The sequence below is a fragment of the Danio rerio genome, chromosome 5, assembly GCF_049306965.1.
Source record: "Danio rerio strain Tuebingen ecotype United States chromosome 5, GRCz12tu, whole genome shotgun sequence".
Taxonomy (NCBI): Eukaryota; Metazoa; Chordata; class Actinopteri; order Cypriniformes; family Danionidae; genus Danio; species Danio rerio.
Window position 1 is genome coordinate 70,099,872 of NC_133180.1, and position 72,089 is coordinate 70,171,960.

General features: G+C 37.3%; 3 protein-coding genes and 3 long non-coding RNA genes across 8 annotated transcripts in view; 1 reads left to right on the forward strand and 5 right to left on the reverse strand.

Moving 5' to 3' along the window:
- Positions 1 to 3,077: 3,077 nt before the first annotated feature.
- cmlc1 (cardiac myosin light chain-1) lies at positions 3,078 to 3,877 on the reverse strand. Its single transcript, NM_131692.2, has one exon. The coding sequence runs from the start codon at positions 3,794 to 3,796 to the stop codon at positions 3,206 to 3,208; it is 591 nt and encodes a 196-aa protein (NP_571767.2). The 5' UTR covers positions 3,797 to 3,877; the 3' UTR covers positions 3,078 to 3,205.
- Positions 3,878 to 13,094: 9,217 nt separating this feature from the next.
- Positions 13,095 to 38,695, reverse strand: ak5l (adenylate kinase 5, like). The gene is made up of 8 exons (NM_001017540.2): positions 38,369 to 38,695; positions 24,795 to 24,981; positions 22,783 to 22,956; positions 20,105 to 20,277; positions 17,915 to 18,028; positions 16,527 to 16,718; positions 13,540 to 13,626; positions 13,095 to 13,460 (listed from the first exon to the last, which is right to left on the reverse strand). The coding sequence occupies exons 1-8, from the start codon at positions 38,426 to 38,428 to the stop codon at positions 13,440 to 13,442; spliced, it is 1,008 nt and encodes a 335-aa protein (NP_001017540.1). The 5' UTR covers positions 38,429 to 38,695; the 3' UTR covers positions 13,095 to 13,439.
- Positions 38,696 to 39,845: 1,150 nt separating this feature from the next.
- Positions 39,846 to 48,534, reverse strand: gpsm1a (G protein signaling modulator 1a). Of its 2 annotated transcripts, none has more exons than XM_009301960.4 (3): positions 48,238 to 48,534; positions 45,674 to 46,004; positions 39,846 to 43,700 (listed from the first exon to the last, which is right to left on the reverse strand). In XM_009301960.4, the coding sequence occupies exons 1-3, from the start codon at positions 48,270 to 48,272 to the stop codon at positions 43,515 to 43,517; spliced, it is 552 nt and encodes a 183-aa protein (XP_009300235.1). In that variant the 5' UTR covers positions 48,273 to 48,534; the 3' UTR covers positions 39,846 to 43,514. The 2 variants fall into 2 exon arrangements, with proteins under 2 accessions (XP_009300235.1, XP_001343614.5); XM_001343578.9 differs by having other exon boundaries at positions 45,674 to 46,053.
- Positions 48,535 to 55,537: 7,003 nt separating this feature from the next.
- On the reverse strand, positions 55,538 to 55,985 carry LOC141385663 (uncharacterized). Its single transcript, XR_012406480.1, has 2 exons — positions 55,825 to 55,985; positions 55,538 to 55,631 (listed from the first exon to the last, which is right to left on the reverse strand). It is a non-coding gene; the product is annotated as an uncharacterized lncRNA (long non-coding RNA).
- A 7,007-nt stretch (positions 55,986 to 62,992) lies between these two features.
- LOC110439121 (uncharacterized) lies at positions 62,993 to 63,440 on the reverse strand. Its single transcript, XR_012406479.1, has 2 exons — positions 63,280 to 63,440; positions 62,993 to 63,086 (listed from the first exon to the last, which is right to left on the reverse strand). It is a non-coding gene; the product is annotated as an uncharacterized lncRNA (long non-coding RNA).
- Positions 63,441 to 64,019: 579 nt separating this feature from the next.
- Positions 64,020 to 72,089, forward strand: part of LOC137495529 (uncharacterized) — a 12,144-nt gene continuing 4,074 nt past the window's right edge. Inside the window, exons 1-2 of one of the 2 annotated variants that reach the window (XR_012406478.1) lie at positions 64,020 to 64,089; positions 71,102 to 71,243. This is a non-coding gene — a long non-coding RNA (uncharacterized lncRNA). Of the gene's footprint in view, positions 64,090 to 69,225; positions 69,319 to 71,101; positions 71,244 to 72,089 lie in introns of those variants that run through there. The other variant, XR_011015376.2, reaches the window with a different exon arrangement.

Below are 72,089 nucleotides of genomic sequence, written 5' to 3' on the forward strand. Positions count from 1 at the left end.
TGTTTTATTAGTTTTTTAAACTTCAATATGGTAATTGTAATGTGTTAGCTAACACCCTTGTCTTTTATTAACTTAGGAAAATCAACTTAAATTGTAAGCAAAAAAATGTATTACATGGCTCTTACATAAACTGCACCATAGTTTTATATGCAATGCTGCATACTTTTTTCATTTACTCACTCTTCAACTTGTTCTAAACGTGTATTACTTTCTTTTTTCAACTTTCTACAAAAATAAGATATTCTGAAGAAGACTGGAAATCTGTAACTAGTTTATTCCATATTCGTTTTTTCCTGCTATGGCAGTCAATTGTTACAGCTTTTCAGCTTTATTCAAAGCATATTTAGTTTTCTAGAGAATAAAGAAACACTCATAAAGATTTGAAACCACTTGATGGAGAGAAAATAGTGACTAAATTGTAATTTTTGGGAGAACTATCCATTTTAAGCCTGTTAACCACAAATTGACAATTGATACACTAACCATGTTATTTGAAGTAAAACTGTGGTTATACAAATAATAATCTGCCAAAGAACAAAAAGGCACAGTATTACAGTGAAAACTCAGCCTTGAGATTATTGCACTTGGAACACTCATCAGCCAATCACATTAGAGTGAACAGTTACATAAGGTTGTTTATGGCACTAAGAAAAATATAAGAAAAAAAAAACACTTCCGATAGGGCATCACTTCCAAAACTGCTCTTTGGTCTCTGCTGGCACTTTTATTTTCTAAAGTACAGCTTGTTGTAGATCATGTTTTCTGACAGTTAAAGCATTACCTTCCTACACACATCTGAGTTTGACGTCTCAACAGCAAGATTACGGGAACAAAAAATCTGAGAGAATGTGTTGAGGCTACAATATCATATCGCAGATCCATGGAATTCATTTACAGTCCCGAAGTATTGGGCAACAATACAAATTCTAATCTTCAGCATAATCATCTCACATTGCAACATTTTTCTGGCCCAGATCTGGCCCACACAATCAGCTTTTGCTTGGCCCACATGCCATAGTGAATTATGGTATATGATTGGACCAAGCCTGGCTTCCATACAAGAATCAAACATGGACCATATCTGGGTCAAGTCTCAACCATTTACTTACCAATAACTGGGTTTGAACGACTGCAATGAGATTGGTAAACCTGTGAAGAATTTCGCTATATGGTTGTGCTTTTTTCTCAAAGTGACTTGATTGGTAGAATTATTTTTACTTAAAAATAATTTAATTGTATTTTAAAAAGAGGGTCAAGATAGGCCAATCTTACATGGCAAACTTTTTCTGGCTCAAATCTGGCCCATACTATCAGCTTTTGCTTGGCTATCATGCTGTAGTGAATTATGGTACATGATTGGACCAAGTCTGGCTTCCATACAAGAACCAAACATGGACCATATCTGGGTCAAATCTCAACCAAGGAAATAACCCATAACTGGGTCTGAACTGGGCCAGATATGTTGGTGTGTCAAGACTGCAAGGAAATTGATAAACCCATACAGCATTTTGCTTTATGGCTGCTTTTTCTCGAAGTGACCTGATTAGTAGAATTATTTTTTTAATCAAAAATATTTTAATTGTATTTTAAAAGTGGGTCACGATATGCCAATCATACATGGCCCACATATACATTTTTAATGTCTGGGCCAAATACTACTTTTAATATCTAGCCCAAGTCTTATTTGCCACCTTAAAGTCTGTGCCACCTCTGCCAGGTCTGGGCCATGTTTGTCCCACATGCTGTATGCCAGTGCCAGACAAATGCTTGCTGTCCCAGCTTTATGCCAAATCAGGGCCAGAATTCTTTGCCACCTGGGATGATATTAACTTTATTGAAATGTTATCGATAATAGCGAAAGACATGTATGCTTTGAAATGGATAGAGGCACTGGTGTTTTCTAAAAGTTAAAGCAGTATCTTCATACTCTACACCCACCTAAGTTTGACATCTCAACAACAAGATAACAAGAACAAACAATCTCAGCGAAAGTGGTGTAAGTATGCAATATCATATCGCAGATCCATGCAATTGATTTTCTATTGGATCCAGAGGTATTGGGCAACTACAAATTCTAATCTGCATAATCGTGATATTGAATTTACTGTAATGTCATCAATAATAGTTAAACCGGTGTACAGTTGAAGTCAGAATTATTAGCCCCCCTGAGTTATTAGCCCCGTTTATTTTATTCCCCAATTTCTGTTTGACAGAGAGAATATTTTTTTCAAAATTTTTTTTTTACTTTATAGTTTTAATAACTTATTTCTAATAACTGATTTATTTTATCTTAGCCACAATGACAGTAAATAATGTTTTACTAGATTTTTCAAGACACTTCTATACAGCTTAAAGTGACATTTAAAGGCTTAACTTGGCTAATTAGGTTAACTAGGCAGGTTTGGGTAATTAGGCAAGTTATTGTTTAACAATGGTTTGTTCTGTAGACTATCAAAAAATATAAATCTTTAAGGGGCTAATAATTTTGTCCTTAAAATGGTGTTTAAAAAAAATAAAAACTGCTTTTATTCTAGCCAAAATAAAACAAATAAGACTTTCTCCAGAGGAAAAAATATTACCAGACATACTGTGAAAATTTCCTTGCTCTGCTAAACATCATTTGGGAAATATTTAGAAAAAGAAATATAAATTCAAAGGGAAGCTAATAATTCTGACTTCAACTGTATGTATGCTTTAAAATGGAAAGAGTCACTGGTGTTTTCCGACAGTTAAAGCAGTATCTTCATACTCTACACACATCTGAGTCTGACATCACAACAAGATTACGAGAACAAAAAATCTCAGCGAAAGTGGTATAAGTATGCAAAATCATATCGCAGATCCATGCAATTGATTTTCCATTGGATCCGGAGGTCTTGGGCAACTATACAAACTTTAATCTCAAGCATAATCATGATATAAACTTTACTTAAATGTCATTGATATTAGCTAAACACATGTATGCTTTAAAATGTAGAACAGACATTGGTGATTTCCGACAGTACCTTCCAACTCCACACACATCTAAGTTTGACGTCTCAACAACAAGATTAAGAGAACAAAAAAAATCTCAGACGAAACAACATTTGGATGGATTTTATTTGATGCTTTCCAAGACATACAGACAAGACGTATTTGCTTTCCAGTGTTTTGACAGTTGCCATTTAGAGTTCCAATTTCATTCGGCAATCTTTGCAGCGTCGGCTCACCCGGAGAGGATGTGCTTGATGAAGGACGTGTAGTTAATGCAGCCGTTGGCGTCTTCTTGTCCGGCCATCAGACGGTCCACCTCATCCTCTGTCATTTTCTCCCCAAGCGTTGCCAAGACGTGACGGAGCTCAGCACCCATCACTGTTCCGTTTCCCTCTTTGTCAAAGACTCTCAGACCCTCAACAAAGTCCTCAAACGTCCCCTGGTCCTTGGCTCTTGAGATATGCTGCAGCATTGGCAGGAACGTCTCAAAGTCCAGGTATTTGGTGTTCATTTCTTCAGCTTTGGGCTTCCCTAATACCGTCAATACATCAGCATTGGTAGGGTTGTGACCCAGAGCCCTCATCACATCTCCACACTGGGCATACCTTATCTTCATCTCTCCTGTTGGCGTTTCATCAAAGAGAGTAAAGGCATCCCTGAACTCTTCAATCTGGTCTGGGCTAAAATCCAGCGGGACGCTTTTCAGGTCCACTTCGGGCTCTTTGGGTGTCTCTGGAACTGGTGCAGGAGCAGGGGCTTCTTCTTTTTTGGCCTCAGGTTTTTTCGGCTCTGGTTTCTTGGGTTCCACTTTTTTTGGTGCCATGATGCTGATGGGAAAAGGCTGGGATGTGTGTTGGAAGAGCCCCCCATGTTGGGCTTATATACTGACATGTCAGAATGCGTGATAAGAGTTATCAGAACGGAGGCAGACTTTATAAGGAAATGAACTGGAACAGACTCGAGTGCTGCTCATGCCATGATGAACTGCTAATTCTGTCCAGTAGATAAAACCACCAACCACCAATTTGTGAACAATGATGAACAAACGTCATAAACATTCTCAAATAAAAATGGGTTCACCCACCCGTGATCACATTTTCAGGTTTCTTAGCAGTGGATGTTGTTGTATTTGGGGAAACTTAGAGTGCAGTAAACGGAAGAGTACAACAAATCAGTTTTGCATTCCAATTTGCTCTCATTTTCCCTCGGCTCTCTATTTCAGAAGTCGCCACAGCAGAATGAACCACCGTCAATTTGCTTAAAAATATATAAAATAAATAAAAAATAAACTACTTTAAGATTGTTTTCATGTTTTCAAAAAAATGTGTGAGACTTATAACGGCAGACAGAAGAGAGAACGACATCACATTTGCTTTCCCACCAATAGACAAAGCAACTTATATTTATTCATTCATTTTCTTGTCAGCTTAGTCCCTTTGAATGATCCCTTTGGATGAACCGCCAATTTATCCAGCAAGTTTTTACGCAGTGGATGCCCTTCCAGCTGCAACCCATCTCTGGGAAACATCCACACACACATTCACACACACACTCATACACTACGGACAATTTAGCCTATCCTATTCACCTGTACCGCATGTCTTTAGACTGTGGGGGAAACCGGAGCACCCGGAAGAAACCCAAGCGAAGGCAGGGAGAAAATGCAAACTCCACACAGAAACGCCAACTGAGCCGAGGTTCGAACCAGCGACCTGTGAGGCGACAGCACTACCTACTGCACCACTGCCTCTAATTTAATTTATTTTTATGTAATTTGATGATATATTACCGTGATTCCCAAAGGGGTTGCAAGGGGGTTTTGCAGGACAATGTCAGGTGTTTGCTTGGTGATTTAAAAAAAATCTAATAAATTTTATTAAACTATGGCTGCGTCCAAAACAGCATATTTCCATACTATACAGTACGCTAAAATTAGTATGCGAGCCGATTAGTATGTCTGAAAGCAATTCGAAAGTCAGTATGCAAGACGTACCCTATGACTTCCGGCGAGATTCTGAAGTGTGCATCCCACGCACACTGCACTATCCCATGATGCCCCAAGAGAGAATTCATTAATGGGAGTGAAGCGACGCAACTGACACAGGTAGGTCATGTGACCATGACAAAATGGCGGATGTAGTAAGTCCGAATTCCATTCATACTGCTCACATTCATACTATATAGAACGTCCTTTTCTAACAGCCAAGAAGTACTTTTAAATTCAAATGTAGTATCTACTGAGTAGTGGGCGGTTTCAGACACAGCCTATTAGAATTACAATATGTTAACCCTAGAACATAAAAAATTGTTTTTAATAGTAAGAAACAACAACATGCAAGGGGCAAAGCAGTGGTGCAGTAGGTAGTGCTGTTACCTCACAGCAAGAAGGTTGCTGGGTCGATGTTGGTGTTTCTGTGTGGAGTTTGCATGTTCTCCCTGCGTTCACATGGGTTTCCTCTGGGTGCTCCGGTTTCCCCCACAGTCCAAAGACATGTAGTACAGGTGAACTGGGTAGGCTAAATTGTCCGTAGTGTATGAGTGTGTGTGAATGAGTGTTTGTGGATGTTTTCCAGTGATAGGTTGTGGCTGGAAGGGCATCCGCTGCGCAAAAACGTCCTGGATAAGTTGGTGGTTCATTCCGCTGTGGCCAGATTATTAAACGTACAAGAAAATGAATGAATGAACAACATGCAAATGAAAAGCAGTCAGCCCTTAAATGATTTTTGCCTTTCATAGGATTGGTGTGTTTACATTAGATTAACAACACAGCAATAGTGTCAGCTGCAGCAGATTGATTTTATAGCACCAGGCTAAACTTTCTGATAGCTTTATGGCAATAAAAATAAATACAGGCCACAACTAAACATTGACATTGATCTCTGATCGGTGGTCTCCAAAATTAAACCACGAATAGACATGTGCTGAAAACATTGTGTCCACCAGTCTCTTTAGCTGAGGTTAATATTAAATAAACAAATTAATAAATGACTATATAAATGATATGGCTTTTAGACTGTTTTTTTTTTCTTTATTACTGTTTTCACCTTTATTTGGAAAGGAAAGTAGAAGCTGCAGACAGGAAAATATTGGGAGTAGAGAGAGGGGAAGGGTTGGGAAAGGACCTTGAGCTGGGAATCAAACTCAGGTCGCCATGATGAGCACCATGGTGCTATATGTCAGAACACTTAAACACTAGGCTTTTGGCACTGACATCATTGCATTCTTTTATGTTGTCAATATGCTCGTGTTTATATAGGCCTATTGTTGTGTGCGCAACATTTGTATATAACAACCTCAGGAGAGTTTGGGGGTGTCGAATCACTAGCATTGCTATTTTAGGGGTCGCAGGCTGAAAATTCGGAGATCCCCTGATATAATACTAAGTTTGTACAGCTTTATTAATGTAAAAAATAAATAAATATCGAGAAACATCTTTATATTAATTATCATTGTGACATATTTTACATTAATTCTCCCTCAAGTGCTTCCAAACCTTCATGGCTTTCTTTTCTTTGTTGAACATGAAAGAAGATTTTTTTAAAGAATATTGTAAACTCTGGAAGTCAATGGTTATCGTTTTTTTTAACATTTCAATGTCTACATTTGAGTTCAGCAAAAGTAAGAAACTCAAACAGGTGTGTGACAAGTAAAGGATGAGTAAATGATGGCAGAATGTTGTTTTTTTAAGGGAACTATCCCTTTAAATAGCCCTGTGTTGAAAAACTTGTTCATTAGGTTTTCAATAAAGCATTATAAATGGAATTGTTAGCGCTAAATTTGCTGTTAGGTTACCCACCTTTACCCACTGGCCATCCAAGATCCATATATATATATATATATATATATATATATATATATATATATATATATATATATATATATATATATATATATATATATATATATATATATATACATTTACATTTAGTCATTTAGCAGACGCTTTTATCCAAAGCGACTTACAAATGAGGACAAGGAAGCAATTTACACAACTAAGAACAACAATGAATAAGTGCTATAGGCAAGTTTCAGGTCTGTAAAGTCTAAGAAGAGAAGTATTAGAAGTATTAGAATTTTTTTTTTTTTTTTTGGGTACAGTTAGTGTGATATTCAGAGAGGCAATTGCAGATTAGGAAGTGAAGTGGAGACTAAATAGTTACGTTTTTAGTCGTTTATTGAAAATAGCGAGTGACTCTGCTGTTCTGATGCAGTTAGGGAGTTCATTCCACCAACTGGGCAGATTGAGCGTGAGCGTGAGCGAAAGTGATTTCTTCCCTCTTTGGGATGGAACCACGAGGCGACGTTCATTCACAGAACGCAAGTTTCTGGAGGGCACATAGATCTGCAGAAGTGAGAGCAGATAAGAAGGAGCAAAGCCAGAAGTCACTTTGTAGGCAAACATCAGAGCTTTGAATTTGATGCGAGCAGCAACTGGCAGCCAGTGCAAACGGACTAGCAGCGTAGTGACATGTGCTCGTTTAGGTTCATTGAAGACCACTCGTGCTGCTGTGTTCTGGAGCAGTTGAAGAGGCTTGATAGAGTTAGCTGGAAGCCCAGCTAGTAGAGAGTTGCAGTAATCCAGTTTGGAGATATATATGTAATCCAGTTTTGCATATATATATATATATATATATATATATATATATATATATATATATATATATATATATATAAACACAAAGCAGACACTACAGATCTAAAGTTTAAAAGATGATTGCTCAACTGTTTAACTGTCAGCTTATGATTTGAATCCAATAAAGAAATTAGTTCCACATACAAAAGGGTTTTTGAAACTCTGTGTTTGATTTTGTTTTTATATACACAATTATGCCTTCAAACTGTTGTATAAACGCAATATCACACTCGTAGCAGTGTGATATCGAAGCACTGTGATACTCCATACAACCATATCCCACTGCTACACGTGTGATATTGCTCATATATATATATATATATATATATATATATATATATATATATATATATATATATATATATATATATATATATATATATATATATATATATATATATATTCAGTAAAATATCAATGACTGGCGGTTTAGAAAGTGCAAGTAAATACCTGAAATTTGAAAGTCATTATAACATTTAAACACAAAACATACATATCTGTGGAACATGATGATACACTGAGGCAAACTATCAATCTGTACAAGAAATGTAACATTATTTTCAAACAAAAATACCTTTAATTCATACATCAACAACTGTTTTAGTCTGTTCAGGAACATATTCAGTGGGTGAGCTTCCTGTTATGTAATGAAGAACATTAAATAATGAGAATATGTAAAAGGTCAGACTTCTCAACTGATATTACACACGCAAGTCACAAACCTCAGTACTTGTTGCATTGGTACTTAAGCTCATGCTTTAACCCTTCATAGGACAGTCTTTGAAATATTCATTGGAATAATCCTGGAGTGTTACTGGAGTTATTGAGGCTTTTGAACACTGACATTTCGTGAACCACTAAGATACAACAGAAAAAAAGAGAAAAAACCCATTTATGGTGTTACTGAAAAATAAAAAGAGAAAAGACATGAAGGCATGGAAAAGTGCGGTTGTTTTAAATAAAACCCTGTTGGAGTAGATTATTTGTGTTTTTTTAATGAACACAAAGATTGTGGTAGCCTCTACTAGACCTTACTAATTGTTCACCTAAAAATAAAGATGTCACAAATGAAATAATTACATGAGCAGAACAAACTATTTTAAAAAATCATTCATGAGTTAAAGAAATAGTTCACCCATAAAATGAAGTCACATCTTTTACTCTTTTATTTATAATATGGGTTAAAGGGATAGTTCACCCATAAAATGAAAAGTCTCATATTTTACTCTCCCTCCACTTGTTGAGCCAAAAAGAAGATATTTTGAAAAATGTAAGAAACGTGTTGCAATTCTTCTATAATATGTCCATGGATGTCGATGGCTATCATGTACCAATTACGTTACAAATATATTATTTTGTATTCAACAGAAAAAAAGAAGCTCATACATTTTAAGTATATTTCATTTTTGGGTGAACTATCCCTTTAAGAGCTGCTAGTAATTTGCCAGACAGGTGATAAGAGTGAATCTATTCTAAGGGCAGCACATACCAGCACTCCGTCACCATCGCGCTGATTATAACACAGTATTTTAAGCACACTTAGCACAAAATAGAGATACCACAATCTTATCAACTAGTAAAGTTTAAAATGTACTCAAAGCTCACATTTTATATTGTTTATTTAAAATAATTTATATGTTATTATTAAAGAGATAGCTCACCAAAAAAAAAAAAAAGAAATTTGTCATCATGTGCTCGTTTCAAAGCTTTATGACTTTCTTTTAGTTGTTGTTGAAGACAAAAGAAGATATTTTGAAGTATGTTGAAACCCTGTAACTTGACTTTCATACTTGTTTTTCCTACAGTGGAAGTCCATGGGTACAGGTTTTCAGCTTTCTTCAAAACATATTATTTTGTGTTTAACATAAGAAAGCATATCATAATGGTTTGAAAGAGGGCGAGTAAATAGGGAGTACGCTTTCATTTTTAAGTGAACTATCCCTTTAATCAGTCAGGAATCAATCACGTCAAGAATCATAATGTTTATTGGTAAAAACGGCAGAACTGGGTGCATTTGTGGATGGCTATGACATAACTATTTCAAAGCACTGACTTTATGATTCTAAAGGTGTAAAAGTCCGCCATCTTGTGGCTCAAATTTGTATTTTGAATGTGAAAAAAAAACAGCAACGTAAAAGTAGATTTTCATTCATTCAATAATTCATTTTCCTTCGGCTTAGTCCCTTTATTTATGAGGGATCCGCCAACTTATCCAACATGTTTTACGTAGCGGATGCCCTTACAGCCACAACCCATCCCTGAAAAACACACGCTCGCATTCACAAACATGCACTATATATGGCCAATTTAGGTTATTAAATTCACCTATAGCGCATGTCTTTGGACTGTGGTGGAACCCGCAGAAAACCCATGCAAACAAGGGGACAACATGCAAACTCCACACAGAAATATACCGACTGACCCAGCCTTATAGAAATTAAATAAAATAGAAACCATTAATACATTTTCCAAAGTACACTGTAAAGAATTATAAATTTGCAGTTTTCTGTATTTAGTTTTTCCGTATTTATGTTGTTAACATATTTTCTCCCGTTTATTTATGCTTTTGAATTGCATCATGGGACTTTGATTTGTCTTCCAACAACTTTTAACCTTGAAAAGTTCAAAAAAGTCACTTTTATTAACATTTTTAATAGTTAAAAGTGATATTGTCTGCGTTGGTGTTGTAAATTACAGTACAAAAGCCTTGTAATAAACTGCCAGTACATTTTCTGTTACTTTACACTAGTTTTTCTATATTTTATTTCTTATACATGATATTATTTATTACTTTTTTAATCTGTAGAGTTCCAAATCAAAAGAGATCAAATTCCCATAATGCAATTCACAACTGTAAATAAATGAAAAACACTTGTGAATCTAAAAACTGGTAATTAACAGATTTGTTTAAAGGTGTGCTTGCCATTTGTCAAGTTCTGGGTCTCAAGATGTTTCAGCTTGACTGAGGACAGAAATAAAGCCATTAGAATCAAGTGAAATCACCAGAGGATATGCAATATTCGTTGAAAAAAAAAAGATTTTCTTACTTACAGTGGTTTTGTTTCTAGTCAGAATATACATATAATCAAATTAGGAAGCATTTCTAGACAAGTAAAACTTGTTCTGCTTTCAGAAATAATTAAACAGTCCAAAACAAAAGCAATTTTCCCTTAAAACAAGGTAAAGATAAAGTAAAGTCAGAATTATTTACCCCTTTTGCATTTATTTATTTATTTATTTATTTTTTGAAATACTTCCTTAATAATGTTTAACAGAGCAAGTATGTCTGATAATATTTTTTCTTTTGGATAAAGTCTTATTTGTTTTCTTTCTGCTAGAATAAAAGCAGTTTTACATTTTTTAATAGCCATTTTAAGCTCAAAATTATTAGCCTCTTTAAGCAATTTTTTTCATAGTCTACAGAACAAACTATCATTATACAATAACTTGCCTGATTACCCTAACCTGCCTAGTTACCCTAATTAACCTATTTAAGCCTTTAAATGTCACCTTGAGCAGTAAAGAAGTGTCTTTAAAAATATCTTGTCAAATATTATTTACTGTCATCATGACAAAGATAAAATAAATCAGTTATTATAAATGACTTATTAAAACTATTATGATTAGAAATGTGTTTGAAAAATTTGACTTTAACTGGATCTGCCAATGTGGTGTTCAATAATCTCGTTTCTGCTTTGTGATATATTTATGTTGCTACCTAATGGCAGATTAGCTTGAATTAATGAAAAATCCTTTTAATTTTTACTTATTTTTTTTTTCTGAAAACAAAACAATATTTTTCGCTGGTGTAGAAAATCCTTCTTAATTAATGCCATTTTAGATATTTAGACTAAAGGACTAAAAAATTATATATATATATATATATATATATATATATATATATATATATATATATATATATATATATATATATATATATATTTATTTATTTATTTATTTTGCAGCGTGATGATGCCTTGGTTAGTCAAGCATTGTGTATGATTTCTTAACAACCCCGCAGGCACAGGACGTCAAAATGAAGTCAGACTGACGTTGTACCCCAAGGACGAAGAGGCAATGCATTTTGTTTGTGCTGTGCATGTACAGTGTCCAACCTAAAATAAACCAAATGTCAACGTCTAATAATGTTACAGCTTGAGGTTGTGTGGATGTTACCACCAAGATGTCTATCAGACGTTGAATTTTGGTTGCCATACCTGATGAATAAATGTCAGTATTTGACGTCAATATGTCATTGGTTTAAGATGTTGACTCAACGTTGGATTTTGGTCACTTTCTAACACAACCTAAAATCAACCAAATATCAATGTCATTAGATGTAATTATTGCACGTCAAAATAACGTTGTCCTTACACTAGCTAGACATTGAATTTTGGTCAGCTGACGTCACAACCTAAATCTAACCTAATATTAACGTCTTATGTACAATAAATGATTCATTGGATTTACTAAATATTTTACTAAATAGGTTAGTGGCAAACAATTTACAGTATATGGGCTGAAATTAAACAATCAAAGTTAAAACATTTCATTTGTTTGTTTAACTTCAGCCCATATAAATAGTGTGCAACCACTTACCTTAAAAAAATGTAGTGTACTTTTTTTCAGTGTACTGGCACTTGAGTAATTGGTCATCAATGGCCGCCAGTTCACTGACGTGTGAGAAAGTGCCACAGCTGGAATGAACACGTATTAATGAGACACAGCCTGAGGGCACTGATGTCCCTTTTTATCTCATTCCACTATGCTTAAAGGGATAGTTCACCCCCAAAATGAAAATCTCAAATGGTAATAACCTTTATGAGTTTCTTTCTTCTGCCAAATACAAAAGAATATACCCAGCAGGCATTTTTTGTTTTAAAAGATGTCTAATAGATGTCTAAATATAGCCACTTTGGCTAAAACAAGGCTAAATTTGGGCTGTCAGTGAACATCTAATAGATGAAGAAAATGTCAAACCTAGACTAGTCATCAAGTAGACAGAAATGAATGACTGCACATATAAAGTCTGTCTTATCTGTCTATTTGATGACTAGTTTTGGGCTAATCTTAGATGTCTATTAGATTTTCACTGACCGCCAGCCTTGTTTTAGCCAAGCTGTCTACATTTAGATGTCTGACATCTATTAAACACAAAATTGTTTGCTGGGTATTTTGAAGAATATTGGAAGCCTTGTAACAACTGGAAGTCAATGGTTAAAGGTTTCCAACATTATTCGAAGTATCTTCTTTTGTGTTCAATTGAAGAAAGAAAGGAAAACAGGAATTTAAATGACAGAATTTTCATTTTTTTTTGGATGAACTATCCCTTTAAGATGAAAAAAAAATGTCTTTGTAAGATAATCATTTAATCCATTTAATGTTTTTTTTTTTTTTTTTTTTTTTTTTTTTTTAGGAATAGTGAGGTTATTTATTTTAAAACATCCATTTATTGTATTCGATACTGATATTGTATTATACTTTTTTATTTTTTTGCACTATTTCTGGCTTGAGCTCCAAATATACATGAATAAAGTGAAACAACAATAAAGTGGAATGACATTCAAATTCAGAAACAGCTCATTTTGGGGAAAAAAAAGTTATTAAAATTATATTAAATTACTTGAAAAGTTTTACAGAGAAAATTCACAGTGCAATACAAATATAGGCAACAACGTAAGTTTAAATGATGTACATTTCCTTCACCCTGTGTCCTTGGTCCTCGACTTTGACCCTGAAGTTTATGTATGAAGAAAACACATTTGGCAGGCTGATTTGAAATCATGTTGATTTTAACGGCAGCAGCCATTGGTTTGGATGTTAACACGTCCATCTAAAGATCCTCAGTGCCGCTCTGTAGGAGGAAAATAAGCTTTATGAAGTGAAAACCGATTTCTGAAACTCAATGTGTACAACTTTCATTCAAAACCTACTGCATTTGTGCTGCTAGGGAACAATCTCTCCTTCACGATGGCACTAATGTCCGTGAAAATGTCATCCTCTTCTCGATCGGCATCGACCTGACCAGGCAGAGTGAGGCAAGAATTGGGTTTCATAACATAAAAGTAGACGTAATATAAACTTGCTTAATTCAACGATTGAACTAGTCAGCACATAACATCTTTCACAATACCTTATTCACTTAATGAATTATACATACATTTTCCTCACTCTTTTTTTATATATAACCAAGGACAATTGGTAACACTTTATAATGAGGTTGTATTAGTTAGTTAGTTAGTTAGTTAGTTAGTTAGTTAGTTAGTTAATGCATGAACAATACATTTGTTACAGTATTTGTTCACGTTAGTTCATGTTAACTCACAGTGCATTAACTAATGTTAACGTGCATGGCTTTGGATTTTAATAAATGTTTAACTATGATTAATAAATTATGTACATATATTGTTCTTATTTATTTTATGTTAGTAAATACATTAACTCATGAAACCTTATTGTAAAGTGTGAATGGAAAGTTATAATAAAAAATGTATGTTTTCTAAGCATTTAAGATCGCTAGTGAACTGAGGTATGTAATAACGTAAAGGTGCAGTGTGTAAGTTTGACACCCAGTGGTTGAACTAGGTATTGCACTTCATGATCATGCAAGCGCATGTTGCCAGATTGAGGACACCAACGGGAGTGTGCCCTGCTCTCACTATCAAGCCTAAAGGCTGATTTAAGACATGTTCTAAATAAAAGCAAGGGTGCGCGATAGAAGAAATATTTTCCATATTAAAAGGAGTTTTTGTCCTAACCAACACCTGAAATTTATATTTTAGAAACGGCTTCTAATTCTTGCAGCTGAACAACAGAAAACTGACAATGATTGCCTCAGGTACAGCTCATGTGCTTTTTTTGGGTGTTAAATGCTACTAATATGGGTTTGGATGCCATTTAACATGAAATTTATTGCCATGCTACTGAAAGCAGCAGCAGATAGTTCACCTCTGATCTTGTAAATAAATTCAACCGTTTGAAACTGAACTTCAAAACTGTGACTTAGTGGAAGCCAAACACATATTAGTGATTCAGCATCTACATTTAATAATGTTAAAGAGGTTTAATATGTATTAATTGGATTATAAACCTTACAATTTCGTTGGAGTGCAGTGGGTGCACTACTCTGTGCTTTTGAAAGACTGTATTTGGATTTCTGTCATGTTTCGTCTGGTGCAAACAGCTAAAATTCTTATCACTGCAAATCACGACATGTAGCGTGTTGTTAGGACACGGAGTTACAATGTAACCTGCTCACCTAATGTTTACGCTCATAATATTTATATTATTTGTTAATTTTAAAAACAAATGTGGAACTCTGAATCTGCGTCTCATTTTGGAGTCTGCTACTGTCCACCGGAGGTCGCATTTCAGCCACAGGCACATACTTTAAGAACCTGTCTGACTGATTGAATGAAAAATGTGGTTTTCCAACAAGGCAACCCGAGAGCTGAAATATAATTGGCTAAACTGGCAGTAAGCTGGGTAAAAAAAAAAACAAAGACAGTTGTTCCGGCACATAACACACATTTTTAAAGCAGAAAATCTGACTTCAGCATTGTTTTTCAGATAAAAAAAGAATGCTTACTTAGCATGTTGTTGTAAATATCTGCAAACACATTATGGTATTTTTATACTTTAGAAGCGCCAAAAACTTACAACACCTTTAAATATATTTTTCTGCACAACAACAATAATGCACCTAATGACTCATGTGCAATGCATCTTTATTGATGCTTTTTACTGCACTTTTTAAATATTAATTACTACATGCATAAAAACAAAACACTATCATCAGCAAAACCGGCTTAAACCACTTTACTGCAAAGCAATTACTGTACACTATCAAATTATAAGTGTCACTTGGTGAATCTAGTTAATAAACTCCCAGCAATACAATTATTGATTTTTTTCAACACATTCTAACTTCTGACTTGTCACATAATGACACTCGGTCAGGACCCCTACATGTCTCCTTGTGACATTTTTAGGTATCCCTTTTAGAACAGTTTTATATTCTTTGATGCTTTTGGCCATTCTCATTATGCGTTCTATCAAATAGTTTGTGTGCATTTGTAAAATATGAATGATTTTATAAAATGCGTGCTTTCAAAAATATGTTGGTCCGCTATATCCTGTGCTTTATATTGACAAATTAATGGGTTGAGTGCAAGGAGCTGGGTTATGTGCTCGTAAATGTGTTTGTAGTGTAATGAAAGTAAAATAGTTTTGACCGTTCACTTTAGAAAAACTCAAAACCTCAATAAGTAATGATAGATATCCTTAAGGTTTTAACGGTATTACTATTTTTATCGATACGACTTATCGTTTCAGTACTTTAACGGTTCTCTTATCGGTACTTTTTGTAGTGTTTTTTTAAAAAATAAATAAATAAAATTGAACAGAATTAACAACAATTTATTTTATTATTACATTTTTAACCCTTTGATACACAAGCTATAAAATAGATATAAAAAATAAACTTAGACGGGTCACTTTAAACCCATGTAGTACATCAAAGGGTTAATGTAAAATAAAGCAAAACCAATAATTGTAAAAAAAAAAAAAAAAAAACTTCATGAGTTGCAAAATGCAGTTAAATAATTAGATAATATTTATGATTTTTTATGAGCACATTCACATAAATATGACTCAGATGCCAAATGTACTAATGAAGGTTGCTAATTATGATATTGATGGTAAACTCGGACCCAAACGATCCTTTCAAAGTGCAAAAGGGTAATGCAATATGCTTTATTTATTTCTTTAATCAATCTTATTACAATTTAAAAACATTTTCATGCTACTACACCAGTTATTGACTCATCCTTGTTAGAAATAAAGATCCAGTAATGTAATAATGATTGGTGAAGCAAGCATACTAAGATAAAAAAATAATTAAAATTTAAAAAACTCTTACCCGTACAATAAGTCCTCTCTCCTGATAGTACTTGGCTATGAGATTGATATTGTGTTTGAAAGTGTCCAGTCTCTTCTCAATAGCATGAGAATTGTCGTCAGGACGGCCCTGCTGAGATGCTCTTTTCTCTAAACGCTGCCGAAGCTGCTGATTGGAGCAGGCCAGCAAAATCACCAAGTCTGGAGACCCAATCTGAGGAAATATCAAAACAACACTAATGGCTATCCAAACTTGTGCTTATATTTGAGGGAGCACACATTTAAAGTGGTGTCCAAAACCATAGCGGGCATTCAGAACAACATTCAATCAATCTCATAATGCTCTCCGACAATGACTGTACAGCCAATGTACACTCATCAGCTAGAAAATACACAAAATGCGATGCGAGAGTTTGCGCGCCAAATTAATTTTTACATCTGACCACAAGATGGCGTCCAAAAAGCTTCTACAATCCTGTCACTAATACCAGCAGCACTTTGGGCTTGGCCATGGTGAAGAGTTTGGAATCTGATTGATTTATTATCAGCTGCCTTAATTAATTGTTAGTAAAGGTGTGACAAGACACCTACTCCACAAGACGAGACACAAGATTGGGTTCATGAGAACGAGACGAGATTTTTTACCAATTTTAGGGAGTCTTTTATTCAACCAGAAAAAAAAAATTACAAATACAAATACTATTTATGTGCCTTTTAAAATCAACTTGTTATGCATGATATTTTACTTTTATTTTAATGAATTCTATGCAGTAAAGAACAAGAACACACACACACACACACACACACACACACACCGAACACAGATATAAATATATCTATACATACATACAAAAATACAGTTGAAGTCAGAATTATTAGCCCCCCTGAATTATTAGACCCCCTGTTTATTTTTCCTCCAATTTCTGTTTAACAGAGAGAAGATTTCAACACATTTCTGATCATAATAGTTTTAATAACCCATAATTCTAATAACTGATTTCTTTTATCTTTGCCATGATGACAGTAAATAATATTTTACTAGATATTTTTCAAGACACTTCTATACAGTTTAAAGTGACATTTAAAGACTTAAATAAGTTAATTAGGTTAACTAGGCAGGTTAGGGTAATTAGGCAAGTTATTGTATAATGATGGTTTGTTCTGTAGACAGTCGAAAAAAATTAGCTTAAAGGGGCTAATAATTTTGTCCTTAAAATGGTTTTTAAAAAATTAAAAACTTTTATTCTAGCCGAAATAAAACAAATAAGACTTTCTCCAGAAGAATAAATATTATCAGAGATACTGTGAAAATTTCCTTGCTCTGTTAAACATAATTTGTGAAATATTTAAAAAATAAAATAAAAATTAAAGGGGGTGAATAATTCTGACTTTAACATGATGAAATCTGACCTGCTCCTCAAAAGTGAACGCCTGTGAGATCTCTCTAGGAAAACCATCCACAATGAATCCTTTAGCATCCTGTTTCTTGATGAACTGTTGTTTTAGCTCTTCAATAGTCGTCTCCTACAGGAAACCATGCCAGAACAAGACAATGAAAACGAACAAGAGGTGAACTGCATAAAAGATTTATCAAAAATACACTAATAAAGTGAAATATTTTATTAATAATATAGAAATATAGTTTAATTCTGTAATGTCTTAAAGGTTTAGTTCATCCAAAAATGTTGTTATACTCATCCTCATGCTATTTTAATCCCCTGAGACTTTCGTTCTTCGTCCGAACATGAATAAATATATTTTAGTTGAAGTCTGGTGGTCACAAGTCCAGAAAAGGAATCAAAATATTGTCGAAACATTCCATCTAACAACTTATAAACTTAAAAAAAATAATAATAATAATTGGTGTGCCAAAAAAGCTGTAAATACTCTGTTTACCTAGTGCAGTACTACAAGGAGTATGATGTATTGCCATTGGAGTAAGCAGCTAAGGTTAATTTAGTGAATAAAAATGAAAACTAAGACTATTACTTAGACCAAAAGTAAAAGTATTGATCAAAAGACATTTTCATTAACTAAAATGAAACAATAAAAATCCCTAAAATGAAAAACTAAAACTTGCTGAAACTGAACAATCACTTAAACATGAACTGAAATTAAATAGTAATTCGCAAAAATGATTATAGTTTTGTTTTTTATTAATAAGCACTCATTGTGTTGCTAAAATAAAAACTAAACTATTGATGAAATTATCTAAAATTACAATGAAATGTACGGCAAATTTAAAAATAGTATTAAAACTAAATTGAGCTGAGTCGAAAGGCAAAGCTCTCGATTTACCGGTCAATCTATGTTCCTACTCTCACCTATGGTCGTGAGCTTTGGGTCTTAACCGAAAGGACAAGATCTCAGATGTCAGATGAAGTCAGCTGAGGTGACTCGGGCATCTGTTTCGGATGCCTTCTGGACACCTACCAGGACACGCTGGAGGGACTATGTCTCTCGGCTGGCCTGGGAAAGCCTCGGGATCCTTCCAGAGAAGCTGGAGGAAGTGTCTGGGAAGAGGGAAGTCTGGGGTTCTCTCCTAACACTGCTGCCCCGGTCCCGGAAAGGTGGCAGAAAATTAATGAATGAATTAATATATTAACCTAATCAACAGTGCTATGCGTACCATGATCTAATATGGAAGACATTAGTAAACAAAGTAGTTTTTAACTTTTTTTTTGTTCTTGGAGCTTCATTTGATTACAGTAGAACTACTCACGTCACATGGAATGTTTAGACAATGTTATTTTTGTTCCTTTCTAGGACATTATTGTCTATAGAGGGTCAGAGAGCTCTCGGATTTCATCTAAAATAAATTTTTTTGTGTTCTGAAAGTGAACCAAACCTCAGGGGTTTGGAAGGACATCAGGGTGAGTGATTAATAACAGAATTTTCTTTTTTTTATAAACTAAACCTTTAAAGGTGAACTATTATGCCTTTTTTTACAAGATGTTAAATAAGTCTTCGGTGTCCCTATAGAATGTGTAAGCTGCATCCCAAAAAAAACACAAATAAAGTTTGATGAAGCTGCTCCTTTTAGACTTTGATCCTAATTGTGCCATTTTGGTGACTGGCACTTTAAATTCAAATGAGATCGTGTTCTTTTCAAAAGAGGGTGGAGCTACAAATGCCTATGTGTCAGCATTATGGCAGATTTAAAAACAAGACTAACGTCCTATTAAAATGAGGTAGAGATCATCACTAATGGTCGAAACGTTCTCTAATGCACAAAGGGGGGATGTCAATCAGTGTTTCTTCTGACTGTTTTTATCAAGTGTGATAAAAAATTTTTATCAATGCATTTTTACCACTAGAAGCTGATTATATTCACAGATTATTGCCACACAACAGTGTTTTAACACCTTAAAAAAGTGATTTTCTTGCATAATAGGCCCCCTTTAAAACTTTAATGCAGTCTTGTGATGGCAAAGCTGAATTGTGCTGAATATTTGTATAGAAGCCATAGCATTCTTTGATGAATAGCAAGATCAAAAGAACAGCGTTTTATTTGATGTCTGATGTCAGTCTTGATAACTCAGCAGCTGTAAATACACCATATCTGTGAAATGTACACAGTTGTTGGTCAAAGTGCCAAACCTGAGGTGCCAGTTCTCCATTGGCAATGATTTGGGCAATCAGCTCCCATTTCCGGTCACTGGGCGCATGATGAAGCAACTGATTCCTTAAAATCTCCCCAACAGACACATGCTCGAAATCATAGCGCAGTGCGATTTTAGCTGTCTGAGTGCCCTTCCCACTGCCTGGTCCACCTGGAAAATATCATGGCAAATCCCACTTTACATCACAGAAACGGCACAATCGAAATGCTAATTTCTAATTAATTAAGGTCAGGCTCTAGTGAATTTCCTTTCATTTAGCTCAAAGAGTTTTAGAATATGATGAATTTAGAGTAGTATCAGATGCCTGAGACTGACCAGCACCAGTTTTTTTGGGAAAAATGAAAAATAAAAACAAATTAGTCTCTGAAAATTTGGTCTTTATCAGTTCAATCAATTAAATTTTATCTTGTTTTCAGCTGCATTGTACTACACTCAAAAATAATGTTTGCTAGTTGTTCAAACTACTTATTAAAAACAAGCTGAATCATCACAATTGTAAGATATTGGGAGACAACCTAGCTGTTTTATGTTTAATCCACTTAAATTAAAATATTAATAATAATTAGGTTAACTTAATTTGAGTTCAAGAAATTGCACTGCAAAAATGCTTTTCTTACTTAGATTTTTTGTCTTGTTTCTAGTCCAAATACCTAAAAATTCTTATATCAAGAAGCATTTGCGAGGCAAGCAAAAGATATTGTCTTGTTTTCAGAAATAATATGGCAATATTAAGTGGGTTTTTCCTTAAAACAAGCAAAATAATCTGCCAATGGGGTAAGCAAAATAATCTTGTTTTTCTTTTTGACAAAAGATTAGTTTTTTTACCCCATTGGCAGATTATTTAGCTTGTTTTAAGGAAACACTGCACTTAATATTGCCATATTATTTCTGAAAACGAGACAAAATCTTTTGCTTGCCTTGAAAATTCTTCTTGATTTTAGAATTTTTAGATTTTGGACTAGAAACAAGACAAAAAACTAAGAAAAATCAGTTTTTGCAGTGTGTGTGGAACCCTGCAATTTTTTACAATGTAGAAACAAGTGATGGCTGCAACCCACACTTAAAATACATAACCTTAGGTACGTCTGCTTGCAGTTTTTGTTTTTGCAAATCCACCAGAAGCCTCTGTATACTCTTTTTGATTATCACAAATTTCTCTTGCGCATCCTCTTTTCGCATAAATCCACCAGAGGGAGCAATATACTCTTCATTTAAGCTGCTTTTTTCTTTATTAATGTACACAGAGCACCCCATATTAACAAGAAAAAACTGAATTGTTGACATTTTTGGTGATTTATTAAAAAAGAAAATATTACATGGCCATCCTAGGTATTTAGAGTGAAAAATTTAAGGGGGTCTGAATACTTTCTGTACTATTTCAGCACATTGCTCATCTTGGACATTTTGTTATGTTTAAATATTGCAGTCTTTCCTTAATATCATGTACTTTTTATGCTTATAAAAAGACAAAACTGCATACCATTTCACTAATTAGATCTTGGATCAAATGCTCTTGTTTTGATCCGATTTTTAATAAAATTGCTAAAATTGCAATACTGATAAAATATTATGATTAGAAGCATTATTGCTTAGTTTTAATGTACAACTTTAATTCTGCTCCAGTTTCCCCCACAGTTCAAAGAGATGCCCCAAAGCATAAATGTGAATTGAATGAAACTAAAATTGGCTGTAGTGAGTTAAAGGGTGTGTATGGGTGTTTGCCAGTGTTGGGTTGTAGCTGGAAGGGTGTCCACTGCGTGAAACATACTGTATATTGGATAAGTTGGTGGTTCATTCTGCTGTGGCAACCCCTAATTAATAAAGGGACTAAGTTGAAAGGAAACAAATGAATGAATTTTATTTCTTACCCTGCTTAAAAATCCAGCTTAAACCAGCCTACGATGGTTGGCTGGTTTTAGCTGGTCGACCAGCCTGGTTTTTGAGGGGTTTTGACCATTTCCAGGCTTGTTTTCTAGCCATTTGCAGCCTGGTCTTAGCTGATCAGGCTGGAAGATGACCAGCTATAACTAGCTTGACCAGCCAAAACCAGCTATGTCCAGCTTAAACCAGGCTGGTTGGTTTTAGCTGGTCATTTTCCAGCCTGACCAGCTAAGACTAGGCTGGAAATGGCTGGAAACCAGCTTGGAAATGGCCAAAAGCCCTCTAAAACCAGGCTGGTCGACCAGCTAAAACCAGCCAACCAGCTTAGGCAGGTTTAAGCTGGATTTTTCAGCAGGGTTATCAGGTTTTTCTTAATAGGGCATATTACCCCAATAATGGAGCACAGGGACTTTTAATTTTCAGTAAGCCAGCTCAGGCACTTCTAGTGAACCATCATACCATTATAAAACCGACACTTTTAAGATCTGCTTTTTTAAATATCAATGATTTAAACAGACTTTCATCTCGTTTTACATTTGAACAACTAAATGAATGCTTAATTCTATTTAACAGACAATATTTAAATGAATTTACTTTACTGATGCTGTAAAATTAACCTCATGAAATTGAAAATAGTCACATCAACCTATCCCTGGAAGTTTAATGGTGGCTGAAAGACACCTGCCGTGCTTATAGCCCATTCTAATCAGATTATTGTTGATGCTTTATATACACTTTAACTAAACATTTCAAGAAAAGCATTGTTAAGTGCACCTATAATGAAGATGATGTGCGGTCGTGGTTTCGAAGGGTCAAAGACGTCGTACTCCTGTATGAGCCCGGAGGACTCAGTCATGTCTGAGTCACTTTCGATGGAGAACTGAGCCTGGATTGGAGGCAGTCGGTCATATCGGCGGTAAGGCCCGGGTCCAGGACCAGGACCACCATCTGAGGAGGAAGACAGATTACATTCATCAGTTCTTGGTTAATAGTAAGCCACACAATACTATATGGTTACAGTTAAACCTCCGTTATTGAAATTTATGGGACATTTTCAAATACTCAAACCCTCTTTAACCATCATAATTAGCTCTTAATTTCACACCCCAAATAATTGTTTCTGAAGAGTATTTTTTCTACAAAAAGAATCAGTAAATTATATTATTTATCACATATTGGAAATGTACAAATTAATATAAAGTATAATGCATACTGAATGGCTACTTTTCATGAATTTTAATAGTTTGTAATATGTACACACACACACACACACAAATATAAACACATATACAAAAATATTAGGTTTTTCTTAAGGGTCTAGCCAGAGTCCTGACTTAAATCCAGTTGAGATCTGTGGAGGGAGTTAAGGATCAGGGTGATGTCAAGGAGGCTCATCGCTAAAGATAAATTGGCAAAAATACCAGTGAAGATACAGTATGCAAAAAACGGGTCAGCATTTTTAAGAAGTGTTCTGTAACAGCCAATAAATGTTTTTCTATTGATTAGTGAAAAGGGTATGAATGATATTGGACATGGCGCCTTTTGTCCAAAGGTAAATAAAAGCTGACAGTTTTTTTTTCCACAATGATGCCTCTTGTACATCATCATACACATCATTATCTAGCTTATAAAGTATAAAGATTAAAAATGACTGTTAGTTTTTTTAGAGCTGGACTGTGGTCCTTAACATCACCTCTTAATTTGTCATCAAAAACTAGTTTTCTAAATATTCATGACATTATTGTTTTTTGTATATAAACTTTTGTTACACTGTGATATTTTAGTTGGTTTCTCGTGATATAAATACAGTTGAAGTCAGAATTATTAGCCCTGCTTTGATTTTATTTTATTTTTTTTTTATATTTCCCAAATGATGTTTAACAGAGGAAGGACATTTTCACAGTATATCTGATAATATTTTTTCTTCTGGAGATTGTCTTGTTTGTTTTATTTCGGCAAGAATAAAAGCAGTTTTTTTTTAAAACCCTTTTAAAGACAAAATCATTAGCCCCTTTAAGCCATTTTTTTTTAAGTCTACAGAACAAACCATCGCTATACAATAACTTGCCTAATTACCCCAACCTTAACCTAATTAACCTAGTTAAGTCTTTAAATGTCAGTTTAAGTTGTATAGAAGTGTCTTGAAAAATATCTAGTAAAATATTATTTACTGTCATCATGGCAAAGATAAAATAAATAAAAAAATAAATAAAAAAAAGAGATGAGTTATTAAATCTATTATGTTTAGAAATGTGTTGAAACAATCTTCTCTCCATTAAACAGAAATTGGAGGAAGAAACAAACTGAGGGCTAATATTTCATGGGACTAATAAATCTGACTTCAACTGTATATGATAGTTAGATGATTCAATATAAAACTAAATAAATAAAAATAACTAAATAAGACTTAAAGAGATTTTGTGTTGAACACAAAAAGAAGAAATGTTGAAGAAAGCTGGAAACCTGTAACCATTGACTTCCAGAGTATTTGATTTTGCTACTATGGAAGTCAATGGTTACAGGTTTCCAACATTTTCCAGAATATCTTCTTTTCTCTTCGACAGAAAAAGAAACTCATTGATGTTTGCAACCACTTGAGGGAGAATAAATAATGAGTAAATTCCCTTTTTTCCCTTTAATTGAAGCTGTATTAGACTTTTATTGTTTAAATATATTTAAACCTTTTTATCTTTGACCCTTATAAATCACACACAACTAACAATTTATTTATAATTTTTTTTTTTTTAGCAAGCTAAGATGAAGTACTTTCGCACAGGCTTAGTTACCGAGTTTGCAGGGAGCTTTCTTCCCCTGTGCCGGAGTGATTGGCGGAAGAGGTTTTCGATCAGGTGTAATGAAAGTATCCCAGACCACACATTCAGGACCCCCGAGGTCTCGTGTTTTCTGCAGGCAAATCTCCAAGAATGCTAAAGGGTCCTCGGGTTTGTGGTACATCAGTCCTGTTAACATGCTCTGTAACATGAGACAATTTTTGTTATGAAATGCATATAATGCTGATAAGATACACAGATTACTTGTATTACGAGTGTTATAATTACAGTACAGCTATGTAAATTAGTTCCTGCATCACATGTCAATGTTTTATAGAATATTACACAATTATAAGTTGAAGATTAGAAGCCCTATCATACACCCGGCGCAATGCGGCACAAGGCATAACGCAAATGTTGTTTGCTAGTTTTTAAGCTTGAAGCAAGCGTTTTTTGACGTGTTGCACTGCGCTGTTTAAATAGCAAATGCATTTGCGCTCATATGTGCGCCCATAGGTCTAAAAAAAAGGTGTGTTAATGCGCATTGCTATTTTGGGGATCTAAAATACACTGTTCAATAGACTAGCTTAGAGGAGGTCTAAAGCGCATTAGTTGTGCGCAGGGCCGGCGCGTCCATAGAGGCGACTTAGGCGGCCACCTAGGGTGGCAGTATAGAGAGGGCGGCATTCGCAACACCCCCCTTACCACCCGCGTCCTCAGTTATGTCTGCGACACCTCTCTCACCACCCACGTCCTCAGATATATTCGCGCATAGGCGACAGAATAGAGAGGGCAGCGTCAGTGAGCGACACCTCCATCAGCGCCTGCTTGTCCTCAGTTATATCTGCGCATAGGGCGGCAGAATAGAGGTCCGCGACACCCGCGCGTCCTCAGTTATATCCGGGCATAGTGCGGCAGAATAGAGGTCCGCAACACCCGCGCGTCCTCAGTTATTTCCCCGCATAGGGCGGCAGAATAGAGGTCCGCGACACCCGCGCGTCCTCAGTTATTTCCGCGCATAGGGCGGCAGAATAGAGAGAGCAGCGTCGGCGACACCTCCCTCCCTCCCTTAGCACCCGCGCGTCCTCAGTTATATCTGCGCATAGGGCGGCAGAATAGAGGTCCGCAACACCCGCGCGTCCTCAGTTATATCTGCGCATAGGGCGGCAGAATAGAGGTCCGCGACACCCGCGCGTCCTCAGTTATTTCCGCGCATAGGGCGGCAGAATAGAGAGAGCAGCGTCGGCGACACCTCCCTCCCTCCCTTAGCACCCGCGCGTCCTCAGTTATATCTGCGCATAGGGCGGCAGAATAGAGGTCCGCAACACCCGCACGTCCTCAGTTATATCTGCGCATAGGGCGGCAGAATAGAGGTCCGCAACACCCGCGCGTCCTCAGTTATATCTGCGCATAGGGCGGCAGAATAGAGGTCCGCAACACCCGCGCGTCCTCAGTTATATCTGCGCATAGGGCGGCAGAATAGAGGTCCGCAACACCCGCGCGTCCTCAGTTATATCTGCGCATAGGGCGGCAGAATAGAGGTCCGCAACACCCGCGCGTCCTCAGTTATATCTGCGCATAGGGCGGCAGAATAGAGGTCCGCGACACCTCATTTTATTTTCATAACTGGTCACTTTCGTTTTCACATTGGGGTTGAGGGCGGCGTGATCGTCCTCAGCCTAGAGCGGCAGTTCAGCTTGCTCCGGCCCTGGTTGTGTGCCTCACTTAAACATTGCTTAATACACACAGGATTTACAGCAATATGGAAATATCATTACAAATGAAAAAACAATTAAAGAAATAAAATAATACAAAAATTATTATTTTCTACATAAATATAAAAATCACTGCCTCCATGCCTTCTTCATCTCGGGGGCTTTTTTCAGTTTATTCAGGACTTGCTTTTGTATAATATTATTATTAATAGTAGTATTATTTATTGTATGCTTATTTATATTTGTTTAATTAAAAACAAGCTTAGATTTGTCCACCTGTCAGGTTTTGGACCATATTAGGCACAGCATGTGTGTTTGGATATAAATCAGTTTTTGACCACACTTCATTATTATTGTTCATTTATTTGTTTGCTGAAAATTAGAACTGAATTTAAAATTAGTTTTGAAACAAATCTTTGTGATTAACATACAAAATTGATTATGTAGGCTAATGGATGTCTGTGCGTACAACATGTTTCCTTATCCACAGAAGAGAGTGAAAGTAAAGAATGAGGAGGCTCATCTCTCATTCTCACGCTGTAGATGCTCTGTTTAACTGTTTTCTTGCTAGTGAAGCGTCCAGTTTTTCCACTTACAAAGTCTGCCATCTAAATAGCAAATGCGCTATGGCGTGACGTAACTGACTCTTAAAGGGAATGAGAGACGAGACTGATTGGTTTATTCTCAAAACACACCTACAGTATAACTCATTAGGAGAATAAGCTCAACCCTGTTAGACCATGCGCCGCGGCGCAAAGTGGATTTTTCCATCCTTAAAATAGCAAAAGTGGATTCGGACATGCCCTAAATGCTTTTGCGCTCTGGACTTTGCGCCAAGATTGTTAAAATAGAACCCTAGATAATGTAAGTTAAAGAGGACCTATTATGTAAAAATTACTTTTATAAGGGGTTTAAACACAGTTGTGTGGCAACAGTCTGTCAATATAACCAGATCAAATAGTAAAAATGTATTAATTCTATTTTTAATAATCACATTTGATAAAAACAGTCAGAAGATACACTTTGGTTGACATTTTTCCTTTTGTACGTGTCATCAGTAGGAGAAAGCCCCACCCGTTAGTGACATCTTCCCCTCATTAGCATATGCTGTTAGTCTTGTTTTTAAATCTGCCACAATGCTGACACACAGGCATTTGTAGCTCCGCCCTCTTTTGAAAAAAAAACACAATCTCATTTCAATTTAAAGTGACAGTCACCAAAATGTTTTAACACATTATTTGTAGAGTATTTTGAGCTGAAACTTCAAATACACACTCTAGGCACATCAGAGACTTACTTTATATCTTGTAAAAAAAAAAAAAGGTCACCTTAAATGTATTTAATAATACAAACAAACAATGAATACATTTATTACAGTATTCATTCATCTTTGTTAGGATTAATGGAAAAAAAAGTAATTCATTGTAAGTTCTTATTAACTTGTTAAGCATGTTGGTTTTAATAATGCTTTATGAATGTTGAACATTGATTAATAAATGTACAATTATTGTTTATTTTTAATTCATGTAGATTACAACATTAACTAAATGCAACTAATTGAACTGAGCTAAATTGAACTGAACTTAAACTCTACAAACTGAACTACGCTGTTTCAATTGACTATGATCTTTTATGTGAAGCTGCTTTTCTACACTGTAAAAGCGCTATACAAATAAAGGTGAATTGAAATAGATTGAATAACGTGTGACCAAAAATATGTACACTCACCAGCCAGTTTATTAGGTACACCTTTCCAACTGCTCATTAGCGCAAATTTCTAATCAGCCAATCACATGGCAGCAACACAATGCATTTAGGCTTGTAGACATGGTCAAGATGATCTGCTGCAGTTCAAACCGAGCATCAGAATGGGGAGGAAAGGTTATTTAATGTAGCATGGTTGTTAGTGCCAGACGGGCTGGTCTGAGTATTTCAGAAACTGCTGATTTACTGGGATTTTCAAGCACAACCATCTCTAGGTTTGACAAAGAATGGTCAGAAAAAGAAAAAATATCTAGTGGCAGTTCTGTGGGTGCAAACGCGTTGTTAGGTCAGAGGAGAATGTCTAGACTGGCTTGAGCTGATAGAGAGGCAACAGTAACTTAAATAACCACTCAAAGAGCATCTCTGAATGCACAACACATCGAACCTTGAGGCAGATGGGCTACAGCAGCAGACACCACACCGGATGCTACTTCTGTCAGATAAGAACAGGAAACTGAGGCTAAAATTCACACAGGCTCACCAAAATTTGACAATAGAAGATTGGAAAAACGTTGCCTGGTCTGATGAGTTTTGATTTTTGCTGCGACATTAAGATGGTAGGGTCCGAATTTGGCGTCAACAACAAGAAAGCATGGATCTATCCTGCCGACAAATCTGCAGCAAAAGGGGGTCCAACCCAGTACTAGTAAGGTGTAACTAATTTAGTGGCCGATGAGTGAATATTATCATTTTCTTGCCATGTTGTCCTAAAAAGTTTATGTTTAAGGTAAGCATTTCTTCCAAAACTATTGATAAAGGTTCATTCCACCGTGGAGACCCCTGATAAATAAGGGACTAAGCCGAAGGAAAACGAATGTACCTGAATTCTTACCAAATAGCTATGCACATCGCATTTTTCCAATATCTTGCAGCCCTACCGCCAACTATTCCAGCATGTTTTACACAGCGGATGCTCTTCCAGCCACAACCCAGTACTGGGAAACACCCATACACTCTAGCATTCACACACACTCATACTCTATGGGCAATTTTGTTTACCCAATTTACCTATACAGTAGCACCTGTATGTCTTTGGACTGTGGAGTAAACCGGAGCACTCGGAGGAAACCCACGCCAACATGGGGAGAACATGAAAACTCCACACAGAAATGCCAACCTGCCCATTAAGGACTCGAACCAGAGACCTTCTTGCTGTAAGAAGGTCTAACCGAAAATGACGAAAGTGCTAACCGCTGAGCCATGTAAACTGTGAAACCTCTGACTTCTGAAATATTATTTTTTTTTCCTGTTTATTTGCCTCAAGAGCACATTTCATTTAATAGTCAAACCGAGAGATTTCTGGATGGCAAAAGAAAGTGAATAACATCAAGGGGGAGAGAATAATAATTGCAAATTGTTGTTCTATTCATCCCACACGTGTTAGCAGTTCATACTCCGGGCCTTTTTAGAGGGACGTGGAATGGAAAACCGGAGCCCTAAATAATCAGCTGTTTTCTTCTTTTGATGCAAATAAATCTGCTTGAGAATTTACATCTCAATCCTCACGGGTATCAAACAGCTAAAGACACATTCAGCTGCAGAATAAAGGAACAGTGTCCGAAGAGAAACAAAACAAAGGCCTGGATTTGCTACAGGGTTCAGTTTATTTGTAGACCACAGCATTTTCGAGGATTAATGCAGAGAAATAGCATTAAAAACACTGTCTGCTACTGTTCCCTTAAAGATGTAGAGTGTAATTTTTTTGGTTGATAAAATCAGATGTCAGTGATGACCACAAAGGTTTTCATTAGGCCTACACATATAACGTCTCAGCATCGATATCGCAAAATACATAATAGTCATGCAATGTGGAATCAGGACTATAGCTGATCAGGTACAACAGTTCAACACACATGAGAACTTTGCAGTCAATTCAGTTTAACCTTAATAAAGTGAAAGTTTATCAATTACTCGTGTTTTTAAGTCCTGTGTAAACATTTTAAGCGAGTTTAAAGCATTTGGGCTCAAGGAATTATTACCTTTGTATCTTTAACAAAGATTAATCGTATTTAGTTATTCACTTAATAAAGAATATACAGCTTTTGGCATTTACATTTGATTATTTTATTTCTGTACCTGTATACTTTTAGACTCCTTTATTTGTATTTTTGCTCTACTTTATTTTCTCTCTGCCTGTATTTTTTTTAATTATATTTTCTGCATTCTACAAGTTGTCAAGTTATCTTGTGAAAAATTGCAATACATAAAATATCGCAATGTACGTTTTTTTCAATATCAAGCAGCCCTAGTTTTCATAGCCAAACTCGCAATGGTCAAGTTCTAAAAGTGATTTTAATTTAGACAAGTAATTTAGGCATTTAGAAAATGCTCGCAGATTTTAAGAAGGGATGCACCGAAAGGTTGTTTTTTTTTTGGCCAATATTGTTTTTAACAAAAAAACTTTTTGACAGTTCCGATACCAATACAGTTTACTTGTAAAATGTAAAAAAAAATCACATATATATATATATATATATATATATATATATATATATTAGGGGTACAATGATTCAATCTACTCAAAGTTCGGTATGTATCACGGTTTTAGGGTCACGATTTCAGAACACCCAGCAGAAGCGCAACTGAAGTAACAGAGCTGCGCAAAATCCACAGTCTGTATGTCCGGGTCTATATAGGATGCTTCTGGGTCTTGACACAGACCCCGATCCGCCTGTTAGAGCCACTGATCTACGCTATCTTTGCAACAACAAAAAAAAATCAGCATTCGTTATTTTTTTGTCTCTGTATAAACTTACATTGAGCGCTTGTTTAAAAACTGAGGCAATCTGCTGTGTTTTGGCCTCACCTGCGCTTTTGGCTTTATCTACTTCATTTACCATGCTTAACTCTCAGAAACTCAATACACACACTGGCCAGTGTTGCCAGATTGTAAATTTCAAATTATCATACCAGAACCTCAAAATTATCATATTTAGAAGAAAATCACCGTACACGACTCAAACGGAGAGTATACAGCTTTTATCTAGACAAATAGCGTTTTGACACAATGTGCAAATCACCACAATACGTAAATAACAAAAAACAAAACTAACGTTAGGTGTACCTTAGTGGGAAGGTTCAAACTCCACCTCTGAGACTCTGTCCTGCATGTATTGTCAGCCGGATTCATTTTGCGGTACAAATTGGATGCCATTACGGACTGCAACATAGTGGTGGTTGGCTTGAAAGCAGTGCACCCTCCCGAATTTTTAACACACACTGAGGTGTGCACGAGCCCATTCAGGGTATCTATCATGAGCCGATTTCGTGACTTTGTTTTGATGAGATTAACTTTGGAAAAACACACTCACACTCCACATTCTCCTCACAGACAGTAGACAAAAGATATAAGTATAGAAGTCCTAAGATTACACTGAAATTCATTTCAAATACCATAAAATTCTGAAATTATCTTACATTATAGGATTTTTTACATTAATGATCGTACAGAGGTTGAAATTTTGTAAGTCTGGCAACACTGACACCAACACATAAGGAAAAAGGATGTCAATAAGTGATTTACATACTAAGAGGTGATTGGACAGGTCCTCACACATGCAATGCATGTGAAAAGTAATCAAAAGCACAAAGGTGGACATTTTTTGCAAACCAATATTTATAATGCATTTTCTGAACCGCGGATCACAGGGCTGAACCGTGGAAGGACAACGGTACAATATGATTTTTTACAGAGAACGGTTGCATATATATATATATATATATATATATATATATATATATATATATATATATATATATATATATATATATATATAATATTATAATTTATATAATTTAATTTATTTAGTTAACCATGTTTCAACACATTTTATGTTCAATTAATATTTTTTATATTTTGTATTCATATTTAATGAATCATTGTAGTCAGTAGAATTGATGTCAAATGCGATGACTAGAAAAATGAAATAAAACAATTAAGGCAACATTTTTTTTTTTTTGGCTGTGTACTATACAGAACTAGCTATTTTCCCCCCTTAAATTAATATTTACTAAACATACCTTTGACCAAAATTTATATCCAGCCTGATCTCACGAGGAAACGTATTTTACGTTTTTTTCAGTTTAGTGGCTAATTGTACGAATTCGTACGAGTTCAGTGAAATGTACGATTTTAAAAAGAAGGCGTGGCAACCAACCCAACCCCAAACCCCAACCGTCATTGGGTGGTGAGCAAATCGTACTAAATTGTATGAATTAGATCGTCCGAATTCATACGAATTAGCCACTAAATCAAAAAGTTTCGAATTGCTGTGAGATTGCATTGGTATTTCAGGAATTTTGCTGCTATATCCTGATATATTACAGCGACCTATTAATATTGAATCATATTCTCTCAAAATAAAATCTATTAATTTTAAATGAACTCTATGAAGCTATACTTTTTGCTAATCATCCAACGTATCAAAATGGTTCATGGGTTTTGTTGTACACCATCTGGTACACACCTCCTGTCATCTAAAACATAGTTTGCATGCTTTTAGCAAGAAAAAAAGGCTTTCAGTGTCATTCTGAAAAAGGTCACCTTCAGGTCATAAGTGTTTTCCTTTGAAATGTTTATTGATTTTTATTAAGTCAATGTAAAAATAACTTACATAAGATATAAATAAATATAACCTAAATAAAAAGAAATAATAATTAAAAAGTGCAGTGTGTATAAAATATCATAAAATATATCATAAAATCCGACAAGTAAAACTACCGAGCTGGTTATAAAGCATCGGCTTAATAGGGTTTTTTTTGGAAAATGTTGTGACAAAATCTATATCAATTTTATCTACTCTACTGTAAGTAGTCTGCTATGTCTGCAATAAAAGCTGTGCACCAAATAGCATCCACTCAGCCTTTCTTCTCAGGTATGAACTCCCTATTCTCATATATCATATTATATGAGCCATAAAAGCCTGATATATTGATATGATACTCAACAAAAAATACACATGCAGCAGTTTCTTTTAGAGCTTTTCTAAAGGTTGCATAAACTCTTTCCTTTACAAAAACTGATTTAACCACATTTCTATATTTAAACACCATTAGCTATATTTGACAAAAAAACATTTCATACATCATATGACATGCTTAATTTGATCAATTCTGATTATTTAAATAGTTAATATTTTTAAGTGCTAAAGTTAATGTTAAAGTTAATGTTTAATGGTGACCAAAGAGACTGCAGCTCAGCATTTATAAGTACACCTCTTACAAATCTATATTTTAAATTAATATTTTTAATAGAAAGCTACTGTATACAATATTATATTTTGAATGTACATTAAATTGGTCAGTACTCTAGCCAAATCTGGGGCTTATGTTACAAAATTACTTACGATAATTGTCCAAAGACAAGTACACCCAAATTTATGTTATAGAAAATATAAAATACAATTTTTAAAAAAGGGGAACAATCAAGAGAAGCAAAAAAAAAAATAATTTGTTAAGATTTTGCAGATTGTCATTTATTTTTGCAATATTTTAATTTAATTTTATCTTTCAATTTCTAAATAAGTATATCTGTTTAATAAACCGGTTTTGTTTAAATGCACCCAAAATACATCGCCTATATTCAATGAGAAATGGATCAAAATATTCATTTTCAAAATGGGGTGTACTCAATTATGCTGAGCACTGTACACAAAACACATATGGATCTATTTGTTTTACATAGTGTAGATTTAAAAAAGTAAATATTGTTAACAATGATCTGATGACCACATAAAAATATGGATATAATTTGAAATCATGTGAAAACCATCCATCATCTGTATCACTTATAAAAAAGCTTTTTTTTTTTTTCTTTTTTTGGCATCGGTGATTTAAAAAAAGAAACTTTCTTTACAGTGGAAAAATAAATCCTAACACCTATACACACTCTTTCACACACATACACTACGGCCAATTTAGCTTATTCAATTCACCTATAGTGCATGTCTTTGGACTGTGGGGGAAACCGTAGCACCTGGAGGAAACCCACGCCAACACAGGGTGAACAAACTCCACCCAGAAATGCTAACTGACCCGGCCGGGGCTCGAACCAGCAACCTTCTTGCTGTGAGGCGATCGTGTTCAGGGCTGATAGTGGAAAAAATTCCTGAGCCTGAACTTTTTTTCCTTGCCCCTGAGGTGAGTAGGGGTGGGTATGCAACGCACTTTTAACACATAACTTGTGGGCCCCTGGGCCCAAATATATTAACAGCCTATGTGTAACCCTGATCATCATTATTGTCAAGTGGCTCTTTTTAGACACATGCCAGTAATGTCAGTGACACATGCCAGTGTCAGTGATCTTGTGACATGTGCCAGTAGGTGTCAGTATAAGCACGTTATAAGCACATTAATCTTGACTTTTATATGACTACGAATACATAAAATAAATGCTTTTAAATTAAAACATCGTGGAGTAGCTCAGCAAATAAACTAACTTGCGACGCGATAAATTAGGTTAAAAGTCGCGTAATGATTAAATATGGTTTTGCTCGTGTTAATTAATGTCATAAGCTTCGCCGGGTGTCGATGTCACTGCAGTGACATGCAGCGCGACACTCTGAGAAACACAGGTCACTACACATGCCACTAGCGAGTGACACATGACAGTGGAAAACCGGACGTGCCACCGGAATGTGCCAGTGTCATCTGTACGTCAGATGTCGTGTCACTCCATGTTAAAACTGCTACTGTGAATCCGCGTTCAAGCGCACACAATAAGCTAAAATTCGCCCCAAGCACCCGCAAAAACAAATAACAATGAATGTGTCGAGGAAAGTGTAAGGACATATCTTAATTATTTATTAATAAACTTATTCTGAGTCAGTGTCACAAAGATCCTGACTGGCAATCTCCTCTTGGACTCGCCTTTAGAAATTCATCTTTACGGATTACATGAAGGACTTTTTTTGTTTTCGATTTGTTTTATTTCGTTAAGTAATAATTTAAAGCTTTCTATAAATATATTTATTATGTCTGTGAGGCATATACATTTTGCTTCATTTTGTTAAGCGCTCCTGTTCAAAAACCAGACGACAGAAAGCGCATAGTTTTGGTTTTCTTTATGTTATAAAAATCGCTGTAACGTTTTTAGATGTATTACTCGTACTTAGTGAGCAAAAATGACGGATAACTTTAAATTGCTCCCACTGAAAAAATGCAAGTGATTGCTCTGGCGCCTCAATGTCCTGCAAGCTTTTTATAAGCAAACTATGCGCCTAATAGCACACATTCTTTAACGTATAAGCTACCATTGTTTTATACTTGAACTGTTTTATATCTTTTATTTTAGCCAAGTCGTGATGATCTGAGAAGGCAAACTGATCAAACAGACAATGATGGTCTTCCGCTGGGCGCTGTTCGTTAAAAAACCTTAATTTTAACGAATAAAAAATGCTCCAAACGTTTTTCTAAATAAGCTGAATAAAAAACGAAACTAAATATAAACACTTTGCCATTAGGCTACATACAAAACTGAACTATTTCATAGCTGAAACACTAAGTTGTTTAAGGAGAAGGGGGAAATATATTTTTGTCCCGTCTATTGCTTCACCGTTATTTCGAGAATAAACCCAGCGTAAATATGCAGATGTCATTCCCAAAACATATCAGCGTATATGTGCCGAAAACGAAAGTTTCATACAAATTCTGAATGGATTATAGCCTGGAAAGTGCAAAGCACGCTCCTCTTATTATCACTAAAAAGCGTCACTAATCATAGTTCATAGAGATCTCACAAAGATCCGTTATAATTTATAAAGCTCTCTAAATTACACAATGAATCTTTTATTTACATGGCGTCATACACTCAAAAGATGATTCACGAGCACACAAAATGGCACTTAATAAAAACCAATCCGGCGCTTTCAGCAGTGAGTGAATTCTGTGAATCTAGAGAAATGACAGATCAATATCTGTGAACCTGATTTTTTTTTTCCCCGCAGCCACAGTACGCCGGAAATCCGGCGTGGTGCCGGAACGCTATCACCCCTGCGTGTTACCCAGTGGTTAAGAAATGCAATCCAAACAAAAATTTTCTCTGTGGGGTAGTTAAAGGGACAAAAAAGGAAAATATATGAACCTAAAAAAACACATATGCAGAAAATAGTTTTAGATCTTGATTAAATGTTGCATAAACACTTTCATTTACTGATTTTTTTCCGGCTATATTTTATAACATGGTAAATTCTGATTATTTAATTCTTTTTAAATAATGTTTAATGGTGACCACTGAGACTGACATACACTAAGTGAAGTTAATTTATAAACTAATTTCGAGAGGATCACATACTTATGAGTGACTTGGCTGGCCACGCAGCGTATGATTCGCCAATCCGACGATTCCTGACTTAGTATAAACAACCAAAGCACCTTTCCTTAGACATCTTCGTCTTGAAGAATCCCCCCTTCCACCCCCTCTCCTCCTCTTTTTCCTCTATAGGGCAGCACGGCAGCCCAGTGGCTAGCACTGTTGTCTCACAGTGTAACGGAGGCCAGCTAGTGAGTGCTGTGCAGGTAAATATCACTCCTCTGACCTCTAAGGCAGGTCGCACACCAAGCGCCGCTCGGCGAAATGTCTATGGGGGTGAGTGTAACAGAGGCCAGCTAGTAAGTGCTGTGCTGGTAAATCTCACTCCTCTGACCTCTAAAGGTGCTCTAGCGACAGACGCTAGAGGCCATGGTCTTTAGCCTCCTTGTTAGAGCAACCGACTCCCATGTGGAACGTCACCGGTTCGATACCACTCGGAGCGGGTTGGGTGTTAAAGGACTGGCGGGGTTACAACAGCAAGAATGTCTCTGGTTCGGGTCTTTACCCAGCCAGCTGACATTTCTATGTGGAGTTCATGTTCTCCTAGTGCTCACGTGGGTTTTCTCCGGTTTCACAGTCCAAAACATGAGACATAAGTAAATCGACTAAACCAAATCAGTACCATAGACGTATTTCACCAGCAGCATACCCTCATAGCAATCCTAAGCAGCGGGGGGAGTTCTCAAGATCTACCTGAGCTCAAACTCCCCTCTCGCCCTGCAAACGGGAGGGAGCACCTAGCTCGAGGATCTTATGAGTTTAGGGCTCTCTCTCGGGACAGCATGCCAAACAAGCTTTACCACCAATCAATCTTGAAACACATAGAAAGAACACAAAGCAGAAACACACTAAACACAAATGACCTTTAAGTTTTTTTTTTTTTTTTTTTTTACAGTGGAAAAAGTTTCCCTAAGATTTTTCAATTCACAAAAAAGTATCTTGCTTTATTATTTGTCCATTGAAAGCTTTATTAAAATGACTATTCTCTGTCAAAACCTCTTTATTTTAAAAAAGCACAGGGTTATTTTTAGTACAGCCACCAATGGGTGAGTTTTAAAGATGTATATCTAGAGTTATGAACCTAAACCTGCATGTTTGCATTCCCCAGAAAACTGCGTGTTCGGGCACATGCAAGAAGGATATGACTGTTTCAGTCCTCATCTACCCCCTTCTCCATTGCCCACATTTCCTAAGATGAGTCACATAAAGTAAATATAAAGTACAAAGCTGTTGCCTTGGTGACAGCCAAAGCGTTGATGTGCCGAAACTCATGTTTACAATGTGAGCAGCTGTGTCTAACACATATTGATGAAGTGCACCTATATTTAGGTCAATCTGGAGATGGAAAGCAGCTCAGAAGTGTGTGCCATGTCCGTCCACGGTGTTTTGTATGCCACTGCACAAGCACAAGCACTTGTTGATGCTGTCTGAGGACAATCTGACAAGCTCAAGACCCTCGCTTTGCCATCACAGCAGCCTTCTTGAGGATCACCATAGAGACACCTTCAAGTATCTAATTTACCATGTAATTGTGCATGCTAAATAGATGCAGACTTTCTGATGGATTCATGCAGTGAGCTCACATCTGATGTGCATATATAGATCCTTAAAGACTATTAACAGCAGAAAATTGTATTGTTTTAAACTCTGAGAAGTAAACTGGTAGGTGCATAATAATAAAGCATGTGCTCACCTTGAAAACACAGCCCGTGTAATACCAGATGTTTACAGATGTGTCATTCCTTTCTCGGATACATTAATGCTACACGGTTTATGTACGGATGGAAAAGGCTGATTCTTACCTCAAAAAGGTGTGGGATCTGTCGTTTGGAGAGGTAATCCTTGGCGTCGTTTGTGTTCATTCTTTTGGCTTCTCCAGTCCAGAGCAGTGTTTGTAAGTCAGTGGAGCAGCAGCTGTGTGTGCGTGTGCGTGTGCGTGTGTGTGTGCGCGCTCAACTGTTGCGTTTCACCCTCAGAGCAGCTGCTGTCGTACACCATCACATTGGCTTGTTTCTCCGCTGTTTTGACGCCGATGACCTCCAGGCGATGTTTCTATTCAACAGTTGTTAGTCACGCTCATGAATGCCGAGTTCAAAGTGACCCTCAGCCACGCGTAATCACGAATAATCGACTTGTCTCGAGTATATTTTGGTTTTGGTAAGGATTTGTACGTCAGTGGCACTATATTTTTGTTATGTGCTTGAGGTGACTGTTTGTAAGCTACTTAATTTGATCGAATTTAGCCTCACCTATATGTTACAGTTAGCCACGATATTTTATAAAGAAAAATACTAATCAAATTGCGACTACTTTCAAGTATCTTTTGGTATCATTAAGGACTTGGAAGATAACGTTACGTCAGTGACACTATACTTTTGCTGTGTGTTTGAGGTTAAATATACTAAGCTATTAATTTGATCAAGCCTAAACCTATTTTACAGTTTGACACAATATTTTATTAAAACAAAAATCACGAATAATTGCCTTGTGGACTTGTTTCAAGAGTCTTTTGGCATCAGTAAGGATTCGTAAGACTTAAGTCGGACACTATTTTGCTGTGTTTGAGGTAAAATTTATTAAAACAAAAACACTAATCATGAGCATAAGCATTTTTTGCATGTGTTAAAGAATGGAGTCTTGTGAGACGTAGTCACATCATCACAAGTCACATTATTTTGATTTTTTCACACAAAAACATACTCGCTCTTTTAAAAATCAGTCTTGGGTTTTCATTGTTATTTAAGGAAGTTGAGGAAGGTCTCATCTTTGTTGTTTTTCATTTCAAGATTTTCACTCTTTGGCAATACTAAAGAAAAAAATGTATACATTCAGTACTTAAAATCCCTTTTAAAATCCACAGTTTAAATTAAAACAAGGAACAATACAAAACAATTGAAATAGGGAAATGGCAGTCTCGCAGTGATTTTATTTTACCAATCCAATTCATACCTTTTTGAACAAATATCTTCACTAGTACATAAAATAATCATGTTTTCTCATGGTAGGATATCTGGCTAGATATTGGCATCCAGTTCTGCGGAAAGCTCATAGTTTTGTCTAAATTAAGAAATCTTACTTGTCTATATATTCATATACAATAATATATTTAAGACAACCTCAACCTAACATTTAAAGCTCTCTATACTAATCAACTAACGTAAAACACCTCATTTTTTTTGTCACTTTTTGAAGAAAATCCCATATCAATTCATTAGGATTTTAATGCATTGAAAATAACCGGGATACCAGATTGATCATACAACAAAAGACATACTGAAATCATAGTAAAACATCACTTTTATTCCAATGAAAAAAGAGCAATGTTAAACAGTGCACCTTAAATGATTCTATCCACTTTCACAGTCTACCAATATGCACTAATTAATGCTAGGAATGTATTTACCCTGTCCTAAAACTGTTACTATTAATATTACTCATATTGGTCCCGCTTTACATTAGGTGGCCCTAATTAATATGTACTTACACTGAGATTTATAATTTGTTACTGTATAATTATTGTGTAAATACATGTTTTTACATTGTACTTATGATTGATTAAATACATCAATGGTATTACATCTGTAATTAACTTTTGACCATCGTTGACCATCGTTGACCATCGCTTACACCTTAACCCACTCTCAAACTTACCTATACCACTAAACATGTCCCTTATCCTACCCCTGTCCCAACTTAAGAGCACCACAAGTTCTGCAATACATTATGAACACAGCAAGTACATCATATTTATTTTTATACGCAGGCACATAATAGTTAAGGCTGCCTGATATAAAGGGGGACCCTCATATTACTTATCAGCAGATTAGACCACCACATGAACTGATGCATATAAGTCATGTAACTTCAGTGTCATGCCAAATGAAATTGCTCCCATCTGTTGGGAATCAGTGAATTCATATTCAGCATATGCTGAAACACTTTCCACTCGAGTTAAACGAGCACGCACCTGCTTAGAGATTATGCGCTGTTGTTTGTCACACCGATCTATACTGTTTCATTTGACAGCAGTTAGTAATATTATCCTTGGAAAGCATCAGTATGTTAATCGTTTTCCATGGTGTTGTTTTACTTGAAATCTGCACAACACTTTTCTGAAAGAATCATTATTTAACCCAGGCTCATTGCAAATACGTGCCTCAGCCTAGATTGTTGCAAAAAAGCAAAATACGTTCCTCCTAGTATGGTTCGTTGTAGACTTCAGATGACATATCCATTAGAGGGTGCTGTGTACATTTATCAACCCAGGCTCATTCTGAAAATGTACTGCTATATACATTTCTGGAGAGCGCCAAATGCATCCCAGTAGGTACGTTTTTTTTGCAGAGGTCACTGTGTAGGCTTTTTGAGATCTCAAATTTCTCTTGCGAGTGCCATTTGCTCTTGCTGTTTTCGCGCAAATCCACCAGAGGCCACTGTTGACTGACTAAATGACTGGCCAATCGACTGACCCACACTCCTCCTTCCCTAAACCCAACAAATAGTGTTTTCAAAAGCACAAATTGACTAGCACCCACCCACTTCCCTAAACCCAACCAACAGTTTTTAAAAGCAATCCAAAAAAGCGAAAAGCCCTCACCTGATTTATACCACATTTTCAGATTTTAACACTCTGTTATTCACTTGTTTATTTCGTTTTTTGGCTTATATTTATGTCTTACTCGCTATCTGGAACCGTTCTTTCTCAGACTTAAACCCTGTCGTCATGGTCATCTCAAGTTCGCCGACGGACATGGCGAACTACTGAACAAACTGGTAACAGCGGGAAAGCCTTCCATTTGTAGGTAAGCGGTTAGCTAGTAAGCGCGGAAAAGGAACGGTGTCAAACCGCCCTGTAGTGTCCGTTTTAAAAACTAAATGCAGCCATATGTAGCTCTGGCTACATAATTCGCAATCTCCAGAAATGTATATAGGGCAACGTTTTAGAATGAGCCTGTGTTGACATTTATGCAAATGTAAAAAATGTACTTATGGTGTGTTTTAGTGTTTTAGTTATACAGTATGTGTCATTAACACGTTTGTACACCTCCATAAGAAGTCGGGGCTTGTCATACAAATCACCTTGTAATTGACTGACCCAAATCTTTCCCTAAACCTAATCAATCGTGCTTTCAAAAGCAAACGTAAGAGAAAACTGCATTGTAGTTTTACCAACCCAAGCACGTTTCTGGAGACCGCGATTTACGTGGCCGGAGGTCACGTTAGTTTTTTTCGAGCGAACGCTGCGGGGCAGTGTGGCGTCGCTCCGCTCCTCCTCTTCGCGCTTGCCGGCCGACGGCTCGTCTCCAAGTGGAGGGCTTTCCCGATGCAACCAGTTTGTCCGCTTAGCTCACAGCGTTGCGTCGGCAGAGCGGAGGCCCAGAACAGTGGTTCCGGAAATCAGGTAAGATGAAAAACAGAATCCGAAAAATGAGGGCGAGAATGCGGCAGGATCTGAAAACGCGATCGAAATCGAAGATGAGGGCTTTTGCTTTTTTTTTTTTTTCTGGACGGCTTTTGCAAACCGTCGCTTGGGTTTAGGAAAGGAAGAGGAGGAGGAGGAAGAGGAGGGCGGCCGGGGCGGCCGATCTGGCGGCTTTTCGCGCGAAGACAGCGCGGGTACGAACGAAAGGATCCGCGAAAACAAAAACCTTTCAAATACGTACCTCCCGGGGACGTATCTCGCGGTCTGCAGAAACATCCGCGGGGCTACATTTCCACAATGAACCCGGGTTGAGTTTTACTTTGAATTTACATTGAATTGCATTGCTTTTACCTGGTTTGTGCATCCGACCTCCACCAAATTTGAACCCAAGTACTCAAGTACAAAACTGTACTACCAAGAAAACTGGCCAGTGCAGAAAAGTTATCCATATGGACATAGACAAGTGGAGGAAATTAATTCGATTATAAATCATAGATACTTTTAAGTTATTTTTTGATAATTATTTGTTGTTGTGCAAAGACCTGCACAGTGTAATACTTAAATGGTCATAATATGTCCCTGTAAATATCCAACATAGACTCATTCTGAAAACGTAGCCCTTTATAAATTACTGGAGATCACAAATAATGCAGCCAGAGATACGTATGGCTGGATTTCATCTTTAAAACAAACACTACGAGGCAGTAAGCTGACCCCTTACCTCAATATAGACGGCTTTTCAGCTGTTACCAGTTTGTCTGGTGGCTCACCATGTATGTCGGCAGACTTGTGACTTGGAGCAGAGTTGATCGCGATGACAGGGTTTGATGGTTCCAGAAAACACGTTGGACAAAAACAAACGGCAAAAAATAGGGCCTTTCTTTTTCTGGATTGCTTTTGAAAACTCGGTTGGGTTTTAGGCAAGTGGGTGGGCGCTGGTCAATTGGTGCTTTTGAAAACACTATTGGTTGGGTTTAGGAGAGGAGGAGGGTGGGTCAGTCAATCGGTTAGACAGTCAAACGACTGCAGCCCTTGGTAGATTTACGAAAACACAAACTGCATAAAACAAACGTACCTCCTGAGACGTATTTAGCGCTCTCTGGAAATGTAAGGGTACGTATTCAGAATGAGCATGGATTGTAAATATAATTGGTCTGAAATAGAACAAAAGTTGTTGGCATAATTTTCCGTAATAGCATTCATTTGACTTTCTGCAGTGAAATGTATGATAATGTACGTTTTTGTATTTTCATAAAAATGTAGGCTGCAGCATGTATTTCCAATGAGCCTGTTTTGCAATTAGAGTGTTTCTATACCCTCTGAATCAGATCTGTTGTATTTGGACTCACCTCAGAATATAACTTGACTGCAAAAATATGAAACAATTGAACATCATATAATCCTACCAATTAAAATAAACCTATATTACTCCCCCACTAAACCACAGCCTACTGGAAGACCTCTCAAAATGTGCATCCAGAGAGTTCGAGAGTTTGCAGAAGAAATTTGTGGAAGTTTCACAGTCTCTAGCTGGAGCCTTCTGAGGTTTTGGACTTATGATTTAAGTCTGTTTCATCCTTTTCATCAGAGCCAAAAGAAACCCGCTGTTCATCCATGCGTTTGGATTGCACTTTCTGAATTAGGCTGAAGAAGTCTTCATCTGGGTCAGGCGCTGGAGGCAAAGAGCACCGCTGATCATTGATTCTGGAGGACTGGAGTGGAGGAGAGAGGTTATTACACGTATATGCAAACATTTACACCAGGTAAAATAAGTATTGAACACATGACCATTTATCAAAGAAAATATATTTCTAAAAGTGATTTGACTTGAAAACTTCACCAGATGTTGGTAAGAACCAAAATAATACATATACATAAGGGAAACAAGACTATTTAGTTTAGGTTATGTGTAATAAAATTAAATGACAAAAAGAAAAAGTATTGAGCACATGAAGAAACGAAGGTGTAAAAAAAGCATGGAAAGCTCAGACAGCAGCTGAAATCTCCAACCCAGGCTCATTCTGATTATGTACCCCTATATACATGTTTGGAGAGAGAAAAATACATCCCTCGAGCCAAGTTTTTTTTTAAGCTTTTGTTTTCGCGGATCCATCAGAGACCGCTGTGTACACTTTTTCAGATCCTAAATTTATATCGTAAGTGCCCTTCGTGCCTGCTGTTCTCACGTAAATCCACCAGAGCACGCTGTTGGCTAACTGACTGACCAACTAACCAATCCCCCCACCTTCCCTCATTCCTAACCCAACCAATAAAATGTTAAAAAGCACCGATAGACCCATCTATCCCTTTCACTTAACCCAAACGCAGTGTTTTGAAAAGCAATCGAAAAAAATAAAGGCCCCCTGAGTTTTATCACATTTTCAGAATTAACACACTTTCACCCTGTTACTTAATTATTTAGTCTGCCAACATACGCGTCGAGACAAGAAACGGCATCATACCACCCCGTAGCGTTAATTTTAAAGACAAAATGCTGTCATACGTAGCTCTGGCTACATAATTTGCCAACACAGGCTCATTCTGAAAACCTAGTCCCGCGGACGTTTCTAGAGAAGCTATGGGGCGGTATGACGCTGTTCCTTTTGGCGCTTACCGGCTGATCACTTACCTCTGTGTGGAGGGCTTTCCCACCACAACCAGTTTGTCCAGTTAGCTTGTTGTGTACATTGGCGGACTTGAGACACAGAGAGGAGTTGACCTGGTCGAGGGGTTCAAATTCGGCAAACAAACAAACAAACGAGTAAACAAAAGGGTGAGAATGTGGTAAAATCTGAAAACGTGGTAAAAATCAGACGAGGGCTTTTTTTTCTGGACGGCTTTTGTAAACTGTCAGCTGGGTTTAAAGAAGTAAGCGGGCAGGCGGGTCAATTGATAAATTGGATTTGCGAAAACAAAAACTGCCAAAATACGTACCTCCCGGGACGTATTTCGTGGTCTCCAGAAACGTCCACGGTACTACGTTTTCAGAATAAGCCTGGGTTGTATTTGCCGTTTCCAGAAACGTAATTAAGGCTATGTTTTCAGAATGAGCATACAGTATATTAGAAAACTCTCAGGATTTTATTTAGCAACCCTGCATCTCGTCATTGTAAATTAATAATAGCTGCATCAGTTTTAACACCAACATTAGATGAAACCAGAGAGAAACCACATTTTAACAAGACAATGATCCAAAATTGATATCAATTGGTTTCAGAAAAGAAAATAAAGAATGGCTCAGCCAATCTCCTGATCTGTACCCAATGGAAAATTAGAATTAAAATCTGAGAATAGACGAGACCTACAGAGTAGTCAAGATTTGAAAACTCTGTTGAAGTCTGGGGAAATATCACTCCTGAACATTGCATTTGACTCTATTCTTCATACAAGAGACATCTTGAAGCTGTCATTACCAAAATACCCTTTTATACCAAGTATTAATTACATTTCAGTAGTTCAGCACTTCCTCCTTGTGTTGTTCCATGTTATTACACATAATAACTTTGTTTTTATTTAAATGCTTGGATTGATTGGGTTTTTTACCAAAATCTCAGTCAATTTCATATCAACCACTTCTTATATACTTTATATTTTAAAAAGGATTTACCAGAAAACAAATTATGACATTTCTAATACTTATTTTACCCACTGTATACATCTTACATTCAGTATCACATTATGTTACCTGATACTTTATGAGCATGTTGAAAAACTCGTCACTAGGTTCCTGTGGGCTACATGCTTCGCACAAGTGTCCCACATTGTTCTGTGCTATCCTGATGCCCAGCCGGTCTCCTATACTGGCTCTCTGGTCGTCCAGTCTGCGGCTCTGCGAACTGGCTATCAGGTCAAAGAACTCCTCTGTCTGGGTGAGGGAGATGAGGGATGAGGATCCAGACAATAAAGGGGACTGAGGCATGGAGGACTGGGGCCCAGACGAGGCCTCTTGGGCCTGGGCATTGGGCTGCTGAGGGTGCTGGCAGCGCCGGTTCTCCATGCCGCTGCTTCTGGGGTCTCTGAGCACAGTGAAAGGGCAGACCTCATTAGAGGTGACTGGGACTTAACCTTGAAAGGAATACAGAGCAGAAGATTTAGCCTTCTTGCGACGATGAATGAACAGAGGAACATTTATCATTCAGAATTTTTTGTTTAAAGAGATAGTTCTCCCAAAAATGAAAATCTACTCACTATTTACTCACCCTCCGATGGTTATAAACCTTAATGCGTTTTTATTTTCATTTATGTTGATCACAAAAGAAATATTTTGAAGAAAGCTAAAAACCTGTAACCATTGACTTCCATAGTTGGAAAAGCAAATACTATTGAAGCTAGTGGTTACAGGTTTGCATCATTGTTCAAAGTATCTTCTTCTGTGTGTAACAAAAGGGCTGCACAGTGGCTCAGTGGTTAACACTGTTGCCCACAGCAAGAACGTCGCTGGTTCGAGTCCTGGCTGGGCCAGTTGGCATTTCTGTGTGGAGTTTGCATGTTCTCCCCGTGTTCGCGTGGATTTACTTCAGGTGCTCCAGTTTCCCCCACAGTCCAAAGGCATGCGCTATAGGTGCATTGGATGAACTAAATTGGCCGTAGTTTATGAGTGTGTGTGAATGTGAGGGTGCAGAGGTGTTTCCCAGTACTGGGTTGCGGCTAGAAGAGCATCCACTGCGTAAAACATATGACGGAATAGTTGGCGGTTCATTCCACTGGGGCGACCTCTAAAATGGAGACTGAGCTGAAGGAAAATTAATAAATGAATAGTACTTATAAAGTCTGATCTTATTCTATACACCTAAACACAATTACTAACTTAACTTTTAATAAGCATTTGTAGTTTATTGAGTTAAAGTCTTAGCTAATGGTTTGTTAAAAGTGAACCTTAAAGGATCACTCCACTTTTTTGACAATATGCTCATTTTACAGCTCACTTAGAGTTAACAGTTTGACCATTTTTTAATAAATTCATCTGATTTCAGTGTCTGAAAATAGTTCTGAATTGTCTCTCATAACCTTGCACCTGCTGCAGACACGGTATGGCTGCAAAGTTCCTTGATTATTATGCTTAAATGAGAGTATAGTTCCTATATATTTTTTTCATTCACTTTTGTCAGTCGGTGAAGTTTGTTCCTCTCCACTGTTTCCACCAGCTTGCTTGGTTTGGGACTTGTGGAGCTGCGCATCTATGGATTTGCTCTTTAGTGTTTGGACTTTCAGCAAAACTATTATCTACAGTTTTCTAAACTGAACTAGGCAACGCGGTGGTGCAGTGGGTCGCACGTTTGCCTTACAGCAAGAAGGTCGCTGGTTCGAGCCTCGGCTGGGTCAGTTGGCATTTCTGTGTGGAGTTTGCATGTTCTCCCTGCATTCACGTGGGTTTCAACCACAATCCAATGACATGCGGTACAGATAAATTGTGTTGGCTAAATTGTCCGTAGTGTATGAGTGTGTATGGATGTTTCCCAGAGATGGGTTGCAGCTGGAAGTTCGAAAACATGTGCTGGATAAGTTGGCGGTTCATTCTGCTGTGGTGCTCCCGGATTAATAAAGGGACTAAGCCGAAAAGAAAATGAATGAATGAACTGAACTAAACTGAACTCTGAAAACTGGACTGACACAGTTTAAGTTTACTACAACTTCTATGTTAAGCTGCTTTAACACAATCTACATTGTAAAAGCGCTAATATAAAATATACATGCATTGAATTGAACTATATAGACACTTTTCATTTTCAGTCTTAGTTCATGAAGTTATCACAGAACAGTCAAGCTTCAAATTGGAAAAATATTGAAACCTTTTGTTCATTTTTTGGAGAGAGATGCTAACGGTCTAATACGTTTCAATTATGTATGCTAAGCTAAGCTAAAAGTGCTCTCGCCAGACCCAGAGATCGTCTGAATAGATTAAAAAACTGTTTAACTCTATGGGAGTTGCAAAATGAGCACAACAGGTGGCGTGTTTGTTTAAAATAAAGTGAGACCAATCATGCAAACTTGACGCACATTAAAAACTTTTAAAAGCAGGCTTTAAAATAGCATGATGCATGCATTTCAGCAAAGTTGGAATGAGTGAACATTTTAAACAAAAGAACAAACATTTTATACCACTTTGTTCCTTCTGTCAGTTATCACTAATCTTAAAAAAGTAAATAAAAGGAATTAAAGACAAACAGACATTTAACATCACACTAAACATTTGATATATTGCAACATTTAATCAACGAATATTTTAGAAATGACAAAAGTTTGACTTACAGTTTTATCCTTTTCAAATAAAATCCAAAAACCATAAAGTTCACAAAGGCGCTGTCTACGGGGACTTCATCTTAGATCCGCCATACACCAATTGCCACAGCCTCTGGCACTAAATGGTTTTCTTGGCAGACATGACAAGCGGACCTTACTCTCCCAAGACTGAAACATGCATGTAATTGAATATCTTCCAAATCTTCTCTAACAGAAAAATCTAAATAAATGTATGTTAAAAAATGGCTTATATTCCAGCATAAATGAGGATGACTTCCCTATGTTCCACACCCAGGTTTCCAATGTGCAGGGTTGTCTGTTTTTCGAGGGGGAGAGAAAGGGAGAGTGAGGGGGGGAGAGATAGAGAGAAATGGGGCGCAGTTGCCCCTCTCCGCTTACATCATGGTTGCTATAGGAACTGGAAATCGGCTTCCAAATCTCGCTCCCGTTGTTCACTCAAACACAGACATACACACACCAACAAGAACACACACTGTCTGGTGCACACACACACACACACACTGGCTTGCATTCCTGCATTGTTCAGTTCTATTCATCGCCTCCTGGGGGATCAGTTGCCTCTCTCTTTCCACAGTCAGGGAAACTAGAGCACAGTTATACCAGTACACAGTGGCCAAGATCACCGATGTATCTGTCATTTTCATGTCTTTCTTTGAAGCGATGGCGAGCCACTGTCGGCAGAGCACCAGGAGGAGGGGGTTGCTTGGAAGCTACCATAAGGAGGAGCCAATAACCAATGATTCTGGGACAAACCAAAGCAACATAATGTTGCCTGGGGCCCTTCGCCTGAAATGAATGGATGAATGCCACTCCATTTAGAATTCCCCAAGGCGAATAGAGCAGTCTTTCTTGAGATTCCCTCCAGCCCAGCTCCATGTGCCAGCCAGCAGGCAACTACTAGAGCAAGTCCAGTTCACCAGTGCTTTCCACTGCTCTTCAGTTCACCATATTACATGTGCTGTAGCTGGGTATTCATTTACAGAGTTCACATGTGCGTATATTTATCAGAGATTTCTTCCAGCTCCACCTGTACAACATAGGCTCATCGTGAAAATGTGCCCTCGTATACATTTCTGGAGAGTGCGAATTATGTAGCCAGAGCTACATATGACTGCATGTCGTCTTTAAAACGATGGCTTCTGTTTTTTTTTCATGCTACCAGCTGAATGATTACCTCCGTGTGGACGGATTTTCCGCTGTTAGCAGTTTGCTCAGTGGCTTGCCATGTTTGTCAGTGGATGTGAGACGCATTGACCTTGACAACGTGGTTTGAGTCTGGTGAAGAACCATTCCAGAAAGCAAGTAAAACAAAAACAAATGAAAAAATAAATAAAATAAACAAGTAAATAACAGTGTGAGAACGTGGTAGAGGTGAAAACATGGGATAAATCAGGCGGCCGCGAGGGCTTTTCTTTTTCTGGTTTGCTTTTGAAAATACTGTTGAATGTATTTAGGGAAGTCGGTGGGCGGATTAATCGGTGCTTTTGAAAACACTATTGGTTGGGTTTAGGGAAGGGGGTGAGTGGGTTTATCATTCGATCAGTCAGTCAATCGACAACGGTCTCTGGTGAATTCACGTGAGAACAGCACAAGAGAAATCTGAGATCTTAAAAAGTGTACACAGCAGCCTCTGGTGGATATACGGAAGAACAGCAGGAGCGACTGGCACTCACAAGAGAAATTTGAGATCTGAAAAAGCATACACAGCGGCCTCTGGTGGATTTGCGAAAACAAAACTGCAAATAAAAGTACCTCTTGGGACATATTTCGCGCTCTCCAGAAATGTATACTAGGATACGTATCAATAATGAGCCTGAGTTGAAATGGTATGTATGCCCAGCAGGGGCGCCGCTAAGGGGGGGGAAAGTTAGGATGATTCTCCTCACTTAGGTCCGCAACCAGGCCCGGATTGGCTAATCGGGAGGACCGGGAGAATTCCCGGTGGGCCGGTCCGTTTTTTGGCCGCGAGGGCCGGTGTCCCTAGCTCCAGAATCTGTTGCTCTCAGCAATCACACTTTTTAAATTTATTTATTTACTTGACCACAGCCTTTTTATTCATTATTATACCGCAACTCTTCTCTTTTGATCTATTTTAATGATGATAAAACTCAGTTGTGTCATCATTTTTAAAACAGTTGTTGTGGTCGAGCGAATAGCACGTTAGGTTAAGACGCCGCGGACCCGGGTTCGATCGTTAGTGTAATTTAGTGTTTTCATTTTTATTGATAAGACATATAATACTGTTAGGATTGTTGAACATTTGAAGTTCTAAAGCAGCTGTTTTCTCAAAAAAAAAAAAAAAAAAGACGTGATAGTGTCATTAGAAACTGATTTGGAAATATTTATTTATTTACTTATTTTAATATAGTCAGTCGTGAACTGAGGTGGGCCGGTCTGAGGCTTGAAACTCCAGAGCTGAAAAGGTGTCCCACTCCGGCCCTGTCCGCAACAACCATGGCACCTACCCCCACCAAGCTCTTCACTTACGTCCATGACACACCGCCACCCACCCCCCTTTGCTCTTCCCTTACATCCGCAACAAACCAACACCCCCATCCCGTTCTTCACTTACGTTCGCAACCTCACCCCTTAAACCCAAACCTCCAACCCAAAACCCCAATCAACCCCCCCCCGGTTCCCACTTAGTCTGCAAAGGGCTGTCAGAGGGCCTGTGGTGACCAGCTGCGTGCCTGATGCCCACCCTGATCACTCAAGGAAAAAAAACTATTTTAGTTTTTGTCTGTTTAGTAGCTAACTCAAACAAATTCATGTGAACTCCTTCCTACGCAAATTTACAATTTTTAAAATGAAGCATGTCACCCAACCCTGCCCCTAAACCCAACCATCATTTTCAAGCATTATGTATATATAAATACACATATGTGTATATGATACAAATAATACATTTATTGAAATATCTATTACATATACATAATAAATAAATATAGTACACACACATGTATAACCCAGGCTCATTCTGAAAACGTACCTCTATTTACATTTCTGGAGAGCACCAAATACGTCCCAGGAGGTATGTTTTTGTGCTGTTTTTGTTAGAGTCCACCAGAGGCCGCTGTGTATGCTTTTTCAGATCTTGAATTTCTCTTGCGAGTGCAATTCACACCTGCTGTTCTCGCATGAATCCACCAGCCACTGCTGTTAACTGACCAACCGACCAATACCCCTCCCAATGATTCCCTAAACCCAACCCATAGTGTTTTAAAAGCACTGACTGACCAGCGCCCACCCACTTCCCTAAACTAACAGTGTTTTAAAAAGCAATCCAGAAAAAGAAAAGTCCTCGCCTGATTTTTACTACGTTTTTACCCCATTCTTACCCTGTTATTTACCTTTTTATTTATTTTTTTTTTTTTGCTTTTTTTTGTCTTACCTGCTTTCTGGATCCGTTCTTCACCGCACTTTAACCTCATTGTTGTGGTCAACTCCTCTCTGGACAAATTGGTAACGGAAAAGACGTCCATACAGAGGTAAGCAGTCAGCTGGAAAGTGCAAAAAGAAACTGTGTCATACCGTCTTTAGTGTTCATTTTAAAGACGAAATGCAGCCATGCGTACTTCTGCAGATATTTCACAATCTCCAAAATTTTATAACGGGCTACCTTTTCAGAATGAGCCTATATTGCACATGTATAATGTCAAAACAAACTTTTATTTTAGATGCAATTGATTTCCTACCATCACTAATTTAATTACATTTTCTATAGATGTTCTACATGCGTCAAGTGGGACCTGCACATAAAATGCCCTTCCGGTAATTTGGCTCTAATAAAATATATATTTGTAAGACCACATGTTGCCGTTAAGCCAACAAGGTCTTTACGGTCTTTTGACGCACCACTGGAGTGAGAGCAAACATCACCCTCACTTAAATGCACTGCCAGAAGGAAGCTTTTCAACCCTCCATTAGGTAAGTGCTCTGCCAAACAGGAAAATCCATCAGCTTTTGTGAACAAAGTCATTGAGCCATACAGTACCTGTCCGACCGGCTGTAGCTCTCCATTCACACATTCAAGCTTTCCTGTTTGAACAGACAATATATGGTGAAGCATCTGTGTTGCATCATCGAGCAAACAAGTGCATCATCTATTTAACAGCGTTCTCTGGGTTCAAAATCAGGAAGCCGGTGTTACTTGGCCTTCTATGAAAATAGATTGTGTGCTAATATAGAATGTTCCCCCTGTAAGGGGTAGAACAAATGCTTGTTGAAGCACCCAGCAGGACGCCTGTGCTTGTGCACCTGCGCCCCCCTTATTATCACTGCACATCAAGCATATGAAAGGATTTTAGGGTTAATAAATCACTTTATGCCATCTATGGCTAAATTGAGACCCAGGACCACAAAATCAGTCAAATATTTGGAAATTGAGATACATACACTCACCGGCCACTTTATTAGGTACACCTTACTAGAACCCGGTTGGACCCCGTTTTGGCCTTTAGATCTGCCTTAATGCTTTATGGCAGGGGTGTCAAACGCAATTCCTGGAGGGCCGAAGCCCTGCCCCGTTTAGTTCCAACCCTGCTCCAACACACTCACCTGTAGGTTTCAAACAAGCCTGAAGGACTCAATTAGTTTGATCAGGTGTGTTTAATTAGGGTTGGAACTAAACTGTGCAAAGCTGCGGCCCTTTTGGAACTGAGTTTGTCACCTGTGCTTTATGGCATAAATTCAACAAGGTACTGGAAACATTCCCCAGAGGTTTTGGTCCTTATTGACATGATAGCATCACACAGTTGATGCAGATTTGTTGGCTGCACATCCATGATGCGAATCTCCTGTTCCACATCCCAAAGGTGCTCTATTGGATTGAGATCTGATGACTCTGGAGGCCATTTGAGTACAGTGAACTCATTGCCATGTTCAAGAAACCAGTCTAAGATGATTCACGCTTTATGACATGGTGTGTTATTCTGCTGGAAGTAGCCATCAGAAGATGGGTACACTGTGGTCATAAAGGGATAAACATGGTCAGCAACAATACTCAGGTAGGCTGTGGTGTTGCCTACCCGAGATTCTCACAGTATGATAACCTTGGATAAATATATCACGGTATTGAGATTACTGCTCTAAAATATATTCTTTTTAAATGTCAAAAAAACAAAAACTTTTTTTCATTTTGAGCTCAACATATTTTATTTTGTGAAAGATTTATAATATTTTGGAGCAGTAAACATGTCAGGCAAAATAATTCAAATGAATCATTGACTTCTGCTGTCTTCATTAGTTTCAAAAACACAGATTTCTTTACAATTTAAAACAACATCTTTGGATATTTCTTCTGCTGAAGACACTGTTCTCCTAAAAAACAGACAAAATGTAAAAAAAAATTACACATACCTTAGGAACGGTTTTACAGAAAATTGCGGTGGTTTTAAAATCTTGACTTTTCCAAATCGCGGTATACCTTGAAAACGGTTATTGTCCCATGTCTAGTTGACACAATGTTTAATTGGTACTAATGGGCCCAAAGTGTGCCAAGAAAATATCACCCACACCATTACACCACCACCACCAGCCTGAACCCTTGATACAAGGCAGGATAGATCCATGTTTTCATGTTGTTGATGCCATATTCTGACCCTACCATCCGAATGTCACAGCAGAAATCTACACTCGTCAGACCAGACAACATTTTTCCAGTCTTTTATTGTCCAATTTTGGTGATCCTATGTGAATTGTAGCCTCAGATTCCTGTTCTTAGCTGACAGGAGTGGCACCCAGTGTGGTCTTCTGCTGCTGTAGCCCATCTGCCTCAAGGTTGGATGTGTTGTGCATTCAGAGATGCTCTTCTGCCTTCAGTTGTAACGAGTGGTTATTTGAGTAACTGTTGCCTTTCTACCAGCTCAAACCATTCTGGCCATCCTCCTCTGAGCTCTGGCATCAACAAGGTATTTTCTATATTTTTTCTTTTTTTGGTATATTCTCAGTAAACCCTAGAGATGGTTGTGCATGAAAATCTCTGTATATAAGCAGTTTCTGAAATGCTCAGACCAGCCCTTCTGGCACCAACAACCATGCCATATTCAAAGTCACTTAAATCACCTTTCTTCCACATTCTGATGCTCAGTTGTCTACATGCCTAAATGCATTGAGTTGCTGCCATGTGATTGGCTGATTAGAAATTTGCATTAACAAGCAGTTGGACAGGTGCACCTAATAAAGTGTATATACATAATCTTAAAGGGGAATAAACAAGCTCTCCATTGATGTGTTTTTGTTTTTTTGTTTTTTTAGAATAGGACAATATTTGGTCAATAAACAAGTATTTGGAAAATAATTTCTGGTTTGGTCAATATAAGGGTTAATTAGTTTAAAAGAAAAAATATATAATTAATTGTGTGTTTTTAAAAAGTAAATTATATTTATTGTTTGACATGAGATTTCCCCCTTGCTTCGGATCAATTTACTTCTAACCTGGGGTAAATTGAACCTCATGAAAACATATCTTTAAAACACTTTGTCCAATAAGCATTATCATAATTTCAATTAAAATTGGACGTCCTGAAATTAAGTTAAATGCTTTTGTTGTACTTCTGCCTCTTCCCTTATCTTGAAGGATAGGTAATACTAATTTAATTTTCCTTTAGCTTAGTCCCTTTATTCATCTGGGGTTGCCACAGTGAAATGAACTGCCAAATTATGGAGCATATATTTTGATACCCTTTCAGCTGCAACCCAGTACTGGGAAACACCCATACACATTCATTCGCGCGCACACTACAGCCAATTTAGTGTATTCAGCTCAGTTATAGTGCTTTGGAGCATCTGGAGGAAACCTACACGAACACAGGGAGAACATGCAAACTCCACACAGAAATGCCAACTGACCCAGCTGGGACTCAAACCAGCAACCTTCTAGAGAGGAGAAAGTGCTAACCACTGAACCACTGTGTCACCAAGTAATGATTAATTCATTATTATTTTTATTATTATTATTTGTTTAGCATTTAAATAATCATACTTTTCTGTCAGCTGAGGGTAAAACGTGTTTAAATCTCATTTCCAGTGCACTTAGCCTCACGTCAGAGTGTGACTCATCTGCTGTGCATCATTCAGGATGTGCTTTCCTCCTGGACTCTTTAAATATAGTTGATCCAAATATATCTGTGCGAAAAGGATTTTGCACAGAGCATTTATCAAACAAATCCATATGCCACGCATCAAAGACACTTTAACGTCCTCAGGCTGTGAATCATTCCCGAAAGTTTCCACAAGATGACACTCTTTGTTACTCCCCTCAAGATGAAACAAAGGCTCAAGTCGTTCTTGATTTTAACTGACATTTATTCGGACACGAGTCTGTAGTATGTCTTGTACATTCTAGCCTTGCACTCCTTTATGTCCCAATATTGCCGTCAGAACTACGAAAAGAAATACATAAACTTCAATTAACCCTTTAAAGGTGATGTTGCACGTAATAAACAACATACATACAAACAAAAGATAAAGTGCACATTCAACATGTAAAGAAATACACTTAATTGGCTAATTATACATTACATACGGACACATAATCATACACGTTCACATACGTTAACACCATACAACACATACCTCATTGGCCTCTCTAACTCAAGAGGAATAAACTTGAAGGGTTGCAGTTTCTCTTTAACAAACTTCTTTGTACTTTTGAATCCTTAAAAACGTGTTTTAGCACAGCACCTTGTGGCTGAACTACTTGTAGTGGATCGGAAGAATATCTTCATTGCAACAATGAAATAATTCCCAAGCTAAACATAACAAGAAAAGGTTCCCCCCTCCCCCTTATAGTTTTAGTTAAATAACTTTAAATGAATTAACATGCAATAACAACAAATGTACATTACTTATTTATTCTAATGATTAATTTGAACATTTTAACTATTTATTGACCTTTTAATGTAAAGTTTTTGTTTATAGAGTGTAATATATAAGCATTGCTTCTGACGGCAGCTACACTCCCACCAATCACTTGTGATTTCCAGAATGAAATTTGAACTGTGCTAATCAGCTTCCAGTAATGTGACAGTCTTGTGGATTGGCCTTACTAGATGGACAGGTTTACTCAGTTTCCTTCCATGGTTATCTAATGTGGAGTCACTTATTAGTAGCTGCACTTTTCGTATGCAGCCATCTTGACTTGGGTAAACAGCAGTAACTTTTGCCAGCTTCCAATCATTTCTCTGCATTGTATCATCTTGTATTATGACGATGTCATTGACTTTCGCATTTCTGTTTGTTTTGTGCCACTTTTGTCTTTGTTGTAGGCTCAACAAATATTCCTTTTTCCATCTTTGCCAAAATTCGTTAGCCAGATACTGCACTCGACGCCATCTTTTACGAAGGTAAAGGTCTTCCTTTACAAAATCTCCTGGTGGAGGCAGTATTATTGACGATTTCATTGTCAAAAGAAGGTTGGGTGTAAGTGGTTGTGGTCCAGTAGGATCGTTGAGTAATTGTGTTGTTATGGGTCGGCTATTTACGATTGCCATCACTTCATATAGATATGTTCTTAAGGATGAACTATCAAGTGTTCTAGATGATTGATCCAGAATGGAATTCAACACACTTCTGATTGTTCGGATTTGCCGTTCCCAGGCTCCACCCATATGGCTGGCAGAGGGTGGGTTCATGACAAACTCACAGCCTAGTTGGTTCAGACATTCCTGGTCCATTTCTTTCACTGCTTCCAACAACTCACGCCTTGCTCCAACAAAATTGGTGCCTTGGTCTGATTGCAGCTGACGAACGTTTCCACGTAAAGCAATGAATGCCCGAAGTGAGTTAAGGAATGCATCAGTTGATAAATCATCAAGTAACTCTATATGTACTGCACGAGAGCACAAACATGTGAACAGCAGCCCATAGCGCTTTAGTTCCCTTCTTCCCTCCTTGATGTAAAATGGACCGAAACAATCCATCCCACAATATGTGAAGGGAGGAGTTGTCTCCATTCTTTCGCTAGGCAGGTTTGCCATCCTTTGTTCTTCTGTTTGCCGCCTGAATTTTCTGCATTTGACACAGTTGTAGATAAATGATGATACTGCTTGACTACAGCCGAGAATCCATATGCCATTAGATCTCAGTTCGTTTGTGGTCATGCCACGCCCTTGATGTTTCACTTTCTGATGATAGTGATCAATCAGTAACTTGGTGATATGACTGGTTTTTGGTAAGATAAATGGATGCTTGACATTTGGGTGTAAAGTTGCATGCTCTAATCTTCCTCCCACTCTGAGGATGCCCTTGTGGTCCAAGAAGGGATTGAGTCGATACAATCTGCTTGCTCTGTCTTTAGTAATTAACTCCTTCTTGGAGTGGAGTTCCTTGATTTCTTTGGAAAAGACTAATCCTTGTTCAATGGCAATAACTAAGTGTTCAGCTTCTTGCCTTTCTTCGAGACTTGTAGCTTTGTTGGTTCGCTTTATTGAGCCCTTCAACTCCTTTACAAATCTGATTAGTCTTGCAATAGCTTTAACTAACTTTGTCCAGCTGGAGAATTTGCTGAAACGTTCTGCCAGAGAATTCTCTGTTGTCAATGTGTGGTGTACAAGAACTTTGCGTACCTCTGGGTCATCTGTGTCAAGATCTCCCACCTTAATCTCTCCAGTAGGAAGTGAATCTTCCCAAAGAAAACTTGGGCCACTAAACCAGTTGGAAGCAATGAGTTCTTTAGATTTGAGACCTCGAGACGCATGGTCAGCAGGGTTATCTTCTGATGCAACATACTTCCATTGTGTTGGTTTAGTACTTTCCTTGATTCGTTGGATACGGTTTGCCACGAAAACATGAAAACGCCTCGCTTCATTGTTTATATATCCCAGGACAACCTGAGAGTCTGTCCAGAAGAACTCTTGAACATTTTCCAACTCCAGTTCTCCTTTGAGCATGTCACTTATGCACACCGCTACTACTGCTGCGGACAGCTCCAATCTTGGTACAGTAGTTACCTTGGTGGGTGCTACTCTGGACTTTGCAATGACAAGTGAACAGTGGATTCGTCCTGATCTACTGACTGCTCTTAGATACGTACAGACACCATATCCTGCAACACTTGCGTCTGAAAAATGGTGGAGTTCATATCTCTGAACTTCTTGAAAATCTGCTGGTAGATAGCAGCGATCAATCTTGACATGCGCAAGGTCCTTTAGATCTGTAAGCCAGGACTCCCACCGTGACTGAAGCTCATTTGAGAGTGGTGTGTCCCAGTCTGACTTGTCACGACACATTTGCTGTAGAATTTGCTTGCCAAGCAGAACGAAAGGCGCCACAAATCCAAGTGGGTCGTAGATGGAAGCTACAGTTGACAAGACTCCTCGTCTGGAGAATGGACGCTCACTAACTACTACTCGAAACTGGAAATGATCTGAAGCAACACTCCATTTAACCCCTAGAGCTCTTTCAATCAGTTGCTCGCCCAGTGCTAGATCTTGGTTTCTTACTGTCTCTACACAATCTTCTTTAGGGAGAGATTCAAGAACTTGTGGGCTGTTAGAAACAAACTTATGCAGTCGCAATTTTCCAGTACTGCAGAGTTTTTTCGCTTCATGGACTAAACGAATAGCCTCTTCTTCGGAGTGGAAACTGATAAGGCCATCGTCCACATAAAAGTTCCTTTCAATGAATCTTATAGTTGCTTCACTGAACTGGCCTCGACCTTGTGCTGCAATGTACTTGAGACCAAAGTTTGCACAAGCCGGTGACGAAGCAGCTCCGAACAAATGAACTCTCATTCGGTAGACTGATGGACTTAAGTGAAAATCTCCATTGTCCCACCACAGGAAACGGAGGTAGTCTTGATCTTCGGCCCTGACTCTAAACTGGTGAAACATACGTTCTATGTCACACATCACTGCCACTGGACCCTTGCGAAACCGACACAAGACACCTATCAAGGTATTGGTTAGCTCTGGCCCTGTGAGCAGATGATCATTTAATGACACACCTTTAAATTTGGCCGAACAATCAAACACTACTCTTATTTTCCCTGGTTTTTGGGGGTGGTACACCCCATGATGCGGAAGGTACCAGGTAGAGCTTTTGTCAAGTTCTTCAAGTGGAACTCTTTTTGCATCTCCACGCTCTATAGTTTCATTCATGAATGTTGTATAGTCGTTGCAATATTGTTTGTCTCTTTCAAGTCTTTTCTTAAGACATTGGAGTCGGTGTTCTGCACAGCTTTTATTGTTTGCCAGACACGGCCTGTCCTCTTTAAATGGCAATGGTAGCTCACAATGTCCGTCTGCTGTTATCCTTACTCCTTCTTCCATTATAGACAAAAATCGTCGATCCTCTTGGGAGAAGTGAGACTCTTTCACCTTTCTTTCACTGAAATCAGATTCAAGAACTTTAATCACGTCTGGTGGTGTGATTATTTCTTTGACTTGTGTGCGACAAATGTAATGGACTTCATTTGGCAACTGATCTGATGACAACTTGGGTGTCACTTCCTTAACAATAATCCTGTGGCTGCTTCCCATAGCATCACCATAGTCAACACAAGGGTCAGCTCCACCGACTATTGTCCAACCCAAGTCTGTTCTTTGAGCGAATGGCTCATTGTCTTTTCCTGACACAACTTCTCTAGGTAAAAGCGCTTGTGAGCAGTTGTAACCTATGAGTAACCCAACATCGCATTCTATAGGAGGGGCAATCTCTTCAGCAAGGTGCTCTAAGTGGGGCCATGCTCTTGCTGTCTTAGGAGTGGAGATGTGATTTAGATTTGCAGGAATAAATTCTCTTGTGTATGTTACGGGAAGAAGAATTCTCTTTGAGGAATAGAAGCCTCTGACTTGCAGCCCAGACAGCCTTTCACTTTGGATAACTGAATCTCTGGTTGACAGTGTAGAAAGCTTTAACTGTACATGCTTCTTGTCAGCATCCAGACCATCTGCCTTTTCTTGTAAAATGAATGTTGTGTCACTCTGACTATCTAGAAGAGCATACACCAGAATTTCATGTTCTGGGTTGTTTGTTGTAGATAACCAAACTGGACTGATTGTAGATGTGAGGTTACTACCATTATTTTGAACTACACGGTGTGATATTGTCTCACATGGTATTTCTTTGCTTTGTTTGCTTTCCTTTGTGTCTTTTATGCCTTCTTTATTCTTTCTGATTTGTTTATCCCGTTCCTCATGTAAACAGGTTGGGTGTTTCCCTTTGCATGTGTCACAAACACTTCTCTTTCCACATTTCTTTGAATGGTGTCCAGGGTTAAGGCACCCAAAACATAATCCCTTTGTTTGCACGAACTTGACTCGCTCCATTATTGACTTGTCCATAAACTGTCGACATGTGTGAATGCTATGGTACAATTTGTCACAGAAAACACATTTCTGTATATTTGGTTTCTCCTCTGCAGCACTTGCCAGCACCTTAGTTCCGATACTTCGAGTCTTTGTAGGCTTAACTTTTTCTAAGTCACTTCCCTTGAGTGCATGTAGTGAAGTTACTGGGTTGCACGCAATCTTGGCTTCTCTTGTGATAAAGTCCACAAAGTTACTAAATGTTGGAAAGGAACCGTGCTGCTCTTCAATCTCAATCACTTTTCTATTCCATCTTGCTGTTAACCAATCTGGAAGCTTACTTAGTATTTTCTGATTTTCACTGCAATCATTTAAGACATCAAGATTCTTGATTTGTAGCATAGCAGCTTCACAGCCTCTGAGAAAATCAGAAAACTCTCGTAACTCAGAACTGTCTTTTGTTCCGATTTTTGGCCATGAATTTAGCTTATCTCTGAAGGCTTTGGCGATCACAAATGAACCTCCATATCTTTCTTCAAGAGTGTCCCATGCCGCATAATATGCTTCATCCGTGCCCAGTAGAAAGTAACTCTCAACAGCTCTTCTGGCTGGTCCACCCACATACTTGCGGAGATAGTAAATCTTTTCATTTACTGGGATGTTTTTCCGATCTATCAGTGTCTGAAAAGACATTTTCCAGTCTTTGTACTTGAGTGGGTCTCCATTGAATACGGCAGGCTCTGGTACTGGTAGACGGCTTATATTAATGGATTCTGCTAATGCTCTAGCCAGAGCAGTAGTGCTATCTTCTTGTGTAGCATTGTTCGGAAGTTGACACCTTGTGGTCTGTGGTAAAGCGGAAAACTGATGCAGTTTTACAGTAGGTTTTGATGGTGTTAGCAGAGGTTCAGGCAAACTTCCTGGCTTAGGAGCAGCTTTCCTTTGTTTAACATTGTCATGTAGGAGGTCTGAGATTTCTTCATCTGAATTAATTTCTTCCTCGTACACTTTCAGTCGTGCCTTGGCAGCATTCATTTTCTTTACAGTTTCTAGACGTTCTAGCTCTCTTCGCTTCTGTTCTAATGCTTTTAGTTTTTCAGCATTTTCTGCTTCTTGTATTGCTAACCTTTGCCGGTTTTCTGCTTCTAGATTTTCAAGCTCGTTTCTTTCACGATCCATTTCCTCCATAACTTTAAGAGCAGCTTCAGTTGCAGCTAATTCAGCTGCTGCTTCTTGTTTCTTTACAGATAATCTGCTTGAACTTGAATATGTGCTTCTTGCACTCTTAGATTTTTGAGACGCTGCTGAGATGAACACTTGAACCAGCTTCACTCCAGCGTAGTGACCCCTTTGCTACATCCTTTACACTTCCACTTTCTACAAGCCAATCTTCAGCTAGTTTTATAAGCTTTTGAGAAACAGCATCGCATGTATCCACTCTTCGACGGGTGTCTCCATCAGGAGTTACATAACTGCGCAGCTTATCATAGGTTTGTTTTACTTCTGATGAGGCATATTGGACGTGGGCAATGTGATCATGCAATGTTACACTAACAGGGTTTTCAAGTGCCTTTTTAGCCTGTTTAGCAGCAGATTTCCATTCATCATAGCATGCCTTAAAGTGAGTTTGAAACTTATTCACCTTTTCATCGTGAAGTGCTTGACCCTTTTCAGTGAATTTCCTAACTCTTTGGCTTTTCCTCAAGCTCTCTTCTTTAGCAGCTTCATTTGTGCTTGGCTCTTGTGCGCTTGTTTCACAATTTTCATCTTCAGGACTGACTTGTAACTGCAACTCCACAGCATCAATATCACAGTCTTCTTGATCTGCCATACCACTATTATAGTGTGCTTTAAACTTTGTTACTTATAACTTTAACTCAACTAAGTGATATCACTGTCTTTAATGTGCTTATAGCAGTATATTTCTCAACTATTTAAAGATAAACTTAAATGTGTGTCATAAACACCTAATAAGCCAAATTATAAATAAATTTCTCACTTGTTACAAAATATAAAATATAAAAAATGAAAAAGTAATGACTTCCCCTTTAAATATATCTTAATATATCCTTAAATGAATAATAAAATACTTGTAGCTAACAGTCACCTTATATTAAACAAACAATAACTTCAGCTTAGTCTCAAATTTTTTACCACTGCACTTTACCCCTGTAAGCACTTAATAAAGTCCCTTTAAATTAACAAGGTTAATCTGCTTCACATTTAACTTGTTTTAAATGTGTTACTTCTTCTTAGCTTAACCACGCTGCACTCTTATACACCGACAGCCGTTGATGTGGGATTTGCGCGCTTGCAGTCCTTTTTTCCTTTGATGCTTGAGAACGACGTCACCGCCTAACGAGCTGCTCGTTTACAGCTCCGCTGCTGCGACCGGCACCGCTCTGCTCTCCTCTCCTCTCCTCTCTTCCAGCGCGAAACAGGCTGAGTTCTGACTGTTACTCCCCTCAAGATGAAACAAAGGCTCAAGTCGTTCTTGATTTTAACTGACATTTATTCGGACACGAGTCTGTAGTATGTCTTGTACATTCTAGCCTTGCACTCCTTTATGTCCCAATATTGCCGTCAGAACTACGAAAAGAAATACATAAACTTCAATTAACCCTTTAAAGGTGATGTTGCACGTAATAAACAACATACATACAAACAAAAGATAAAGTGCACATTCAACATGTAAAGAAATACACTTAATTGGCTAATTATACATTACATACGGACACATAATCATACACGTTCACATACGTTAACACCATACAACACATACCTCATTGGCCTCTCTAACTCAAGAGGAATAAACTTGAAGGGTTGCAGTTTCTCTTTAACAAACTTCTTTGTACTTTTGAATCCTTAAAAACGTGTTTTAGCACAGCACCTTGTGGCTGAACTACTTGTAGTGGATCGGAAGAATATCTTCATTGCAACAATGAAATAATTCCCAAGCTAAACATAACAAGAAAAGGTTCCCCCCTCCCCCTTATAGTTTTAGTTAAATAACTTTAAATGAATTAACATGCAATAACAACAAATGTACATTACTTATTTATTCTAATGATTAATTTGAACATTTTAACTATTTATTGACCTTTTAATGTAAAGTTTTTGTTTATAGAGTGTAATATATAAGCATTGCTTCTGACGGCAGCTACACTCTTTCTCCAAAATTAGAATCGCTAGCTTGTGTGCTGTTGAATGAAGAAGATCCAACAAACATGAAGTGATGCTGCATCCGAAATCACCCCCTATTGCCTTATCCAATATTCCCTATTCCACTAATATAGTCCACTTAAGAGTAAATGAAAACGAGTGCACTAAAGAGATGACGTTTTTATGCTTTGGTTGCTAAATCCCTCAAACTGATTAAATGTTTCTTGGTCAGACCTTGTGATACAGAAGTTATCAGTTAGCGAGCTGTCTCTAAGTAATGAAACAAATTAATTTGATTTATCATGTATACAAACGTTACTTTAATTCAATCATAATTTATTTTCAAATGCACACTGACAGGATTCCGCTGTGGTCGCCATCTTGTGGTCAGACGCAGAACTTCATTCAACGCACGAACACTGCATTACAGGTGGTTTCTAGCCATTGTGTAATTGGGCCAAAGTCCATTTAAGACAAGTCTGTGGTCATCTTTGCACTTGGGCATGTTAGTGCAAGTAACAAGATCTCTTTGAATAGGAGACTTCATTGACATCATTTTCCAAGCTCACGATTAAATTACATGCTGAAAAAAACTGCTTAAACCAGCCTAGGCTGGTTGGTTGGTTTTAGCTGATGAACCAGCTGGTTTTAGAGGGGTTTTGGCCACTTCCAGGCTGATTTCCAGCCTATTTGGGATCACCAATGAACAACAACTGTCTCTTATCTGTTTTTGAACGTTTGAATCAAATAAAAACTGATTGTTGTCACTGTAAGAAGAAATAATTTACTAAATATTACACATTATCATCCTGAATAAACCCAGCAGGCACACAATGTCATAAGACAGGTTAGATTTAGGTTGTGACGTCAGGTGACCAAAATGCAATGCCAACATCCACACAACATCAAGCTGTAACATCATTAGCCGTTTACATTTGTTTAATTTTAGGATGGATGTTGGACATTGACGTTGGCCTGAAATTCGGTTTTGACGTCAAACGGATTTTCATTTCCAATGCCGTTTTGCCGTTCATTTCTGATATTAGTGTATAACATCAATCAGACATCGAAGTAATTTCCAGCTTTATGCTTGAGGCAAATCTCCTCCCAAAATGGAGCAATCTCTGTTTACAAATTTGTGTGCATTCAAGTAGATGCAATTTTTGCGAAATGGCAGAGGTGGGAAAGCCAAGAAAAACAAAATCTGCAGTGTCCAGTTTTTGTTTTACAAGGTCTTTTAAAGCACGATCAGTTTCAGTTTCTCCAGAGAGCTCCTAACGTGCGCCTTATTATTGAAGTGCTTCTGACATCCGATCCTTTCAGAAACGAAGGAGCAAATGATTCAAGTATAATAAATTTTAGGATGGATGTTGGACATTGACGTCGGCCTGAAATTGGGTTTTGACGTCAAACGTATTTTCATTTCTAATGCCTTTTTGCCGTTTATTTCTGATATTGGGGTATAACATCAATCAGACATCAAAGTAATATCCAACTTTATGCTTGAGGCAAATCTCCTCCCAAAATGCCAGCAACCTCTGTTTACAAATTTTTGTGCATTCAAGTAGATGCCATTTTTGAAGAATGGCAGAGGTGGGAAAGCCAAGAAGAACAAAATCTGCAGTGTCCTGAAAAATTTAATTCCTTAAGCTGATGATAATAACATGCGCCTAATTATTGAAGTGCTTCTGACATATAATCCTTTCAGAAATGAAGGAGCAAATGATTCTTTCAGCAACCTAAACCATGAACAAACTGCCGTGTATAACTATTATCATCGCCTTTTGGACTATTATGAAGTCGGAATGACTGAATTACTTTCTAACAGGAGGCTACACATGCTGGTGAAGATTAAAGATACAGATGAGAGGACTGTGGGCTATGTTGTGTTATTTTTTTGAACACAAATAAGGACTAAATGTATGCTGTGTGTAGTTTTTCTGTAATTGGTAACATATCGGAGACTGCAAGGGTCTGTGTTCATATATGTTGCATTTATTTATTTATTTCATATAATTGCAGACGTTACAGTAGGCTATTTCACACTCAAATCATTGATCTGCAGTTTTAATCAAGTTATAATGTTTATAGAAAGGTTAGTAATTAACATTTATACACAAGTATGTACGTGTTAAAAGCATCTGTTTTGTGAGAAGTGCTTCTCAGATGATATGTGAACGACCCGTACAGCTGTACTTTGACATTTTCTTGAGCAAGAATGGCGTCGACTGAAACGTTATTGACCTTATTCTAAAATGCGGAAGTGCGCCTGTTTTCGCGATTGTTTAAGAACTTCTGATTCAGTTGCCTATAGGAGAAATGACTAGGAATAATAAACGGCAGAAAACGGTCAAGAAAATATCATTTTGCAACCTCAAACAGCAAAACGAGCAGTCTTTGACGTCTAAAAATGAATGGAAGTGAACTAGACCGGAAGTCTTGAGCCAAAAAGATTCAAATGGCTGCGCCTGCTCATACGCATAGAATGAGGTGAATACACCACGCCCACCAAAAGGGTACCCTTGGTACACTTTAGGCAGTGAAAACGCAAGCCTATTAAAGGTGACTCGTACCGACCCGTTTCATACCGTACTGTACCAGTCAGTGGAAACGGGCCATTAGTGGCTAATTCGTATGAATTTGTATGATCTCATTTATACATTTTAGTACGATTTGCTCAACGCCCAGAGATGGTTGGGTTTTTTATGGTGCCACACCTTCTTTTAAAAATTTTACAATTTCATGCAACTGAACTGAACATGCAATGAATTTGTACAAATTTGCCACTAAACTGAAAAAAAAAACTAAATGTAAAACCGTTATATAATATCAGGCTATGGTGATACAGACATGTTAATAGCAGATGCACCATGACACAATGCAACTGACTCTTAAAAGGAGTGGGAGATGAGACTTTGATTGGTTTAATGCATGTTATGCTCACACCCATAACTCATGAAGAGAATAAGCACAACCCTGTTAGACCATCCGCCTAGGCGCAAACCTTTTATTATACTTTTTTTATTAACCTTTTATTATTTTATTATTACAAACCTATTTTTTCTGTCCTTAAAATGTTAGTGTTACTATCATAAAAATAGGTGAAAACCTGATAGAATAGATACATTGTGGAGACATTTGATGGTTTTGTTTAGAGAATTTGCTCATCTGCAGTATGTCTATTGGACGTCTCCTTTTGAACATTGAATAAATGTTTTGAATATGTCTTTAGGACAGGGATGGGCAAACTCGGTCCTGGAGGGCTGGTGTCTTGCAGAGTTTAGCTCCAACTCTAATCAAGCACACCTGCTTATTGATTTCTAGTAATCTTGAAAACACTGATTAGCATGTTCAGGTGTGTTTGATTAGTGTTGGAGCTAAACTATGCAGGACACTAGCCCTCCATGACTGAGTTTGCCCACCCTAATATGCTAATATTCGCTATAATTGTATCTTGAATATCTTATTCATTCTTTGAGTGGAACAAAGTATAGATATCCTTAAAACTAACAATCTGAATCTAACATCCACATGTTTTATTTTAATTTAAGAGGATTATTAAAAGTAAGTCAATTAAATTTAATTTAAGGCCCTTAAAAGTTGTTTTAAATGCTATTTTACAAGCTATAATGTTTGTATCAATATGCTAGTTTAATCTGAAAAAATTTCATCTGCAAACATTGGGATGCTGTTTAGTTTATGAAATCGAAAATCCTGGTAGACTTGACTTAATGTAGCTTTGTTTACTGCAGTAACTAGAGTAAACACCTGCTAATAAGCATTTTTATTCAGTGGGCCTATATGAATAATCTTTTTGTTTAAGATTAGTTTCTTACAAGCATTAATTTTCCTTCGCATTAGTCTTTTTATTCATCAGGGGTTGCCACAGCGGAATGAACAGCCAAAATATCAGGCATATATTTTACACAGCGGATACCCTTCCAGCTGCAATCCAGTACTGTGAAACACCCACGCAGTCCCACATTCAAACTCATACACCACAGCCAATTTTGCTCATCCAATTCACCTATAGCGCATGTCTTTGAACTGGAGGAAACCAAAGCACCTGGAGGAAAACATGGGGAGAATGTTCCACACAGAAATGCCAACTGGCCCAGCCAGGACTTGAACTGGGGATCTTCTTGTTTTGAGGCGACAGTTCTAACCACTGAGCCATTGTGTCACCCTTCTTACATCTGTATTTAGTAAATATACTGTAAGTCAAAATGTCGCCAGTGTTACCTGTTGAAACCTAAAGTGGGGAGGAGCTCTAAATGTATGATGTATGGAAAGAGTGTTAAAACAGTCTTAAACAATGTTGAATCTGATTCCTGTATACTTGAAATGGCTGTTCCCTCAATCAGTGCACTATATAAGATATACAGGACAAACCTTTTAATATAAAAGTTTAGTAAACAAAGGCAATTACAAATCATAGGGAAAAAAAAAAGATAGAGGACCAGATGTCATTTAGTTGACTTGAAACTTTACAAGTGTGCGTTACATTAAATTAAATTAAAATGTAATTTGATGTAATCTCTCTTAGAAGCAAAAGCATCAGCGGGTGGGGTGGAGTAATCAGATTGGCTGTGAGGAAAAACCCTGAAAGCTCTTTTTTCACCAAACACAGGCTATTCAAGATCTGATCTCCGGGGTGGAACTCACGAGGAAACTATTTAATATAATGCTTCCTGACCCAGAATGTAATATAAAAATGTCTCTGAGGTTTCAAGGCACCTTGGCCTATTAAATGGCTTACGTAACAGAGCAATTCAATCAAACATTAAAACCTCTCTTAAAAAGGCGATAGGGTTACTACAGCTGATGACTTTCAAAGACATCTATTCTAATATTGTAAGATTATTTTTCGTGACCTGATGTAAAAGAAGAAATGTACTACAAAACATTATACTCAAGAACTGAATGTTTTAGGACAGTTTCATTTATTTTGATAAATGCACTTAGCTGTATTTTAGAGTGTTTGCACTTCAAAGTGCTTGTTTGATCTAAGATCAGAGTTTTATGTATTTATGTGTTCATTCTTTTGGAAAAGCATACTGTCGAATGCATTTATGATAACTAAAATATGCTTAAATGTAATATAATAACCTATTTGTTTTATCGATTAGCAATTAAAAAGTTGGGCGACACAGTGGCTTAGTGTTAACACTGTTTCCGAGTTTGCATGTTCTTCTCATGTTGGGTTTCCCCCACAGTTCGAAGACATGTGCTATAGGTGAATTAGGTGAACTAAATTCGCCGTAGTGTGTTTGTGTATGAGTGTCTATAGATGTTTCCCATTACTGGGTTGCAGCTGGAAAGGCATCCGCTGTGTAAAACATATGCTGGATAAATTGGCGGTTCATTCTGCTGTGGTGAACCCTGACAAATAAAGGGACTACACTGAAGGAAAATGAATGAATGAATGTAATATAATAACATATTTGTGATTATAGATTAGCAATTAAGAAGTTACAATTTAGCTTTGTACATTTAAAATACATTACGTTTTTAAGAACTCAATAATGATTTATATTTTGAAGAATGTTAGAAACCGGTAACCATTGACATTAGGAAAAACAAAAACTATATGGAAGACCATGATTACCGGTTTCCAACATTTTTCAAAATATCTTCCTTTGAGTGTGACAACTGAAAGGTGAGTAAATAATGACAATTAGAGGTGAACTATCCCTTTAACAGTGCGATGAAGGTGTGGGATTATCTTAATTGAAATATTAGCTTCCAACCAAAATGTGCTCAATCAGACCACAAGATGGCGCCGTGATTCAACTAGACATTTTGTGTTGTGGTTCGGTAAAACCCCAAACTGGCAGCACATAACACTTATGCTCTCAAAAGCCTGTTAATTGTCAGTTTATAAAATATCTAGTATCAAAAATAATGGCATGCAGTTCCATATAGTGTTACTATCGTGAAAATAGATAAAAACGTACTGATAGAACAGATACAGATTGTGGAGAAATTTGATGTTTGTGTTTATTAGAGAATTTGCTCATCTACAGTATGTCCATTGGACGTCTCCTTTCGGACATTAAAAAAAGAATAATGTCTTTAAGATGTTCAACGCTCTTTAAAATACACCCGGGCTAATATGTATACTTTAACTAAACCTGATGAGACATCTGAACTGCCTAAGCTAACTGAGTGTATTAAAGATGTTATGACTGGATGACCAACAATTTTCTTCTCTTAAACTCCGACAAAACAGAATTATTACTTATTGGACCTAAATCCTGTACACAGCAGATCTCACAACTCAACCTACAATTAGAGGGATACAAAGTTAGTGTTCGCTCTACTATAAAAGATATGTGGTGTCAGACTAGACAGCAATTTAACTTTTGAAAATCATATATCACGTCACAAAAACTGCCTTCTTTCATGAGAAATTACGCTAAGTTACAAAGTATGCTTTCCATCTCAGATGCAGAAAAACTAGTCCAAGCTTTCATGACTTCAAGGCTGGATTACTGTAATGCTCTGTTTGCTGGCTGCCCAGCATTCTCTATTAATAAATTTCAGCTAAATGCAGCTGCCAGAGTTCTTACCAGGTCTATGGAAAATATGATCATATCACCCCGATTGTATCCTCCTTACACTGGCTGCCTGTTAAGTTAAGTAGTAAATTTAAAATATTGCTTCTTACCTATAAAGCTTTAAATAATCTAGCTCCTGTTTATCTAACCAACCTTCTGTCTCGCTACAATCTAACCTGAAAACTGAACTGACAGTTTCAATTTACTATGATCTTCTATGTGAAGCTGCTTTGACACAATCTACATTGTAGAGGCGCTTTACAAATAAAGGTGAATTGAATAGGATAATACATGCTATAATTGTGTCATGAATATTTTTCTGATCACTTTTTTCAATAGAACAAAATTTATCATTAAAAATTCACAGTTAAAGCATCAATACCCTGTCAAATTATTTTACAACAGCATCGTTGATATTTATGACATAACAGGACATTTAATGACAAATTTCATCTTGTACCACTGTAGTTGAGGTCATGAAAAATATTAGTGACTTTGTTATAAAATTCAGGACACAATCGTAATGGCCGACAGTCATGTTTATGACAGATTTATGACGTTATGTTGTCTTGTTAATGTCAAGTTCTCATAACAAAGACATCTCAAACGTCAGCTTTGCATTTATAATGACATAACTGAACTAATAACATTTTGTCCTGAAACTGCAGAAATTCTCATTTATATTCAAGACATGACATGTCGTAGTTATAAAGGTTTACGCACTTATTTAAAGTTTATCAAGTGGCCTAATCTAAAGCGTTAACAAATCATTTAAAGGTGATCCAACTGTTCACTTTTTACTCTGCTCTCAAAGCACTACAAAAAGGTGTGAGTTGTGCTCATATCTTTACCTTTTTGCTTTTTTTTTTTCTAACCTCGCAGCTGAGCATTGGATGTACATATCCGCCTGGAGGAATGCCCAGGGGCTTCTAAAACTAATTTTGAACTCACAATGTACTGCCTTCTTTTTTTACTGGTTGAAAGCATCAGCACTAAGGGTAGAGGCCTAATTTACTTGCACAGAGTGAGTCGAACTCAGCATCTTATGCATGCTTAAATCATATTTAGCATCTTTGCACTTTTGTATAGCTCTCGCACATGCATTTTCTTTATAGATCAAACATGCATTGTTTTACATACTCAGCCAAATGTTGAACAGTGTCAAAATCAATTCAGAAAACATAAGAGTTCTTCATAAAGAGCTCAGTCTCAGCTAGATTCCCCAAGAGTTCATTGTCAAATCAGCTCCATTGACACACCAAAATCATCATTAATCTAAGACTTTAACAAACGTGGCCTCAAAAGAGCTTCAAATCATCGCAAAGACAACAAGACTAAAGGTTTCAGCTAAAGAAAATCAAACAGTACACTGTTAACAACAGAATTTAGCTCTAATATGAAAGGAATTTTACTGTATATTTACAGTAAGCATACAATACCGTAAATGCATGTACAGCAAGATAAATTGTACTGTAGGACAAATTAATCAAATAGTAAAATGTTAAGAAATTTAGTAAATTACACACAATTTATCTGTAATATGAAATGGTTTTACTGTATCACAGCTATGCGATGTGTCATTGTAAAGTTGCATTCTAAAAAATATAATCTTTGGCGTCATTAAAACATTAATTATTAAACAATTGTTGTAAATCGAAAGACAGTAAAAAGATGAAAAGAGCATGAAACCTAGCCAATCATACTGTATATGATAGTGAATATATAAATGGACAATAATTTATTTTAAAGAGAACTTATTTTATGAAAATATATTGAGACGTTGAGAAGACTAACAATACTGTATATTTACAGTAAGTAAACAATACTGGAAATTCATGTACAGCAAGATAAATTGTACTATAGGAAAAAT

Coding starts and splice junctions, on each gene's coding strand:
- cmlc1 (NM_131692.2), bottom strand. CDS start 3,796: ATGGCACCAAAAAAAGTGGAACCCAAGAAACCAGAGCCGAAAAAACCT.
- ak5l (NM_001017540.2), bottom strand. CDS start 38,428: ATGAACACAAACGACGCCAAGGATTACCTCTCCAAACGACAGATCCCA. Junction 18,029..20,104: donor ATGGAGAACTGGCACCTCAG/GTTTGGCACTTT, acceptor GGTTTCCTGTAG/GAGACGACTATTGAAGAGCT. Junction 16,719..17,914: donor CGTTCACTTTTGAGGAGCAG/GTCAGATTTCAT, acceptor ATATTTCCTCAG/ATTGGGTCTCCAGACTTGGT.
- gpsm1a (XM_009301960.4), bottom strand. CDS start 48,272: ATGGTTTTTGGATTTTATTTGAAAAGGATAAAACT. Junction 46,005..48,237: donor TATTTGAAAAGGATAAAACT/GTAAGTCAAACT, acceptor CACTGTGCTCAG/AGACCCCAGAAGCAGCGGCA. Junction 43,701..45,673: donor ACATGCTCATAAAGTATCAG/GTAACATAATGT, acceptor CCTCCACTCCAG/TCCTCCAGAATCAATGATCA.